Genomic DNA, 72,089 nt, shown 5'->3' with positions numbered 1-72,089 from the left:
TTGCGTTATTTGGAAAACAGGGGACCAATGCCCAATAGTCATTTAGTGAAAAAGTTCCTTTGATGGTTAATATATGGGTATAGTATACGAGTAAACGGTATACGTGGTGCATTGCATGTACTAAATGTATATAAAGTCGGCATATGTGCTCTGTAGTGTACCTCCCTCCTGAAACTGAAGTAAAATTCTGATTTTTTTATCTACAATGATAAGCCGATTTTGTGTACGCCATTTTGTAGGGTTTCTCGAAATTGGGATGTGATACTTTCCAAAACTTCCATCATATTCTAGCATCAGAGGATTTGTTGTACAAATGAGTGAGATTTTTGGTTTAGAGGTTTTTCCTCATAACTGAGGTTAATAACAAGTTAAAATGTAGGTATTGATATAATTTTAAAAATCCAAACACGAGAGTCATTCAGTTTACTGTAGGGTTTTGTATTTTCTATAATACCAACATTTATGAAAGTTAAGGTTTAACACAGGGTTAGCCCAGTAGGTTGACATTTTTAGAAATACTTTCAAATAGAAAGTTACAGAGGATAAAGGATATAAGGAAGTATGTACAAGAGAAGTGTTCTTTATCCTTGGTTTTTGAAATTCAGTAACCTCCCGCTTTTTTCATTGTGAAGAATACCAGGTAAGGTTGGTCCAGCAGTTAAGTAATGGAAACTTAGTTCTTTAAAAAGGTCAAATTCCGAAATACCTCATTTCGTTATAATTATGTTCAACGAGTATAACAACATTTTTTGGAGTGCTGTAGGTTAAGGTAAACTATTTTAATGGCTATCTCAAGGCTTTTTTTAAGACATGAAATAAAATGAAGTAATATCATAAAAGTGAAAAATGGACGTGTTTTCCTGATTTTTGATTCCTTAAAACATTAATTCTAGATTAAAATAATAATTAATAGAATAAAAAAAATGAAATGTAACTTAAATATTTATCAAAAGTAACCCCAAAATCTCGCTTTTTGAAATGCTGTAAGATTAGTCGATTACTTCTATGCTCTCCAAAACATTTCCTGTGTTTAATTTTAAGGATTTAAGTTTAGTTTGGTTTTAGACCTTCTTAATGTTATAACACCTGGAACATCAAAATTAACTATTTGACAGTTTTTTTTACCTAAACTAAAAACTGAAACCGTCCGAATAGAAAATTGCTGAAATCAATACTTAAAAATTTATATTTAGCCTTATGACAATTCATAATACATTTTTTAATGAATTTTTGGAAAGTTGACAGATTTTAGATGCTATCGTGCGAAAGATGTTAGACATAGAAAGCAAACTATTTCTAAGGATTTGAAGATCTTAAACTTCCCATAGGAAGTTATTGTAATCGGTCCAATTTGACGAGTTGAAAATTTTGACATTTTTCGACATTTTCTCCATAGAAATAAAGTTAAAAATATTGGTTAACCTTAAATATCTCACGAACTAATAACGCTAGAGACTTGAATTCAATTTTATATTATATATTGTAACGTGATATCAAACATGTATATTTTTGGAAAAAATCCAATTAATGTTTTTTTTATAAATCAAAAAAACTGAAAAAAAGATGTTTGTTACTTCGAATATTTTAAAAGAACAAAAAATGATTTTAACTCCAAAATAATTGTATGCAACAAAGAATAACGTTTTTGACATCTGGTAGAATTTTTAGAAAATCGAATTGCCAGTTTTTTTTATAAAAAATAAAGACCTGAAAAACACAACTAAAAGTTGATTAAAAATGAGTTTCGACTCAAATATTTTTTCAAACATTTTTATATTTTTGCTTCAAATTCATTGTGTTTTAAAAGAAATATAGGTTTTTATAAAATTTTGAGAAAAATCAAATTGAAAGTTTGTATTACAAAAAATAAATACCTCAACAAAAATTACTAAGAGTTCGTAAAAATGTATTTTAAAATCAAATATCTTTTCAAAACTTTGACATATTTGCTTCAGATCAATTTTATTAAATAAAACAAATTATTTTAACAGTCAGTAAAATTTTAAGAATTTTCTAATTGACAATTTTTTACAAAAAATAAAAACCTACAAAAAAAAACATTACTAAAAGTTGTTAGAAATTGATTCACGACTTAAATATCTTTTGAAAAATTTGAGCCATAAGGCTTTAAAAAAGAATTTTTCATATAAGGAAAATTATTTGAAACATTTGGCACAATTTTGAGAAAATTCGAATGGACAGTTTTTTTTTACAAAAAATAAAAACCTGAAAAACATTACTTAAAGTTGGTAAACATTGATTTTCGACTTATGTAAATATCTTTTCAAAAATTTGAGATTAAAGCTTCAAACTAAGTTTGTCTTATATTTTTGTAAAAAAACTGTCAATTCGATTTTTCTCAAAATTTTATCAGATGTCAAAAACATTATTCTTGGTTTCATAAAATTGTTTTAGAGATGAAATCATATTTCAGTCGTAAAATTTTGGAGGTGACAAATTTTTTTTTCAGTTTTATTGATTTATAAAAAAACCGCTATATTGATTTTTTTCAAAAAATATACCTGTTTGGTATCACGTTACAATATATTATATAAAATTTAATTCAAGTCTCTAGCGTTTTTGGTTCGTAAGATATTTAAGGTTAACCAAAATTTTCACCTTTTTTTCAAACTGCTATGGTAAAAAAACCACCAACGCAATTTTCTTGAGAGCCCTTTCTGCATTTTTCTGCCTTATTATCTGTATAACAAAATTTATTTGAAGTCGATATCTCTTCATGAACGTACGTACACACGCACGCACAGACATCTTTCTAAAAATCTTTTATTTCGACTCTAGGGACCTTGAAACGTCGAGAAATGTCAAAATTTTCATTTTTGACAAATCGGACCCATTACAATAAAATAATAATAAGATCACATTAAAAAGACCAATTTTTTGAGTTCCCATTTGCAAGTTTGTTAAATGTCTGTTCAAATTAAAAAGCTTTGTTTATGCAGCTTGTCAATTGCTGAAGGGTCCAAACTGAATATTGGGATAGGCCGAGCCATGAAGTTGGTACATCAATACGTTCGGGATACCATTTTTCGTCGTTCATATCTCAGGAAATGGTGGATTTATCATTGAATCAAAACATGCAGAAAGGAATTTCAAAAAAAAATTACTCACAAACCAGGTAGTGACTTCAATCAAATTTAAATTATATAATGTGACGTGATACCAAATAAGTACAATGTTGAATTTAAAAAAAATCAATTAAAGTTTGATTTAATAAATCAAAAAAACTGATCAAATATTTGTATCGAATATTACCTCCGCAATAATTGTATGCAACAAAGAATAACTTTTTTGAAATCTGATTATATTTTAAGAAAAATCGAAGAAACGATTTTCTTACAAAAAATTAAAACCTAAGCAAAAAACCACTAAAAAATGACAAAAATTGATTTTCCACTCGAATATTTTGCGTACATTTCAAGATATTACCTTTAAATAATAATAATTTCATCTTTTTACATTTATTTACATTTTTGAAAAAGTCCCACAGTCATTTACTTATACAAAATATGAATCTGAAAAAATTGATAACCAAAATTGGTAAAAAATGATGTGCGATTCGAATATTTACATTCTATGTAAAATTTTGTTGTTGACTTAAGAGTGTTTTCTTACAAAATCCAATTAGCATTTTTTTCATAAGAAATACAAACTTTCCCGAAATGCTGATAAAATTGGAAAGATCGGGTTTCGACTAAAAATGTTTTAAACAAAAACTACAAATTGAAATCAAACTTAATTTATTCAATGCAAAATATTGTTGCTAACTTTAAATTACTTAGAAAAATTCAATTGACAACTTCCTGTATCGAAATATTAATTTTAAAAATAGTACCCAAAATTTAAGATTTAAAAATTTACCTGCAAAATAAGTGTATCTTAAAAATTTTAATTGTCATATGTTTTTTTCCAAAAAACTTTAATTTTCAAATTAAAAACAATTATCGGTTTTCGAGTTGTTATTTAAAATTAAATATTATTAAGATAATATAAGAGCTTGTGTTGTGTCAGTTCAATAGTTCTTGAGAAAACAATAAAACGGTTCTATGGGGGCTACTCTTCTGGAACATACAATACAAATATTTTTGAAATTTGGAAAACTCATAAAAATGTTTCGGTTCGTTTTTAAAACAATTAAAATTTTTAATTTTTGCCCAAATATTTTGTTCTGTTAATTTTAATCTTAAAAAACGCCTAGAGTGAATCTGCTTAAAACCTTAACAGCGAAGTTTAAACTCAATTGACCCAATGGCTTAGGTTGTAGGGGGCGCTGACAGACTTCTCTACTGTCGAAATGTCATGTTTGATTAAAATACCGATTAAGAATTTTTTTACGAATTTAATACTTGTCATATATGACATATGTAGCACCTTGTCAAAAACACAACACAGGGCAAATTGAATATTCTTAGACTAAATGTTGCGTAATTTTTCGTTTTATTTAAATTGTTTGTAATTTTCCTTGATAAAGCAGAATTTTTCAAAATTGTCAGTAATTTATTATTGGAGATTTTGTTCAATTTGTGACAACTTTATATGTGGTAGCCTAGTTTGTGCAATATGGGAATGCTTAAGATGTGCGCAAGACTATCAACAAGCGAAACTAGTTATGGATATCATCGACTAGATATGTTTGCTTGATTTTATCTGTATCTACAGCCATTGTCAGCTTATTAGAAACAATTTCGTGTTCAAATAAAAACATAGATTTCCTCATTCAATTCTTCAAATATTGCCTTTTATTTATTATGATCATAAAATTTAGAATATTTTTTGGCACATATAACCGTATTTTTTAAATTATCACATTTACCTATTGTTTCGAAAATATTTTTATGTTTAAACCTCTGATTTGGCTGAGCCAACTAATTAGAAACTTAGAAAAATGTCAAACAAAAAGTAATAAGAAAACAAAAACTTCGGTTGGGTTTTGTGATTTAAAAAGGTTAATATTTTGCCGGAAAACCTCTCTGTTTCAAAACTGCTGCACATCGTCTTTGCATTGACTCGATTAGGTCCTGGAATCTTTTAACTGGAATCGCATACTAGGCTACTTTTACTCTTTCAAATAAAGTATCCAAATTTAGAATGTTTTGAGCGCTTACGGCATTTTTGACTTCATCCCATAGATGCTCGATAGGATTTAAATCCGGACTTGACGATGGCCAGTGAAGTACTGGCATAGAATTTTGATCAAAAAAATGTTTTGTGAGTTTTGCAGTATCTAAGAGAAATATCCGTTTTAAGAGTAACATCCACCGCCATGTTTGATTTGATGGTGAAATGTACTTTGGGTCAAGTTCCTTACATTTTGGCCGTCGTCGGACGTATTTTCTGCCGTCGGGACCAATGCGATTTATCTTCGTCTCATCGCTCCACAACACAAATTTCTATTGATTCATCGGCATGTCTCTTGGAAAACTGGATGCTCCGCTGTCTTTTAACATTTGTGACCATTGGTTTGTTACGTCCAGGGAGTCCAGCTTAAACCAAACGACGGGCAACAGTTCTTTTTGATATACCAGAATCGTCTATTATTTCGCGCTGAATGCCTGCTGCACTTTTTCTAGGATCTGCTTTTGACAGTTTTTCTATCTGTGTGAACTGATGTTTTTTGGCGCGCAACATTGTCAGTGGTTTTACAATTACGGAAATGGGCAACGGCATCGAACACCATCTTTTTTAACAGTTAAGCTGGGTTGCAATTTGTTGGTATGATAAGCCAGCTTTATTAAGCTGAACAATAGCGCTTCGGATTTTTGGCGTGTAACTTCTGCCTTTTCCCATTGTGAAAACCGCCTTGTCAACAGCTTTTTGTTAGAAATGGATATTTTGTATGATAATTAATTAAATATTCACCTTTTAATTTACAATAATACCGACAGTTTGCAGAATTCCGTCAAAAGTGCCTCCTATCAAGATGCTATGCATATTGTTTTAAAGAGAAAGAATGAAAGATCATAAATAGATCGCAATATGGTCCAATATGTGAGGGACATTCATCAATAATAGAGCAATACTGCAAAAATAGAACCGTTTCTAATTAGCTGTCAACGGCTGTATATATGTAGGTATGTAAATTGTTCTTAAAAGATTCCATAAGCAAGGTTATTTAATTTTGTGTCCATTTTAGCTTTACTGATATCTTATCAGATTTTTCGAAAAATCAACCACTTTTCGAGTAAGAAACGCTCTTCGCTTAAAGAAAAAGGTGTTTAATATTTAGGTCAGTGTCCCATTTGTTATGAGATTATTTTTAAGAATTGATGACATTTAAAAATAAGTTTTAATTTTATATCATGCCTAAGTGCGATTGATGAGGAATAAATTGTGAAAGACATTACTTTTAATTTCTATTAATCTTTATAGTATTTTTTGTTCACGAATATGGCATTTCTAAATGATAGGCTCTAAAACTAGGATACCAACTCTTACTTGCGAATATGAATAATTAAATTCTAGAAATGTCGATATTTTTTACCTTTCTCTTTTTTCTAAGGTCGTTTACTCCACATCCATTATAACAGAGCCTTTTCGTCATAACATTGATGCAATAAGCAATAAACAAATTAAACTTTCAGTGACCCCCATCACGACGATAAATCCATATATAAATTCTTTATTATAATTTCCTTTAATTTTGTCATACGAAACGCTTGAGATTATATTCCTATCAAAAATAAATACAAAAATACGCCAAACGCCAACAACATTATAATAATTCTTCAAATTGCGATTAACAATAATTCTTAGTAAAAACCTTTCAGCGCACTCAATAATACGAAAAGCCTTAGTAAAAACAATTCTACGTATACAGTTATTTGCAACACATTTTACAATCTACATATAAGTTGCAATTTCTAATTCTAACGCCTCATAAAGAGGCCATTGAACAGAACGTTTTGCACTGCAAGCCGTTCGCAGACCCGTAGTCCGTTTGTCCGTCGCGTCAGTCAGCGAAGTTGTGTCGCATAGATCTAGAATTACTTACTGGTTAATAGGTAGAAGCTTCTCATCGACGACGACCCTCGCATATTCCAACATACATATATTCACACCATACTTGGTCAAATAGTATGTGACGTTGTTCCTCATTATAATTGCATATATATGTATGTATGTATGTACCTAGGAGTATGAAGATTACCGGGCGGTCTTTGACTGTTTGACTGGTGCTGTTACTGGAGTTGCTTGCAATAAGTAGTTGAAGTTGCTACCCAATTACCCGGAATTGAATATGAATCTCCCACATGCACTTCGTCTTGTTCTTCATGATGATTCAAAATGCAAGTGCGGACACCACTTGGACGGTCTTGAGAGCTATGGGAAAACAAATAGCTTCGTATATGAATATTTATCATATGTTGTGTTGCTCAATAATAAGTTGGAGGCACCTTTTGGTATATCGTCTTCTTTAGAGCTCTCAAGTGCGATTGCAAGACGAGATGTTTTCATTGGAAGTTTTGTATATATGTAGGCACCTATTAAAAGTATAGTAGAAATATGATTTAGTAATAAGGAAGGTGCTTTGCCCTTTGACATGATGAAAGAATAAACCAGTTTTATTTTGTTGGTTTTAATGTTGAAATTTGTTTTAGCCAACAATGGAAATAAAATTTATGGAAAGCAAATAATATTAAAATTATACAGAATTAAAATGAAAAATAATTCCGAAATAGTATCTGTCTATTTACCTTTAAGAACATGTAAGTCATACGAATATTACGTTGATATCATATAGATATATGGGGTCATTATAAAGTAGGCCAAAAGTTTAAAATTCTTAAAAATAACCTATGTAGTTACACATTTTTGATGGACTTGAAAGATGTATCATCTAAAAATGCTTAATTGCAATAATAATTCTGGAAGATACAATTTAAACTACACTTAAGAGCGGCGCATATTTGTACATGTGGGAACTTAAAAAAGTGTCAAAGTTCTGTAAAAGGAGTTGATTTCCAAAATACTACTTACTTACTTAAGGTGGCGCTACAGTCCGGGGCGGACCTGGGCCTCAACCAACAAGCGTCTTTAGCCAGCTCGGTCCCTAGCTAGCTGTCTCCAGTTTCGCACGCCAAGTTGGTTGAGGTCCTCTCCCACCTGCGTGCGCCACCTGAGTCGCGGTCTTCCTCTACTGCGCCGTCCTTCGGGATTGGATTTGAAGACCTTCCGGGCTGGAGCGTTGATGTCCATCCGCTCTACATGACTTAGCCATCTAAGCCATTGGACTTTAATTCTGCTAACTAGGTCATTGTCGCTGTACAGCCCGTACAGTTCGTCGTTATATCTTCTCCTCCATTCTCCATCTATGCGTACGGGACCAAAAATCACCCGAAGAATTTTTCTCTCGAAGCATCCTAAGATTTCCAAAATGTTCCGATTTAATTTTTAGCTTCCCATATGAAGTAATTGTAATGGTCCAATTTGTCGAAATGAAAATTTTTACATTTTTAGACGTTTCAAGGTCTCTAGAGTCGAAATAAAATGTTTTTAGAAAAATATCTGTGTTTTTTTGTCGATTTTTTCGGCGTCCATAGCTCAAGAACCAGAAGAGATATCGACTTTAAATACATTTTGTTATGCAGATAATAATGCAGAAAGATTCAGAAAGGGCTCTCAAGAAAAACATTTTGGTTAACCCTAAATATCTCATGAACCAATTCTCATCAACAAATCAAATTCTCGAAGAAGGTAAGACCTTCTTTAGTTTTCCGTTATAGTCTTAGTTTTACCTCGACTTTAGAAGATAATACAGGGTAGTTAAATTTTAAGGGCCGATGTTGAACGTGACCACATCTAAACTTCAAGTTCTTTGTTTGCATTTCCTTTGACATTTTTCAATTTGAGGATCAATTCAATTAAACGATCGAAAAAATGAAGCCAATCAGGCAGTTACTGTGAATTGTGTTAGCTAGTTAGCTACTGTGATATGATAATGAATATTGTATGACCCGAATTGGAACGAAAAAATGTCTCTTTTGCGTGACACAGTTGGACTTCTTTGGTTGAGATTGTTTAATAGAAAAAATATAAGTCAATAAGCCAGCAACAATTCAAGAGCTAAACGATGAACTAATTCGACACAGAAAGGCCATAGACTTTCAATTACGACTCAGCGTCATTGAAAATTTGTACCTTTGAATGGAGAAGTGCTGCTAAGGTCACGTGAGCTGGTTGGCTAATATTTTATTCCATAAATGATTGAAACATATCAATATTACCATAATAAAAAGAAATGACACTAATTTTCTATATAATTTGTGTTTTATTCAAAATCAACATCGGCCCTTAAAACTTAACCAACCTTTATAACTGGCAGAAGTGTTTCATAGGTTCTTCTTATAAGCTAATTAAATAGTTTTGATAACATCGTTTTATATTATTTATAATTTAAAAGAAACGCAAACATTAATATTGAAGTTAATTTGAATTGTTTGCCTTTTCGGAAGCAACCTTTTCTTGGATACGATTATTCGACTCTTTTGTAGTTTATTTACGTTTTTTTATGATTAAAATATTGCCTTCATGTTTTCTTCTTTGTTTTAAAAATTTTTGATTTGAAGGCTTCTTATTAACTTCTCATATGAAGTTATTGTAATGGGTCCGATTTGTCAAATTGAAAATTTTGACATTTCTCGACGCTTCAAGGTCCATAGAGTCGAAATAAAAGATTTTTAGAAGGATGTCTCTTAATAAAAAATGTATCACTTCATTTAAGATTTAAAATATACATTATTTAGCTTTATTAAGTTTCATTTTCTTCTTTTTTTATGCTTAGATTTTAAGTTACGTTACTTTCATATCTTTCACTATTAAAGCTTATTTCATGAAGTTAAAAAAATTGAAAATAATAGTCTAACAAAAGTGAAACAAAAATTATAGAATAATCCCTGTATTAAATTATTCGGGATAAATTTAAGTACGAGATATACGCATTTATTATTTTGTAATCTGGCGTAAGTTTAATATTTAAATTGTAATTAAATCGTTCAAAGACTCACCGAAAACGAAGTAGAAGTGGCCGCTGCTGCTTGTCGATCGGTGTTGAATTTTCCCTTTTTTCTTACTCCCGCAAAATTACTTAACACTTGTTTTTCTTTTACTTTGATCTTATAGCACTATAATTTTGCTTTTCTTTTTTTTCTTTTACTATTATGACACTATAATTTTTCTTACGTGTTTCTTACACTTTTATTTCAATTTGCACAGCTAAAAAAAAACTAATCGATTAAGATTTAAAAAAATTTAATATTTTTATAAATCAAAAAAAAGTGAAAAAAAATTTGTCACTTCCAAAATTTTACAACCAAAATATGATTTCATCTCCAAAACAATTTTGTGCAACGAAGAATAATGTTTTTGACATCTGATCAAATTTTGAGAAAAATAGAATTGACAGTTTTTTTTTTATAAAAAATAAAAATCTAAAAAAAACATTACTCAAAGTTGGTAAAAATTGAACATCGATTCAAATAGCTTTTCAAAAATTAAAAATATTGGCTTCAAACTTATTTAATTTCACAGAAAATATTGTTTTCGATTTTCAGTAATTTTTATATAAAAATCCAACAGTCCGTTTTTTCATAAAAAATAAAATCTAAAAAAAAACATTACTCAAAGTTAGCAAAAATTGAAAATATTTTTTTCAAAAACTTAAAATTTAGGCTTAAAACTTATTTTATCTTATAAGAAATATTGTTTTCAACATTCTGAAAAATGTCGAGAAAAATCAAATTGAAAAAATAAAAACCGAAAAAAAATGTATAATAGTTGGTAAAAATTGATTTTCGACTCAAATATCTTTTCAAAAATTGTAAATATTGGCTTTAAACTACTTTATCTTTCAAAAACTATTGTTGTTAACATTCAGTAGAATTTTGAAACAAATCGAATTGACAGTTTGGGAAAAAATATTTAAAAACCGATTATTAATTAACAAAAGTTGGTAAAAATTAATTTTCGACTCAAATATCTTTTCAAAAATTTTAAATATTTGCTTCAAACTAGTTGTATCTTATAAGAAATATTCTTGTCAACATGCGGTAAAATTTTGAAAAAAATCGATTTGATAGTTTTTTTTTACAAAAAAAAAAACAATACTAAAACTTGGTAAAAATTAACTTTCGACTCAAAAAGCTTTTCAAAAATTAAAAATCCAACAGTCCGTTTTTCATAAAAAATAAAATCTACAAAAAATACAAATGGGTAAAAATTGATACGAGTACATATAGACAAACTTCAAGACAAATCGACAGACGGGATGGGAAGTTATTAGTGTGGGTCGCATCACAGCCTCTTTTTTTTTTAAGTTTTCTAACATCTATTGAAATAACAGCTGTAATGAAATTTAATTTCAACATTTTTTTGGTATTGCAGAAAAGAAACTTATTACCCTTATAGACCCACTGTTTGGGTACACTATATCACATTTTGGGTAGCTGCAAAGTTAGGTGCAAGCAAAGTTTCTTTTTCAATTAAAAATATAGCCGCAACAAGCTCTTGTGCCACCTACTTTATGTATTTAGTATTTCACAAATTTAAATTCAAACTTCGGCTTATTAGAAAAATTTAATTCGAAATTTTGTAAGCTCTAACCAATTTTTTTTTTTTATTAGTATAAGCAGAATTTTCTCGTTACTTTTTGATTTTATAACTTGTAGTCATGTTTTAAAAAAAAAGCAGACGCAGCGATTAGGAAAATATGTAGCTAATAAAAAAGATTCGTAGTTGGATTTGTTTTTTTAACATCTAATGCAAACAAAATTTTTATTTTCCAAAATTATGCACGTTAGAATCGCCTTGGCTGCATTTACATTGCTGTTTGAAAAATGTTGGTTTAACATTTTATTACGCTTTTCGAGATCAGGTCTTGGAATTTATTAACGCTACGGGTTTTATTTCACTAGGTAGGAACATATCATTCAAACACTGTATAAAAGTTGATGTTATTATCAATAAGAGCTTTGATTGGCTTGTAATATCAACCGATGTCATTTTGTGGAGAAAAATAAGTTCGGAACATAAAGCCAATGTTTTGTGTCTATCACGTCTCAATTTGACAACACATGAAATTTCTAAGAGACTGAATATTGCTTAATCAACTGAATCATGGAATTTAAAAAAAAATATCGTGAGACCGGGACTGCTAGCAGGATAAAAGGCTTACAAATAGACGACATAGGTGGAAGATCGTTTTTTGGTGTTGTCAACATCAGTGGACCTTAAAAACGATCTGCTACTGGCAAAGCAGTTTCGTCAAGCTCAGCGAGAAAAAGGATCTAGAAAGCTGAACTTAGAGCACTCAAGCTGGTACAAAAGCCGGATTTTTCAAAAAGAGTTAAAGAAAAACGATTGCTCTGGACTCAAGAGCAACTTAATTGGGCTCAAGACATGTGGAACAATGTCATATTTTTGGACGAATCCAAATTCAAGCTCCATTTTGGAGATGAAAGGATCCTTGCTCTAAGAGAACCGAAAAAAAGACTAAGCTCGGATTGTATTCTGCGGATGCCCCCAAAACTAAAGATTTGATGGTGTGCTGTAGCTTTTCTGGACATAAAAAATGTAAAAAGAGCTTTTTAGAATCTGAAGTCAATCAGTGACGAATTTAGGCTTGCTGCCGCCCTAGGCCCCGTTCGATGCGCCACCCTTTTTGACAAATTGAATTTCATTAATTTTGGTCCAGTATTTTTATTTTAAAATAACTTTATTTATTGAAATTTATTTTTTAAATATAAATAATAAACATGACAGATAAATAAGTTATAAACTTTAAACAGAGAAATCATAAATATTAATTAATTTTAAAAATTCTTTTGCCTGGCTTTGGTCCACACAAAAACGTCGATTATATCGTCATAACTAATTTCTTCGACTAGTTGAGCTTCAATTAACAGTAATGCAAGAGCATTAAGTCTATCTTGGCCCATGCTTGCGCCTAAAAAGGTTTTTACGCGTTTTAGAGTGGAAAAAGATCTTTCTCCTGAACAATTTGTAGCCGGAATACTCAAAAAAATACGGAGAGCAATGTCCACATTCGGATAAACATCTCGAAGACTCCGTGAATGCATTGCATATTTTTTGTGCAGAGCGTACATCTTCCGTATTTGCTAAGGAATCTTTCAGTTGAAAATGTAAATGTATACATTCATTGCCTAACGTCTCTTCTAAATCGTCTGGATGCTTACTGACTAGTTTATTGGCAAGATTTTTCAATTCGTTTGTATCTATTTCGGATAAATCATCAAAAAAATTAAAATTTTCGTAAAGCTTTTCATATGCACTTTTACGCCCGGCAAATTGTACACTCAGAGTGTCTAGAATAGGGTAATAAACATTTGTGCGAAAATTTTCTTGCCCAGAAAAAGGTGTTCTTTCATTTACCCGTGACTCATCTGGCTGAATTCTTCTGGGTTTTTTTGCGATGAGTATCATAACGATAATGATCGTGAACTCCAGATAGTGTTTTGGCTTTTTCTTCATAATCAGAAAATTGTGTGTCTCTCATGTCTTGAAGAAATAGAGCCAGAGAGTTATAGATCGGAACAACGGATGATAAATCAGCTTGAGATTCTTGAAGCTTCTTACTAGCAGCATTAAAACGATCTAAAATTACAATGACTAGGATTACTGTTTCTAAATTCTGTAATTTCCGCTGCAATCCTGTAGCTCCAGCTAGCTTAGTCGGTTTCTCATCCCTGCTTTCGGCAATAAATTCCAGTGCATCAATTATTGCAGACTACTTTTTTTCTAATGCATAACATGCATCATGTCGAGCAGATTAACGAGTTTGAGAAAGACTCTTAACTCTCAAATTTGTACGCTGCACTAAAATAAATCTCCCAACGATGAAATCAATATATAGATGTACTAATTTGGCCTCCTTACAGTCCAGATCTTAATCTAATTGAGAATTGAGGTCTATAATGAAACTTGCGGTTGCGAAGAAGCTCGCAAGTCAGTTGATGAATTAAAAAAACTGCTTACCTGGACCCGGAACACAATACCTGCATCCACATGGAAAAACCTATCTTATTTAATGTTCCGCCGGGTGTAGAGACGTATCAAAAGTAAGAGGAGGTCCGATACAATATACCAATACAATATTTGTCTTTAATCCTCAAAAATGAGGTAACAAAAACATAATTTTTTATTTTAGAAAAATCTCAAAATTCTTATTGTATCATCAAACGATTTGAACCGCATAATAAAACAAAACCTCATTACAAAATATGCTGTTATTGCAATATATTTGACAAAATTCGAAAAAAAAACGAAAACAAAAGTTTGACCAACATTCTTCGAACGGCACTGTGTTTATGCACCTTATGACAAATAAGCTTCAGCTTCGGCTTAGCCTGCCGTTTACGAGTTCAGCCATAGGAGTTCAATGCATGCTATCACAATGAAGCTTCGACCTCACGTTTCATTTGACAATCGTATGGAAAGAACGTAATGTTACGTAATGTGACTCCAAACGGGAGCTCTGGTTCAAATTTGCTGAACATTTGCTTTGTCTGACAGCTGACAGCTCAACAGCTGTAAAAAAATCAACAAACAAAATACATTTGCTTTTGGAGGGATTCCATTTGGTTATTATAGGCTGTGTAAGCTACTTCCGCGATAAATTTAATTTTTTTTTATTTTAAAACTTTTTTTTTTTGAGAAAAAATAACAGCTGCTAATGACAGAAGTGCCATTTTTGAAATGTCATACTAGAATTGTCATTCAGCTATTATTTTACTGAATGAATTTTGAATTATTTCGTGCGAATTCTTTCTATAGAATGTTGACATAAATTTAAACTTAATTCCAAACAAGCTTAATCTCATACTTATGTAAGTTTAAGAACTTAATTTTTAAAAAAATACCCCAGTTTCGATCAATTGAAAAGTTAACATATGAGAGAATTCTTTCGATTTTATTGAACTAATGTGTAAAACGTAGACTTTCTTATAAGTCGCATAAAATTACTTTAAAATTTCAAATCATACTGTTGTTCTAGCTACGGATAGTTTTATAGCTATTACAGAACAATTTCCTTCAGAACAAACATAAGGTACATAAAGCTTGGTGGAACGTGCAGCTTCTATTTTCCATAACATCAATCTGGATATTATTTACGTGATACCAATAAACTTACCCTAAAGTGCATAGAAATAAAGCGCAACACAAAAAAACGACCTCAATTCTCTGCGGCTTACACGTGTTCTCTTATATCAAAACCGATTAAGTGCAGTCTGCGGCAATTATTTTATCAAGAACGAATAGAATACTTTTAAACATACATACCTGCTAAAGAATATACCCATTTGCTATGTCTAACTTACCCACTTATAGCCTTAACTTACTTTGATGTCAAAAGGATTATCTCGTTCTTTGGTTAAACGAATTCATTAGGTATGTGATGTAAACTTTTTGATGATCAATAAGTAGACATACCTAATGTTTTAAGTTCAAGTTAATTTGTTAAGGTTTGCGGTGAAAGTTTTTCCCTTCAATGTTTCATTGACATTTTTTCTTATTTTTACTAAGATGAAGTTATTGTTGACCTATCTTGAATAGAAAAATCATTTTTAATTTTTACTTATTGCAATTTTGCAAGACAGAAAAATCAGCAGTAAAACTGTATAGAGTATTGGACCAAGAACGGATCCTTAAGGCACTCCTGCTCTGCACTTAAACATTTACGAAAGATTTTCAACGTCAAGTAAAACTTTTACTTTTACCTTTGGTAAAATTGGATTTAATGATTTTTGGTTATTCGATCGATTTGGTGGACTGAACTAAGGTAAGCTCAAAATCCAAATTGCTCAGCAGGCAAAAAAAAAATTTTATCCCTGACCTTGGAAGGTTTTTAAAAAATTTTTTTTTGCTATCAAAGTCAGCTGACTTTCGAGTTTTCAATTCAAATAGTGTGTCAATAACTTCGTTAATTGTAACATATCTTAATCATTTAAGATGTTTGAGTTGCTTAAATGGTAGACATGTGCATTCAAGAGGACACAAGCGTCCACAGGTTTTTCTCAAAACCCACGTCTGTCTGTCACCTCCAACTCTCACCTCACGGTAACATCGGGTGCCTAGTACCTCAACTGGATATTGGGTTCTAACCCCAGTGGAAAGTTGTTGGGGGCAGTAAACGAGAGAGGGGCTGAGAGGTGTTTCCACTAAGGCTCCTCTTCCAATCCAGACGGCAGCGGGCGAATTATCAAGATGGAATCAACGGTGGCGTCTACAGTTCCAGTAAGATTGAACTACTAAGTGAACACCTTATAGGGCTTCTTCAACACATTCGGAGCCCAGGGCTGTAAGGAACGATTTATCCGGCCCTCCAGGTTGGGGGCTGTGCCGTCGGGGTGATTTCCTGGAAATGTAAACAAAACCATTAGTTGCGAAGCAACAACTAGCCTCGGATACGGACGGATTCACTTTTGACAACCCACCCAAACGAAAAATAAGGACAACGAACTTTGGATCTGTACGTGGAATTTTAGGTCGCTTAACAGACCATGTGCATCTGAACAACTAGTGGAGGCCCTAAACTGCTGCAAGGCAGATATTACCGCCATCCAAGAAGTGCGATGGGATGGACCGGGCAAACGCAAACTAAAAGGCTGTGATATATACTACGGCCACTGCTACCGAGAACAAAGACAGCGTCTATTTGGGTGTGGATTTGTTGTTGGAACTAGGCTCAGGCAAAAAGTCTTGAGTTTCAAGAGTGTGAGCGAGTGCATCACGACAATCCGCATCAAGGCTAAACTCGCCAACATAAGCCTCATATACGCGCATGCCCTAACAGAGGAGAAAGATGAAGACACCAAAGACATATTCTTCAAGCTCTTGAACAAGACATATGAGCAGTGCTCTGGCAATGACATTAAAATTGTCTTAGGAGATTTTAATGCCAAGCTAGAAAGAGAAGACATCTTTGGCGGCATAATAGGGAGATACAGCCTGCACGACACAACCTCCGACAACGGATTCAGGCTGACCGTTTCGCTCTGGTACCTAATACGCAGTGCAAACATCTTAACATCCACAAGGGGACATGGAAATCTCCTGTTCAATTAACCGTCAACCAGATTGACCACATTGCAATCAACGCACCACACTTCTCCAGTATACAGGATATCCGAACATTCCGAGAGGCCAACATTGACTCGGACCACTACCTCGTTGTAGCCAAGGTACGGCTACGGATATCCCGATCCAAGCCAAAACAAGGAAGTACTGTGAGGAGATTCGACGTTAGACGGCTACAATCGCAAGAGACTGCCATGTCCTTTTTCGATCGAGTCTCTAATAACCTTTTAAGGAGTCTTATGCTACCTGCATTAAGCATTGAAAACCGGTGGCAACATTGCCTTGCAGCCATCAGAGATGCCACTTCTGAAGTGCTAGGTTTTACACGGCCACCACAGCGAAACCTCTGGTTTGACGACGAATGCCGGCAAACGCACTCAGCGAAACAGCACACATACAAAATGGCGGCCGGCGTTGCACAAAAGGACCAGAGCAGCTAGCGAGCTCTACGAGCAGAAGAGAAGATATGAAAAAAAAGAGAGCATGAAAAGCGCGCGATCGAGGAGATAGAGGGATGTCACAACAGGAATGAGGTTCGTAAATTTTACCAAAAGGTAAAAAAAACCTCCCAAGGGTACCAGCCACGAACCGAAGCCTGTAAAGACGATCAAGGGAACATCGTAGTAGAACCACAGTCGATGCTGAGAATATGGAAAGATCACTTCTCCAAATTATATAACGGCGATGACGAACCGAAGTCCGCTGTAAGGGAGATAGAACCACTCAACCTCGGCGACGCAGATCAACAATTCCGCCCACCCGACCTTGACGAAGTGAAGACAGCTATATCTAAACTTTAGTCAAACAAAGCTGCTGGAGCTGACGGCATCGCTGCCAAACTATTCAAAGCAGCAGGTGATGACTTGGTAGGGGCATGCACCAACTCATCTGCAAAATATGGTCGGAAGAAAGCATGCCCGATGAGTGGAATCTCAGCATAGTATGCCCGATACATAAGAAAGGAGATCCTCTAAATTGCGCCAAATACAGAGGCATCAGGCTCCTTAACATTGCGTATAAGATCCTCTCTGCCGTTTTATGTGAACGTCTGAAGTCATTCGTCAATAACCTGATTGGTCCTTATCAGTGTGGCTTCAGACCAGGAAAATCCACTATCGACCAAATAGTCACACTACGGCAGATCTTTGAAAAAACCCAGGAGCTTCAAATCGATATCCAAAATTTCTTTATCGATTTTATAGCCGCGTATGACAGCATCTATAGGGAAGAGCTCTATCGAGCAATGTCTAGTTTTGGCATCCCTGTCAAACTTATCCGTTTGTGCAGAATGACGATGGAGAATGCACGCTGCTCTATCAAGGTCGGAAAAGATCTCACCGATGCATTTGATCTCAAAAAAAGTTTTAGACAAGGCGATACACTGTCATGCAACTTCTTCAACATCGTTCTGGAAAGAATTGCGCAAAACTTAACCGTCAACACTAGAGAAACAATCTTCCAAAGATCCATTCAAATACTCGGATACGCAGATGATATTGACATAATTGGAAGATCAAAGCGTGATGTCAGTTTAGCGTTTTTGAGCATTGCGACGGAAGCGAAGAAGATGGGTTTGGTGGTCAATGAGGGCAAGACCAAGTATATGCTGTCATCAAAAAAGGACACTGAACGACGACGTCTTGGACAAAACGTCACCATGGACAGCTATAACTTTGAGGTAGTTAAGGACTTTGTCTACCTGGGCACCGCTTTTAATGCAGACAACGACACCAGCGCTGAAATCAAACGAAGAATAACTTTTGCAAATCGCTGCTTCTTTGGACTTAGAAGGCAATTGAGAAGTAAAGTCCTCTTTCGAGCATGTAAAATCACCATCTATAAGACACTCATCATCCCGGTTCTCATTTATGGCGCTGAGGCCTGAACCCTGTCAAAGAAAGATGAGAGCGTCTTAGGATGCTTCAAGAGAAAAATTCTTCGGGTGATTTTTGGTCCCGTACGCATAGATGGAGAATGGAGGAGAAGATATAACGACGAACTGTACGGGCTGTACAGCGACACTGACCTAGTTAGCAGAATTAAAGTCCAACGGCTTAGATGGCTAGGTCATGTAGAGCGGATGGACATCAACGCTCCAGCCCGGAAGGTCTTCGAATCCAATCCCGAGGGACGGCGCAGTAGAGGAAGACCGCGACTCAGGTGGCGCACCCAGGTGGGAGAGGACCTCAACCAACTTGGCGTGCGAAACTGGAAACTGGAGTCTGTTTTTTAAAGCTAGCAATACCTTCTTTAATTAAATTTGTACGAATTTTCATTTCGGTTAAGTGATAATTATTTCTCGTCCGTATCCATCTTCTTCGGAAACTGTTTCTGATTTTAATGAGTTCAACTAAGTTAGGAGGAAGAAAGTCTCGAACGGATTGTTTAACACTTTCTATAACAATTTAAGTAAACAATGAAACATTTTGATCAATTTCTGAAAAAGATATATCGGAATGAAGATAAGGAACATTTCTTAGTTTTGAACTCAATCGGGTTTTAAAAATATTCCAATTTTCATTTTTGAAGTCAAAAATTGCGTTTCTTCTTTTATAAGGCAGAGAAAAGTACTAATGCATATAGGCACCTGATCAGAACTTAATTTGTTTAACACTACAGTTTGATTAAACACTCCCGGCATAATGAAGAACTATAAAATGCATTTTAATGCCCGCAAAGAAAGACATCTTCTTTAAATACATAGATTTATATTGTCAGGACCTAAGAACTGCGATAAATGTCATTATGACAGATGCGCAATGTCTTTGAAACATCTTTGTTCGATAGATCCAGTTCAAGGTTTGCTTTCTCTTCTCAAAATATCAGAGTTTTGTCACGCAGCTTACATACCTATATATATATTATCAATTCATAAAAAAATAAACAGAATTGCCCGAAAACATTGCCTTTAGGAACTCATGATTTTTCAATTATAATTTGCTTTGATATAAGACTTTGGTTATGTTAAACATTATAATATGTAATTAAAATTCCACAAAATGTACCTATAAAACCTTAAAACATCAAAACTACTAACCACATCAATCTATCTACATACTCTTTTGGTTTTAAAAAATATATAATCTGTTCTATATTTCACCATGGAGGCATTTGATGCTTTTGGTGTACCCACAATCAGAGGTAAAAAGAAAAACAACTCCCAATAGTATTTTTGATAACCTGAAAAGTTTTGTTGGCTTGAAGGTATCTGATACATGGTTTATTGAGATGCTATAGCCAAAGACTGATTTTTAACCAAGTTTCATTTAAAAGCTGACAAATTTAATACAACCTCTAAATAAGCGTCTTAATAAGAATATGTAGTGATCTTGATACTTTTTTAAATTTGTATGTGCCTGTAAGTACAATGATGGAAGTTCAAGCTAAAGACTATGATGTGACAGGTCTGACTTTTTCCTCAAATTTTTTTTGAAACTGTATTTCTCCATCTATTCACTCAGATTTGACATAAAATCGTGGGTCCACTTGATTTATGACATAAGTGGCACACTCTACGAACTTTGTCTCCACAAAATAAGTATTATTAATAAATTTAACGAAAGTAACTCTTATTTCAAAACTTTGACTGCATCTGGGACTAACCCATACAAATGTTTCCTCAGGGCCGAAAATGCATAGATAAAAATAAAAAGAAGGAAAATAGTTTAAAAAGAAAATAGCAAATATATTGGTATACAAAAATGCCTATAGTCCTAGACAAAGGGTTATTTATGCGATGAGGTAATAAATGTGCAACACATTTTCGATTCCAACTTCCAATTCCATTGTCCTATCTTCGAATAGATATGTACTATTATTCCATGGGTTTGGTTTGGCGCATAGTGTTTTATTGGAAGTTAGAAGCCCCCAAAGTATAATATCTATTCAAACAACACTTCACTACTATAGGAAATAGGGTAACCCTTAAAGTTTTTTTTTTTAGATAGTGGAGATATCTTATGTCAGAGAAATGGCGGAATGAAAAATTATTTATGAGTAATTCCTCCCGCTATTGTTTGGGAGCGCGATTTAAAATTGTTTTAATGAGGCTCCTAGCGCCGTTGTATGATTTATTGTGGTTATGTGTTTCGTTTGATTTGGATGAAAGGTGTCTTTAAGCGGAAACAGAAAAAGAAAGACATAGGTTTTTTGTGTTAACCCATAATTGGATAGAAAAATCCGTCTTTAAGTAGCAGAAAATATAAAATTCATAGAGATCATAATAATAATGACATTAACACACAATCCATACTTTATGATGAAGCTGTACAAAATTGCAAAGGCATCGTAATATTCGATCAGTTTTTATTCGGTATCAGTATTGTGCCAGATTTTTGGATTATGCCGTATGACAGGGATATTTAAATCAGGATATTGTGACTCATCACTATTCGGATAATTTTGGGTATCCGGATCGTTCAAAATATCCGGATTATACATTGGATAGCCAATGAGTCAAATTCAGATTCACTATTATCTGAGTAAAGTTGAATATCCGGATAGTGGGAGAAAACAAGGACATGAGTTTAATTATTATCAGGATGCTTTTAGATCTTTCAACTGTTGATATCTGAATGGTGAATAGTTCAATAAGTCAATTAGAATTCATCACAATTTAAATTATATCGGATGACCGTCTAATTAATTAAGACTATTATGAGATAATATGTTGTTAATGTTAGATATCCAAATTGTGGCATAATCTGAAGGTTAAATGTTGCAATTAAGAACCACCACTTTTATTTTATTGTCGATTGTACGATATATAGCCGATATCTAGTGGATAGTGCCATATTTTAGAATTACCCATTTACTAGTAAGGTTACTTACTTACTAAGGTCCTCAGACCTGTTAAGTCCGTTGGAAACCTCTTAAGGGGCATAGGGCCTCTACTACGCCTACGTGCCATCGTGTACGGTTTCCGGAGATGTGTTTCAGCTTCCTCCAACTTTTTCGCAGTGACGCTGATTCCACCTCGACTGTGCTTCTCGGTCGTCCAGCTCTTCTTCAATCTTGTGTGAGCGGATTCCACTGCATTGCTTGGCCTCCAATGCAGTTGTTACTTTTCGAAGCGTATGTCCGATCCATTGCCATTTACGTCTTCGTATTATAGATTCTATAGGTTCCTGACCTGTTCTTCTATGAAGTACCTCATTTAAAATACGGTTTGGCCAGAAAATCCTTAGGATGTTACGAAGACATCTATTTGCGAAGGTTTGCAGCTTTCTTGTTAGGGCTGAAGTAACCTTCCAAGTGCTGCACCCATAAAGAAGCACAGGTTCGACATTTGTGGGAAACAGTCGTAGCTTTGTTCTTATGATGATACCTCCAAATTTTTGACACCATACAGAACGCCGTTTTTGCTTTGCCGATGAGGCAGATGATTCTTTTTCGGTTCCGACTTAGATGGAAACAATACTTCCAAGGCAGTGAAAGCTCTCCACTTTATCCACCGGTTGCGAGAAAATATTAATTTGTGAGGATGGTAGCGTTCCGAGGCTGATCATTTTTGTTTTGCCGGAATTAGTTTTCAGCCCCACAACTTCTGCTGCTCTCTCCACACTTGTTGTCATTTGATGAAGATCCATGATCCTATGAGCGAGTAAGCGAACATCGTCCGCGTAATCCAAGTGATATAAATAGAATATCAAAGTAAATTGAATCCCTCCGCTACCTGACAGAGCTAAATTCAATACATCGCTTATCACCAACAAAAACAATATTGGCGACAGAATACAGCCCTGTCTGACTCCGCTTCGGATCTCAAAATCATCTGACAATCTACCATCGTGCAGAACGTGATACTTGGGATCCATCATTTGATTCTTTAATAATAGCAATTAGTTTTTCTGGGATGCCTCTCCTCCGCAAAGGTAACTAGATATACGAGTACTTCCTGTTAACGCTATCAAAAGCCTACTCGAAGTCGATGAGCAGTAGGTGTAGTGGTGATCGATATTCAACGCACTGTTCAATAATAATCTGCAGGGTGTGGAATTTTGCTTGTTCGGCATCGAGTGTGGCCTCAAGGTGTTATTTGATACGTTCCAGTATGACTTCTGCTACTATTTTGGCAACGGCTGGTAGAACGCAAAATTACTCTCCAGTTTTCGCACTTTGTCAGATTTCTTTTTTTGGGAGCTTGACGATAATTCCCTTCTTCCACTTATCGGGGAAGCTTTCGGTGGTCCAGGCTTCTTTTATGCACGGATGAAGCCGTTTGCTTGATGACGTTGGCACTGCTTGTAAAAGCTCCGCGGAAATTCCATAAAGTCCTACGGCTTTGTTGTTCTTAAGTGCTTTAATTGCGGCAGCGATCTCCTTTTTACTGGGATGTACGGTGCGGATTCGGGGATAAGTTTGTTTAGGCGCTTCAGAAGACATCGGCTGCACTTTGTTCGCAAACACTCGGTTTAAAACCCAGCAAAAGCGTTCTTTCTACCTTCTGACTTGCTCATCCACCGAACTTATCACAATACCGTCTACTTGTCTATCTGGTGCAGTATTTATGCGAGCCCTTTACTATTTTCGTTCTTTAATCGTTACCCAAGATTCTTCTGAAAGCCTTCTTTCTGACCTACTATTCTTCTACAATTTTCACAGCATGGTGTTCGATGTCGTCATGTAATGTGCTGCTGATTGTTCTCAGTTCACGAGATAGGTGGTCCCTAAATTGATGGGTCTTCGAATTGTAGTTATATGTAGTATTAGAGTAGCTATCATTAAGTGGTGGTCATGGGCAAGTCCCATGTTGGAGCCTCTTCTGTTTCGGACAGCCCAGAGACTGCTTTTAAAGCGTTGACTTATCGCGAAGTCGTAAGTTGGAAGACGTTTGCTTGTCCGTTGACACCCAACTAATTTTATGACAAAGTTTGTGTTCAAACATAGTGCCTCCAATCACAAGGCCATTGGCGTTGCAGAAATCAATGAACCTCTCAGCATTATCATTGAAATTGCTGACACAGAGAACACCCGATATTGTCCAGACTTCTCGGGGAGTTTTGTTGTAGGCGGATCGTAGTTGACTGTAAAAGCATTCTTTCTCTTCATCAGATTGGAGCTCCGACGCTTCGGGGCGTAACAGGGGCGTATAATGGTGACGGGTCGTACTCCACTCTGAAACCTAGCTTTGATAAGCCGTTTTTGTAAGGAGTAACCCAACTCCAGTTTCTCGAGCGTTTCCCGGATCATGACCAGAATAAAGCAGTATATTGTTTGTAAGACGGCCAGACAATTAAAATAAAACAAGATCCTTTCGTTTCAAACGATGGACAAGAACTGAGCTTTTATTTTTCTTAAAGATAACATTGTCAAGCTTAACTAGCGTTGCATGTGCATGATACGATTACTTGAATAATGTACATTAAAGGGCATACGGTAATATTTAGAAAATACACTAAGCCTAATTAGAATATATATTTATACATAATTAGAAACATATTTTGAGTTGAATCATACGATACATTAATACATTAAAACATTAATACATATACGATAAATAAATAAAAGGTGTTATAGTATAACTTTTAACGAAAGTAACACTTCGGTTATATAAAATAAAGTCTACATGTTACGTGTCGGTGACTTGTATTTGCCCGATCCCAAACATCGCACTTCGCTCAACCCTAAGATATCAATCCTGTACAGCATTAATTCTCTCTCAAATTGGAGGAATCTGGCACTATGCAGACCTTCACTTCCTGCGTCCAGAAGCATCTTCACATTTCCGAAACCAATCTTTGTCCGGGTACAATAGCCAAAAGTCGTCAACGAGTTATCATCAATTGTCCGAGGCGTAATTTCGGTTTCCATAGCGGGATGGAGTTATGGATAACACCAAAGTCAAATAAGGGAAATAAAACTCAGGACTATTTGGATATCAATCCGGAATGTATTAGATTCCTGAATAATGATGACATTGATAATCATAAATATCCGGAAAGGGAAAAGTTGATGAAAGTTAATTTTCGCTGCTATCCGGATAGTGTGCGATATCTGAACAATATCGGATATTCGAATAGTATATTGAATATCTAAATGGTGTTATGCAAAGACATATTATGGAAAATCCGGATAGTGGATTAATATTTTATCAGACTTTCGGATAAAGTCAAATATCCAAAATTCCACTATTCAATATTTGCTTAAGTGTCGAAAATATAGATTGTGTCAGAAAACCGGACGATCCGGATTCTGACGAAAGCACTAAAACTATTTTGATAGTTGTGATTATTCTTTTATTCAATTACATTGACGATTCGAATAATATTTTATTTGAAGCATTTTATGTTTCTTTTGATTATTGTATTTGTACAAAATAAAACAAAATAATTCTAACAAAAATTAATTAAAAATGTTTTATGAACCGTTTTTCAGTTGTGGTTAGCTCCGAGACACATGATATCCTATTTTCTTCCTCTAGCTCTAAAATCCTTCAAAGTAATCATCAACAATAATTAATCGTCGTACTACTTCTACTCTCTTCTTCTAAATTTAATTTGAAACACCAACATTATATAAAATAAAAAGTATGCATGATGGCATTAAAATAAATGACAAAACTCAAGAATCTCTATAAATGAGCCAAAAGGATGAAAAACGAATATACACGTGCTTATTAAATCCCCTAGAGAGGCTTTGCGTTTGCAGAATATATGAAACAGTATATAAGTAGTGTTAGGGATTCTTATAGAAATGTCAGTCTTACACCACCCTTCCTTAAACACCCAAACCATCCCAATTCTTTCATGTTACCCCAGAGCAGCTTTTCTCAAAAAATAAGCAGGATACCTAAACCTATACAAGGAAGAAAAAGCAGCAGCAGCTCAAAAACTTAAAAATTAAGACGTAACCTCCACTTCAAGTGGAAAAAAGAAGCCCAATGCCACCAACACGCCGCACCCCCCTGTGCCATCAAGGCATCAGGCACCAGTTTCATTTTAACCACCACCATCACCATCATCAGCCAAAGTGACACACGTCAGACAAGAAAATGCAACCGTGGCATGGAAGGATACGAAACAGGATGGTTCTGCGCATCGCGCCCGCCACCAAAGATAAATGAGCAGTGAAATGAGTTTGGCAGCGCTATGAGCCTGCAATTAATGATGCGTGGTGTAAGGATGTTTTTTTTTTATTGTTGTTGTAGGGTTTTTGGTTTTTCGTTGTGTTGTGCGATGTTGCTCCTTTGGATATCCTGTTTATTTACCAAATACTTGCGCCAAGAGATAAGGATAACAATACCATGCCTCTTGCCAAAATTCTATAATTTGTCATTGTGCAGTGGCATTGGGATGGATACGCCGCGTCAGGCCCGCCGCCGCCTGCCGTGCAATTTTCTATATTTGACATTTTAAGCATGGTGCACAGCATAGAGACCAAGGATTTGCGATGCGGTTTTCTTTGTTTATTTAAACCTACGTAAGTCCTTATTTATATACTACATATATGTATGCATGAAGAATTTTTGTTGTATGTATTTTGGCAGCGAAAAGCATCTATCAAGGATAATCGCACGCCTGCCAGGTGAGTACAAAATTTGCGGTATTTTGATGAATGATAGGCACTTGTGCATTTTTGTGCAGCAACAAAGTCTGTAAAGGTACTTATGGATGATGATGATGGAAGAAAGTGTTTTTAGGTAATTGGATGCCAGGTTTTTATATGCTCTTGCATGTATTGTACGTTTATATAGTACCTAGGATTTATAGGATATCCTGCCTATGTGTTGTTATTTTTGGTTATTGGAAGGGAAAATATTTTAAGAAGGTTGGCTGGGCTGGAATTTGAAAGGCTCCAATATAACCGTGCACATTAACATCAGGAGTGTACTTAAGAAATAATTTAAGTTTTTAAATGGGCACTTAATTATGGGATGTGTTTTATTGTGAATCCCATTATTTGAAGAAAGGGTATTATTATATGTTTTTAGGAATTTTTTAAAATTGTTTTCACTTTATATTATCATTTTATCCAATAAGAGGTTTCAATTTGAATAGTCCCCATTTGAGAAGTTTTCCCTTCTGAAACTGTCATTTTTTGACATTTGCCAAGTCAAAACTACGTTTTTATTAGAAATTACAAAATGGAACGATACACGCTTAAAAATCACAGTAAATTGTTAAAACACAATACAAAAACACACAAGCATCATTTTGCAAGAACAATCACTGGCCATGTTATTCCCCGAAGAATTTAAATGGTCACGAAGAATTTTGTGAATTAACACCTTTTTTGTTTCGTGTCACGTGAAAGAAGCACGAAGAATTTTTCTCTCGCAACGACCCAAGGTGCTTTCAGCAGCTTTTGTTATGTATAGCACCGTATAGTAGGGGACGGAAATGATGAGAGTCTTATATAGCGCCATTTTGGTCCCTCAAGACAGGGATTTGCTACTCAATTGCTTTCTAAGCCCAAAGAAACAGTGGTAAGCAAGAGTTAATCTTCGTTTGATCTCAGCACTGGTGTTGTCTTCTGCGTTAAAAGCGGAGCCTAGGTAGACGAAGTTCTTAATTACCTCAAAGTTGCGTCGGTCGATAATAACGTTTGACCAACACGTCGGAGTTCTGAGTCATTTCCTGACGACAGCATGAATTTGGTTTTGCCCTTATAAACCGTTTAATTTATTTTTGCATCCTCTGCCTCAATATTCACAAAAGCCCCATTGACATCACGCTGATGTCAACGTCATGAGCATATGCTAGTAATTGGTCAGACTTTTGAAAGATGCACTATTCCTTCAAGTACAATGTTAAAAAAAAAACGCATGACAGCGCATTACCTTGTTTTAAGCCTTTTTTGGCATAGAAAGATTCTGTTAACTTGTTTTCAAACTTTATGGAGCAGCGTGAACTCTCCATGGTCATCCTGCAAAAACGGACAAGTTTGGCAGGGATGCCAAAACTAGACATGGCTCAATAAAGCTTATCCCTGTAGATGCTGTCATATACGGCCTTGAAATCGAAATCTGTGAGTGTGGATTTAATATTCTTGGGTTTTTTCCAGAATCTGCCGTACCTAATGTATATATTTGATCGGGTGCGGACTTTCCTGGGCTAAAACCACACTGATAAGAACCTTTCACATTGTTGACGATGGGCTTAAGACGTTCAAATCTTTATTTGTAAGCGACGTTAAGAAATGTCAAATGGTTGGTGATTGCAAAATTTATAGTCCCAATATTTAGGTGAATTCAATGAATTTAATTTTTATATTGAGGACATGAAAGATTTCAATCCAAAAAGATTGCATTCTTTTAAAAACATGGAAACCCCTTCTGAATAGTTTCCAATTACATTAAAATTAAATTGTGTGGTGCAAGAGTCCGTTGTCAACCAGGGCCTATTGACTAACAACTCTCAACCATTCCTGTGTGCGAGTTTCCAATTAAGGGTTAATTTAAATGAAACTCGTGACAGAATAACGTGGCCTGAAAACTTTTCTTTTCCAGTCTATAAGTTCTTTGTTTCAATAGAACAGCCATCTTTTCTTCTAAAGTTTCCAACACTTTACAAATAAGCTTTAATAACTTAAAACTGTAGACATTTTGTATTTTTTTTCTTACAATAACTCAACAACTTTATAAATAGATTTTAAAGCACTGGCGAAGACCTTGTGTGTCACTAGCTACAAAGAAAAAAGCCTGAAGGTGTTTAATTATTGAAGTTCCAGAACAAGACTGACTTTATTTAATTCAATTATGTATAACAGAAATAAAGTTAAAAGATAAGAAGAAAAATTACATAAGTACATGATATGATAAAGAGGATGCTAAAAGTAGATAACAACAACCTGTGTTGCCACTTATAATATTCATATATTTTCAACACTCCTCCTCAACACATTGTTATTTTTTTTTTTTTTTTTTTTTTTTTTTTTTACATTATATATTCATTTCTTTTTTGAAATAATTTTAATAATTTAATTTTTATTAATTTAAATTTAGACCCATTAAAAGAGTAAATTTGTTGTGTTTTTCTTTAGGAAGATTCTTGGTCAAAACATCAGCGATCATGTTGTTGGTACAAACATACTGCAAATCAATCTTCTTTTGCTGGAAAATCTCACGGACATAGTGGTACTTGATGTCTATATGCTTACTCCTCGAGTGATAGACTGGGTTTCGTACGAGTTGTTGTGCGCTAAGATTATCTCCATTGATGATCATTGGTGTTTCATTATGATGTAGACCGATCTCAGTTAAAAGTTTTTGAAGGTAAACTGCTTCTTTTGTTGCAGTACATAAGGCCATGTACTCTGCCTCGGTGCTACTTAAGGCCACACAATTTTGTTTTTTCGATTCCCATGAAAAAACACTGCCTGCAAAGAGAAAAACATAACCTGTAAATGATTTTCTATCAGAAATATCCGCACCCCAGTCTGCATCAACAAAGCACTCAATTGGCTTTCCAGTTCTTTTATAAGTTAGTTTAAAGTTTATGGTTTTATTTAAATATCTGAGAATATGCTTTATCCCTGCCATGTGTTCAGCGTGTGGATCCTTATTTCTCTGTGATAACTTGCATACAGAGTGCAATATATCTGGACGAGTCGATATGGCCAAATACATTAGTGATCCAATTAAACTTTGGTAGGTTCGTTCATCGATTCTCTTGCACTCCTTAGACGTACAATGCACTTGAAAACCTGAATCCAGAGGTGTAGATGCTTCGCGACAGTCCACCATGTCGTTATTTTTTAGCAATTCTTTAATGTATTGCTTTTGGCATAATGTAATAGAATTTGCTGTCCTGCTCACCTCGACTTCCATTCCCAAGAAATAGTGAAGTTGGCCTTTGTCTACTACCTCGAACTCATTTGCTATACTTGCTTTGATTCTGGCCAGTGTAGTTTCATTAGAGCAAGCAATTAAGATGTCGTCGACATAGACTGCGATTATGTTGAATTCATTCTCAAAATTCAAAACATAAACACAAGGCTCACTTTCGCATTGCGAAAATCCAATTTTCTTTAATGCTTCATCAAGCATCGCATTCCATTCCCGCCCAGATTGTTTCAACCCATAGATTGCCTTGTTCAATCTCAGCACCATATCTGGACACTTTTCATCGACAAACATTTCTGGTTGTTTCATGTAAACTTCGTCATGTAGCTCACTGTTTAAATAGGCGGTGGACACATCCATTTGGTGTATAAACAGCTGGTACTCTGCAGCTAAGGCAATTATCATTCTGATGGTAGCGAATCTTACGACGGGCGAAAAAGTTTCATCGTAATTTACACCGTACTGCTGACTGCACCCCTTGGCAACTAGTCTTGCTTTAAATCGGTCAATCGTTCCATCTTTGTTTTGTTTTAAACTGTAAACCCATTTACAATTTATCGCCTTTTTGTTTGGAGGTAGATCGCATAAAGTCCAAGTGTTGTTTTCAATAAGTGAATCAAATTCTCTGCTCATAGCTTTGACCCACATATTTTTATGTGAATTATCGTTAACAGCCTCAATAACTGTCTGCGGAATCTTAATATTTTGGTTAGAACTCATCAAATTTACCAAATTGTATTGTTTTTTGGGACGTCCTGCCCGGGCCTATCCTAGGAACACCCACCTCTCCAACAACTTCCTGTTTAGTACACTCACCGCTATCTGTCTTCTGAACAACGTCACCTTTCTTCTCACTTTCCTCGCACACGTCTCCTTCAGCGATTTCCACGGATGAATCAGTAGAGTCATTATTCTTGATTATATAAGGAAAAGATTCACTTATTAAGTCTTTTTCTTCAGTTTTCCCATCTTCTATGAACACAACATCCCTGGTTATTATGATAGATTTCGTCTCAACATCATAAACTCTGTATGCCTTAGAAGTCTGAGAATATCCCATCATTAAAACAGTTTTACCCTTTGATGCGAACTTTTTTCTCTGTGTTTTGTTAAGTGCAATTCCCTTAGATCCAAATACCTTTAAATGTGCTACGATTGGCTTATGACCCGTCCATACCTCAAATGGAGTAACGTCAACTAAAGCCCTAGTAGGTGAGCGATTCCTCAAATACGCTGCTGTGCTAATGGCCTCTGCCCAGAAATATTGCTTTATACCTGCATGACCTAACATACTTCTCGCCATTTCCACAAGTGTTCTATTTACACGTTCTGCTACACCGTTCTGCTGAGGTGTGTACGGCACTGTTAGCTGTCTTTTAATGCCACTCTCACTTAGGAAACTGTTGAAAGCATTATTAACATATTCAGTGCCGTTGTCACTTCTGAGTTCTTTGATCATTTTACCAGTTTGAAGCTCTACTTCAGCTTTGAATTTCTTAAAAATTCCAAGAATTTCATGCTTGGACTTCAGAAAATATACGAAAATGTACCTCGACTTGTCATCAATGAAGGTGACAAAATATCTAGCCCCACCATTTGAAAACGTGTTGATAGGACCGCACACATCCGAGTGAACAAGCTCCAACAAGTGCTTTGAACGATTCTCTGACATTTTGGGAAATGGTTTCACGCACATTTTACCATTTAGACAGCTTGTGCATTTAAAACTCAATACACTTTCAGATATATTAGAAATGTTCATGCCATGTACCATATTTTTCCGAACAATATCACTAAGGCTGCCAAAATTTAAATGTCCAAACCTATTATGCCATATGATAGAATCACTAACATTATTTTGTGCGACTAGACAGGCGTTGGTGTTGCCCTCATCATATAAAAATAAGTTGGTCACCTTTTTTGCCTTTAACACAACACCACCAGTTTTGTTTTTTATCCATGCATAATTATCATCAAATAAAACAGTGTTATGATTCGATACCGCTTTGCTAACTGATATAAAATTGCTTTGTAAATTCGGCACATACAGAACATCTCTAAGAATGACCATAAAACCGTGAGAACCGTTTGTTTTTAATTCGACATCTCCTCTACCGTATGCAAGCACCGTTTCTCCACCCGCTACTTGTATTTCTTCTCTGTGTTCTTCGAAGGTAGAAAACAGATTCCTGTTACAGCACATGTGTGCCGTTGCCCCACTGTCAACGCACCATGCACCACGTGATAAGTTTTCCGTACTTGTAGCCGCTACAATTGATAAGAAAGATGCATGCTGGTTTGATTTCTCGTCTTTCTTTCGCTCTTTACACTCTGATGCAAAATGACCCTTGCGCCCACATTTAAAGCATCTCACATTGCCTTTTTTCTTAGTTGCTTTCTCCTTTGATATTTGACCTTTGGATTGTACCAAGTATGCTTTGCTATCCGCCAACAAAACACCGCTACCTTTGTCTACCCTACGTTCCCCCTCCTCAATAATCTTAGTTTTCAGAATGCTTAGGCTTGGAAACGTATCTCGAATTTCGATAGCTATAACGAAATTTTCATACGAACCTGGAAGACTCGAGAGCAAAATGATTACCAAAAGTTCTTCTGGAATGATAACACATACTTCGCTAAGTTTCTCAACGATGTTGGTAAAAGAATTAAGATGCCTACATGCATCTCCATCCTCTGCCATTCTGAGCCCCAACAGCTGCTTAAATAGCGATACTTTTCTTGCAGGACCCTCTCGCTGGTATACCTCACGGAACTTATTCCATGCCTCAGATGAGCTCTTACAATGCCTTATATGGTTAATTTGGGATGGCTTAATAGAAAGCATAATAGATGCCAATGCTTTCTCATCCTTAGCCTCCCATGCCGCCGCCGCCACATTTGCAGCCGTAACCTCCGCAGCATCAGCTCCAGTATCTACCTCAGGTTTTACCTGCTTCCCGCAAACAAAAGGCCACAACTCTGAACATATGAGAACGCTTTTCATTTGCACGCTCCACGAGTCGTAGTTCCCTTCATCCAATTTTTCGATTTGAAAATTTGTTGACCCGCTCATATCAATTATTTTTTCTTTAATTTTAATTATGAAAATTTCGCAACTCTTTCACGAGTAGGACCTGGGCCCATAACCTATTGAAGTTCCAGAACAAGACTGACTTTATTTAATTCAATTATGTATAACAGAAATAAAGTTAAAAGATAAGAAGAAAAATTACATAAGTACATGATATGATAAAGAGGATGCTAAAAGTAGATAACAACAACCTGTGTTGCCACTTATAATATTCATATATTTTCAACATTAATCGCAAAATCTAGGCAATCAATTCGTCGTATTAATATCTTCCCATTCAAATTTAAATTTCGCAAAACCTAATTTAAGAATAAGTAATGTCAAAACACACCGAAAATCCTAAAAATTGCTTTAAACAATGACACTTTGAAGATGGAGAGTATTGTTAAAAATCAGTTTTGGATTATTGTCTTGCATATTTTTGGAATTTTAATAACTTCAAAGCGTTTTTGAAGATCGTTTCGTTAATATCAGTTTCTAGCAAAGGCGTACTTTTTACTTGTCAAATGTCAAAAAGATGAAAGTTGCCCAAATAGAATACTATTCAAAATGAAACTTTTTTTAGAAAACCCTTTACAAATGCAAAGGTTTTATTTATAGAAAACAGTTTTTATCATAACTCGTTTTTGGTATAAATTCCAAAAAAATAAAAAAACTAATAAACTCGTTACCATGTAATAGCAACAACAAATTCGGTTTAATTAAAGTTTATTTGATTCAATGTATGAACGTGAGAACCTCAAAAACCATTAAAATTGTAAGCATAGATATCCACTTAACATGTTCATGTACATAGGCGTCAATTGTAGTGTAAATAAACTTTTTACAGATTGAGATCACTCAATTTCCTCGTGTTGCTATCCAAACAAAATTCTAAAATCAAGACAGTAGAGTGCGCTAAGCAAAGTTTTTACAAAAAAAAAAACTAAAAAAGGACTAAAAGAAAAATTAACTTATGCTTCACTCATGCATTACATCCAATCAACTCTTCATCCTTCATAATCCATTATGTTTCCAACCCTCTCTTTACACAAAAGAGTTGTTCCAACAAATAGAAAAAAAAACTTTAAATTCACCCTCGCTGGTAGTTTGAAGCAAATTCTAATTAAAACACGAATCCTGATCGCTTATCTTTTGATTTTTCATCTCCTAAGGTTTTCTAAAAGACTTCTTTACGTTTTTTTAAAAATACACATCATATCCTCTTCTTATACCTGACGCCAGGTCCAGGTGCAAAAATCTATATGTTTGCTCATAGAGTATCCATAAGAAAAATGCACCATCATAAACGTGTGAGCATCATACGTTGTCGTCATCGTCAAAGTATATCGTGGAAGAGAAGTCGAGAAAAGTGTGAGAAATCACCATCATGGCAATCACCGCATCATCATCGTCATCGCTATCATCACTGTCAACATCAGCAATCAACCCTAATGATGAATGACAACCGCTTGCTGAAGCTGTAGCAGAAGCACCGAGCTCCTATAGCACCATGTACAGCAGCGACAGTATCCATGGATCGACGAGGACATGTTTAAAGACGACGAAAAAGACAGAAGCTTCGGGATAGAAAAAAAGGAACAAAAATAAAAATTAGGGCTTTATGAACACCACGTCAAAAGGATACATTAACTCTTGAGCCACGCAGTTTAAAAAAGAGGAATAAATATACATAATTCTTAGAGGAGAAGAATGGCTGCAACCATGAACTTAATGACTATAAACTTTGTTCCTTATCTTCTTAAGATGCCATGGGAAAATAAAGCTTTGACCATGACAATTTTTCTATAGACAATTCATTTTAATAGCCATCTTTAAAATATCACAGTTTCTTTTTTATTGTTTTCTTTTTCCAAAATTTTACGTTCAAGAACATACAAGTTACTCAAAAAGTAAAGGGTTTTTTAATAATACTTTTCACTTTAATTTAACCACTTTTTAGGTAGTTGTTACTTTCGAAGCTGTCATCTTTGATCTTTGATCATCTTGATAAGTATAAACTGCACCATTACTAAGCATCGAAACATACCCGTTTTAACATTGGTTTGGTATTCGTTAAATTTAATACAAAAATGTTAAAACTGAAACTGAACGGTACCCGTGAATTATTATTATTATTTTTTTTTTATGAAATAGCTGATCCAAAGTTTAAAGCAAATTTATCTGAAATTCGCGTATACTTTCAAAATCCTGGTGGCTTACGTACGAAAACTAACGAGTTTCTTCTTTCATCATCTCTTCATAAGTTCGATATTATTATTTTTGTTGAAACATGGCTGAATTCAAATTTTGCATCGTGTGAGTTCTTTGATTCTTCGTTCAATTTGTATCGTAAAGATCGTTCAACTAAGACAGGATGGGATCGAGGAGGTGGTGTTTTGATTGCCGTCCGAGAAACTTTCAACAGTGCTCAACACAAATTAAAGAATGATGCAGATGATATTGAGCAGCTTTGTGTTTGTGTAAGTTCTGAAGATTCTGCTGAAATTAAAGATTTATTTCTTATTGTTAGTTATATTCGGCCAACGAGTTGAGTAGATTTATATGACGAACATATTTCTAATGCTCAGGCAATAGTAAGTGAATTAACACATAACCAATTCTTCGAAAGATCGTACAGTATTTTTTTCAATTAAGAAAAGAATTTGATTTTCTCAACAAGTTTTTGTATAGACATTATATTATTAATACTGAATCAAATATATAACATAATTCTTTTTGGATATTTTTTTGAACTCTAAAAGAAATTGTTAATCTTTTCCTCAATGTATGGAATACGATCCAATGATATTCAGTCCTCATGTCACCTATTTGCCCGATTCTTTCAAACTTCTTATAATTGTGATATTTTAACAAATATTTAAAGCTCAGCTTGTATCGTGATTTAACTCCTTTCATTGATTTTAAACAACAGAGTTTTTCAGAACAAGATATTTTGGATAGCTTAAAAGAAATTGATGTGTCAAAAAAAGCTGGCTTTGATATGATTCCTCATATTCTTTTGTCAAAATGTTCGTATTCTCTTTGTAGTGTTTTAACTCGTGTTTTCCTTAATGAATGGAAAATATCTTATGTAGATCCCATTTATAAGAGTGGTTTTAAGCACTTAGTGAAGAACTACAGACCAATATCAAAACTTTCAATCCTTTTGAAAAAATGGTGACTCAAAAACTTTGTTTTGCTGTCAAGAATTTCTTGTCTCAAAATCTAAGGGTACATCAAAGTGTACTTATTTAAGTCTATTTGCAAATTATTGTTATAATCATGTTGAAAGGGGTAGATAAGTTGATGTCCTGTATACTGATTTTGTGAAAGCCTTTGAACGCGTGTCTTCATACAAATTCTCTTCTCATACAAATGCTTAAGATGATTGAAAACAAGCTGTTAAAATAGATGATTTTGTTTCAAATTTTATAGACGTGGTGTCGGGTCTTCCACAAGGCAGTCATTTTGGTCCACTTCGTTTTCTAATCTTTATAAATGATTTACCTTCTGTTTTAAAATTGTTTAACTGCTTCATGTACACCGATGATGTGAAAGTTTTCACCGCAACATCTTGACTTGAAGATTTTTTATAAATGCAGCAGCTGGTGCAACTACAATCATATTCAGCTGAATTACTCGAAGTGTAAATTTTTTAGTGCATCTAAATCTTCATCCCTTATTGACTTTGAATATAAATTCTATGATATTAGTCTTCTGCGGGTAATTGAAGTAAATGATCTTGGGGTGATTTTTGATTCAAAGATTGACTTTAGATCTCATGTTGATTACATGTTATCTAAAGGTAATTCACTTTTAGGTTTCTTGAAGCGGAAGTCCAAAGATTTTAAGGATAGCTTTACTTTGAAGACTTATTTATGTCCATTGTTTTAATTGTTTTAGAATATTATTTTATCGTCTCGTCTTCTTTTTATGAAAATAATATTTTGAGAATAGAAAGAGTTCAGAAAAAATTAACTTATTATGCACTTCGAAAACTTAACTGGGCCTTTACCAGATTATAAATCAAGGTGCTTTCTTATTGCCTTAAAAAAGCTTAAATGTCGGAGACAAGTCCAAAGTGTTTTCATTGGCGAAAAAAGGAAGGAAGAATTCTTCGTCGGGTCCTATGCTCGTTGTTAATGATACTCCATTTATTAGCTCTTTAGAGAAAGCCCCCAATTCAACGCTGCCAGTGAGTGTTATGACTCCGCCTGTCATTATACGCGTTAGTGATTCTGTGGCGCCAATATTTTGCCGCATTCGCACTGTTTCGAGAGTCCTAAAAGATCTTAACATACATAAAGCTATTGTTTTGAAGAGGTGTTCTTCAACGATGGTAAAACCTCTGCATAAGCTTTTTCATCTAGTCTACTCCTCAGGTCTCGTTCCGAGCTGATGAAAAACCTCAATTTTCCAGCCTATTCCCAAAAAAGGCGAATCTTCCTCACCCTCTAATTACAGACCGATTGCACTTGCGTCCCTTCTTTTCAAGGTCATTGAAACGCTGATTAATTATAAGCTTAAGAAATATCTCGAGGAACGGAAGCTTTTTAATAACCGGCAATACGCATCTCGTAGCAAGAGGTCCACTGGTGTTCTCAGGGTTCATCTCACCGAACAGTACAATAAATCTTTACATTGTTTTGGAGAAAGTAAGATTACTGCACTTGATATTTCAAAGGCTTTCGATAAAGTCAAGCAATTTGCTCTCAACCTTGCTTTTTGTATCGATGAACCTCTTCTTCTTTCGAACCGTTCAATAGAAGTTGTTTTGGAGATTCAAGTCTGAAACCCGTAAAATAAATGCTGGTGTGCCCCAGAGCTCCGTTTTGTCTCCGACCGATTTCCTCATTTTTATAACTGATCTCCTGTCTGCTACTTCTAATCCAATACATTGTTTCGTTGACGATAGCGCTATCAGCTTTTCATATTCGTTTCCAGGCTCACAACCCTCCTCTTCGGATGTGGAACTGCGACGGCAAAATATGATTAACCCATTCATTTGAGATCACACAGCATTGTGCATTTGTGCAATGGACAATAAAAAATCATGTGGTATTTAATGCTTCGAAAACCCAATGCTGTCTTGTATCGTTAAAGCGAGATAAACCCTCTTTGCCACTATCTATAAATGGCACTTGCATAAACGAAACGGAAAATCTCGACATCCTCGGAATGTGCATCAGCAACCACCTTTTGTGGAGCGATCACTTACGTGATGTCGTAAGATGTCCAGGTTTTTCAAAACGTTGCAAGAAATTTTTCTCTCCGTCTGATCTTGCAACAATCTACAAAACCTATTTACGTCCGACGTTTGATGATAACTCTCATCTCTGGGCTGGTGATGCAGTAACTTTTTAAGCCTCTTGGAAAGTATTAAAAAAAAAAAAATGGGTAGCGCAACAATCCGTTTGAGAACTAGGGCCTGGTGACTGACAACTCTCAACTATTCTTGTGTGCGAGTACTGTTGTCAGGGATGGAAGGGACCTACAGTTTTAAGCCGAATCAGAACGGCAAATTTGAGAAAGCACTTTTCATGACAAGAACTACTCTTAGAGATTTTGTTAATTCCTCGCAAGAGGCAGTATCCCTGAAAAAACTTTAGTATTTAAACAAAAGCTATAAAATGATTGGTGACATTAACATCATCAACTCGATTACGTCACTCGAACATTGATGCAAGGTTTCTCGTTTCACCCTTTTTTACCAGTTGCATTTTTCCACTTAAACAATTTAACCGTAATACCCGCACTTCTAGAAATACCCATCAGTTTATCCTTGAGCCCAACTTCAGCCGTACTTTGAAGTACAGAGATTCATTTTTTAGCCGTACTCTTTTCCTAATGTGTCTTAAAGGTATAAAAACCCTTTTAGTGTTCGCTAATTATATTAAAAAAAAAACGACACCCCTACCTACCTTTTTCTTATATACTATTACCTGCGTTTTTTTGAAAGACATTTGATATACCTAATTGTTTTTGACAAATAAAAATCACCTGTAGGTAATATTTATTTCACATTTGCTCTTCACGAAACATGTAGACTCCAAAGATCGTAAAAGTAAGATTCGTAAAAACAGTATTATGCAACTTAGAACTTTAATACAACTCAAAACAACAAAAGAAACATCAACGACTATGATGACGACGACGAAAACGACAACGACGCACGGGCGGGGGAATCCCATTAACAGCCACCCTGATGCAACACAAAAGATCTCATTTCGAATCCAGCACTATACAATTAAAATTAATTGCAACTAATTACAAGGTAATATGCTAATAAGGGCGCAAAAAGGCGAATTGTTTCTACGAGTAGGTACCGCGTATCCATCAACCACCATGCACCATCCACCAACACCGCCACCGTCTCCGTCGTCGTCACTATCAGCAGCAACAAAGCATATGTACGAATAGTACGTATCGTCTTTATCCGCCCTCTCCACTCCCGTTCCCTTGCACTATTTTTCTGACAGGGAGAAAACAGAGCACAACCATCAGAGCCACCCTTTATACGCCACCAAGTGAGTAGAGTTTGCATATTATTTGCATTGCACACTCCTCCTACTCCTATATATCATGGTTCCGTTTGGTGGCACAACAAAATGGACAAACAATGTCCAACCAACTTGACAGGGAAAGGGGATCACTTTATTAAGTTACTATAAATCGAAACGGTGCGGTGCGAAGCGGCATGGCGCGGTGGATATAGGCGAAGGGGGTTGGATATAGGAGTTGGGGTAAGGTATCTTTGCTTCTGTTCTGATGGTTATACTCGTACACACGCTCGGGCGAATTGGATTTAATTTTTCTCCATTTTGAGGCCATAAATCGAAAATTTCATCGGGAAAAGCACACAGTCTTTTGTATGGATAAGAAAACTATATTCGCAATGATTGCCATTGCCTGCCACGCCTCCCACCTTGCACCCACTTCTATAAGAAAGATGGTGCTGCGCTGCACATCAGATGCAATTACTTTTGATTAACATTCGTGTTTTGGTGGAAATCCTAATTTGCATACACGTCGGAGTCGCTTCGTCATTTTCAGCCGGTCGGTCCGGTCAACAACGACGACGACTCGACGATGACGTTGACTACACATTTAGTCGAATGCAGAACCAGATGCGAAAGTCAAAAGATGGATGCACTATACCTATACTATCACGTATGAATATAAGTTGAAAAATGTAAAATTAGTTCACACACCCGATAAAGACGAAGACGAAGCGATTTGACGGATTTGGGGTGCGACAGACACCAAACTACAGGGATTAATAGTAGATAAGATCACGCGAATTGTCTTACTGGCGTTGGATTAATTGTCATGAAGCCTGCCAATTTAAGTCGGTTTTGAGTAAAGGTATAAGATACACCTGTACACTAAGCTCAACTCAACATTCTAAAGTGATGGGATGAGTGATGTTTTAGCTCAGTTTTGATAGACGAAAGGCCCCAGATAATCAGTCAATTTGTAAGCAAATTACTTTTAAACACCTCAGAAAATTAATTTCTTTTTGTTAATAAGCTTTAACTAGAATTATGTAGTTTTTGTTTTGTGTGTCGATAGATTTTTGAAACAATGGATTTGGATGTGATGGGGAATTTTTTGTTTCTTTTTTTAATTATTAAAAAGACTAATCTCGGTCTTGGTAAATCCATTTTCTGAGATTATGATTCACATACTGAAAAAAAAGTGTCTGCGATATGCTCATTTAACTTAACAAATTGTTTTTGTATAGTTTTTTTTTACTTTGTAAATATTTAAGATCTTGGTTTAAAATGATTTTGGAATGTTGTTTTAATTAATTTCCCAAAGGCAAATTAAGTTCTAGATGTTCAGTTATGTAGATGAAATACTATTAGCGGATTTAAGAAATGCTATTATACTATACTTTTGTGTTATTATTTAAATCCACGAATAGTGCATGTTTTATTTTAATAAAAATTAGATTGTTTTATTTTGTAGCAACGATGGGTCACTGACTTGTTCTTTCTTCTTCAGCCTTATTAGACAAACATTGTAGTTTTATTCAATTATGACAGCATGATTTAGAAACATATATGGTTTGTAATTACTTGGAAACATTTTAGCATCGCTTCTTCAACATAATTTCTTATCTACCTATAGTAAAAAAAACATACTCTTACATTGAGCTTAGGAAAAAACTTTGAACTTTCAATGAAATAAAGTCAAAGCTACTGGTTCTATTCAAGAAAAAAAAGGTGCTGAAATGTGATCCACAAAGTTGACTTCCCATTCGTGCCCGTCTGTCGATTTTTGCAAAACATACAAAAAAAGAGGCTGTAATGCGACTCACACTGATAACTTCCCATCCCGTCTGTCAATTTGTTTTGCTTAAAAAGTTGTAGGCTTTTGTGTTTTGTTAAAAAAGTTTTCAGTTGAATTATTCTTAAAAAAAATAAAAATTACCAACAATGTTTTGCATATGATGAAATTGTTGTTTATAAAAATCTAGTTTTTTAATCTTGAGATTTTAAGTCGTTAACCAATTTTTACCAATTTTAGTTGCATTTCTTCCAAGTTTTATTTCTTATAATTATAAAAAAAAAAATTGGATGAATGAAACTAATTTAAAATCAATATCTTCTATTGCTCATGAGATTTGGAGAACCGAACATCAATTTTCATCAAATTTGTTTACTATCTCTTGTAGATTTTACTTTTTTATGGAAAAACAAACTATTGGATATTTATTAAAAAACTACTGAATATCGAAAACAATATTTTCAGTGAAATAAAAAAGTTTGAAGAACATTTTTTTTTAATTTTTGAAAAGATATTTGAGTCAAATTTCTATTAACTTTTACTTTATTTTTTGTAAAAAACTTTCAATTCGATTTTTCTCAAAGTTGTTCCGAATGTTAAAAACAATATTTCTCATAAGATAAAATGAGAGCTAAGCCATAATCTCAATTTTTCTTAAAATGTTTCCTATTGTTGAAAACAATATTTCTTATTCAGCCTTATCACAGGCCCAGTCGTAATAGATTCGTAGTACGAACCCCGAATAATTGTATCATTGGTCCCGTCGTACTAAAAAAATTTGCTACGAAATTCGGAGTTCGTGAAAATTGGTATCACTAGCCCCGAATGAATAGGAAGTTTGGCAGTTTTTTGTACGAACAATTATTTTGATCGGAGTTTTTAAAACGAACAAAAAATTAAGCTTGCGAAGATAAATTAAATAAAAATAAAATATATGGAAAGAATCATGTAAGTTTTACTATTGTTTTAATGTGAAAGTGTTTACCTATGTATGTTTTTTTTATTTTTTTTTTGAAGGGCAAATAAAGTTATCACAAATAAAATTTAATTCGAAAGGCTTTATGAAATGCTTCAAGAAAAACTTGAAATTGCCCAAGAATTTTTCAAAAATCCCTAAGGAGGAAGTGAATTCGAAGAAGGTGTTATAAGAATGAATGAACTTTGACCAGCGGAATAAAAGATCCACAATCTTATATTCGAAAATTCTTCCTAGCCTTTAGAATCAAATGAACCTTGTGCAAAGAACCAACTTGCCGATGTTTCGATGTTATCAGACGTAGTTGATGTGGGAAATGTTCCACGGCGTCTTCCAACTACTTCGCGTCAATCATATGATTCATCCAGGCAACCTAGCCAATTAGCGCTGTAGTGCGCCGTTTTGATACCAAAATCTACTTTTAATGATAAAAACAAATAAAAATAAGAACAAATCGAAAGATGAAAAACGAACTTTTATTTAATTTTCTTATTTTGACGCATATCAGCTGATTTTAAAACTCCGAAATTAGTATTTCTGTGTGGCAATGCTTTCTTGAATTTGTTCGGGGCTTATGATGTAAATGTATTCGTATTCGTAGCGTAACACAATTTTCGGGGACTCGCTACGAGGGACTCTGTGATAGGGGCGATTAGCTAAAATTAGTTGGAAGCCATAATCTCAAAGTTTTGAAAAGATATTAGAGTTGAAATTCAATGTTTACCGTTATGTTTTTTTAAGGTTTTTAATTTTTATAAACAAATCTGCTAAATTGATTTTTTAATTATTAATTGTTTGGTATCACGTTACAATATATAATACAAAATTTAATTCAAGTCTCTAGCGTAATTGGTTCATGAGATATTTAAGGTTAACCAAAATGTTCACTTAAAAAAAAAACCCTCACGCAATTTTCTTGAGTGCCCTTTCTGCACCTGTATAAAAAAATTAATTTGAAGTAGATATCTCTTCTGGTTCTTGAGCTATGGACGCCGAAAAAAACTACAAAAAAACACTGATATTTTTCTAAAAATCTTTTATTTCGACTTAGGGACCTTGAAACGTCGATAAATGTAAAAATTTTCAATTCGACAAATCGGAACGATTACAATAACTTAACAGTAATATTTTGTGTGAGCTTCAAAAATTTGAAATCAATATTCTTCTTTGTTCTTGTAATACTTGAGTCGAAAAATATTTCTTTTTCGTGTTTTGGAAAAAAGGTTGTCAATTGAACTTTTCAGAAAAATTACATAAAAGTTAGCAAAAATGTTTTGCTCCAGATATTGTCAATGTCTTTGTTCCAGACATTTTTAAACGAAAACCAATTATTATCAACTTTACCAGTATTTAAAGAAAACCCACTCAAAAACATTTCGTACGTATTTTAAAATAAAAATAATACCTTCATTTTATTGCCTATTCTCAAAATATTCGAACCAAATATCAGATTGCTATTTTCCTATTAAGAAAAAACTGGATCCAAATTGAAAGATAGGATGATTGCAATATTATTTTGATGCAAATTATTATTTATCTATTATTTAGCGTTCACAATTGTCTGTTAGCTCTGTTGATTAAATTTAATCCAAAAGATGGCGCTATGTTAAACTTCCGAACTTTTCATATGAGCCATACTTTAATAGCAAAACCACCAAGGGCTTTCAAGAAAATTGCGTGGATGGTTTTTTTTACAATAGCAGTTTAAAAAAATGGTGAAAATGTTGGTTGACAATAAATATCTTACCAACAAGTATATTTTTTGAAAATAATCCAACTAACGTTTTTTTTCTAAAGCAAACAAACTGATAAAAAATTTTCACCTCGAAAATTTTACGAATACAAAATGATTATATCTCCAAAACAATTTTGTGCAACGAAAAATAACGTTTTAACATCTATTAAAATTTTGAGAAAAATCAAATTGAGAGTTTTTTTTTATAAAAAATTAAAACTTAAGAAAACATTACCCAAAGTTGGTAAAAATTTAATTTCGACTCAAATATCTTTTAAAAATTTTGAGATTTTGACTTAATTTTAACTTATAAGAAATATTGCTTTTAACATTCATAAAAATTTTGCGAAAAATCGAATTGATAGTTTTTTTTTTACCAAAAATAAAAACCTAACAAAAAAACAATACTAAAACTTGGTAAAAATTTACTTTCGGCTCAAATAGCTTTTAAAAAGTTAAAAATAATGTCTTAAAACTTTTTTTATTTCACAGAAAATATTGTTTTAAATATTCAGTAGTTTTTTTTTTTTTTAATCCAACAGTCCATTTTTTCATAAAAAAATAAAATCTACAAGAAATAGTACACACATTTGGTAAAAATTGATTTTCAGTTCTTGATATCTCTCAAATTAATTTCCTTCATCCAATTTGTAAAAATTTAAGAAATGCTACTTAAATTGGTAAACATTTGTTTTCGACTGAAATACTAGATTTTCAACTAAACTATTTCTTTATTTAAAAAATATTGCTAATAACTTTAAAATTGTTGAGAATAATTCAACTAACAACTTTTTAACGCAACATGAAAACCTACTGTAGTATAGTTTGAAGAGACCAAGTGTGAGAAGACACTTGGTATCCACTTCAACGATGGCAACTACGCCTTACTTTATAAAACTGTAGCCAACTTCATTGTAAAATTAAAATAACCGCAGCCAACTTCAGGCAAAAAAACGAAGATGAATTCATTCGAATTCTAGAAGCCAACCGCCATTGACGCCATATTTTCTGTAAGATATTTTCCTAAGAAAAAGAAAACTAAATTATAAAAAACCCAGTTTAATAAACGTGTTAAGACTAAATTTCTTTTGTTTTTTATATATTATACTACACACTTTTAAGGAAGACAAATTGACAGACGGGATGAGAAGTTGTAAGTGCGGGTCGCATCCCAGCCTCTTTTTTCAATTCCAATTTGGGATGAGTACACAATGGCGCACAAATATTCACCCGAAGAATTGCATAGAGTTATGCAAGATTTAAACGGCAATGATAAACTTTACGGTGGTGCTCTCTCATTGTTGTCTCGTGATTTCCCCCAGACCTTACCAGGTATACCTCGCTTTACTTTTTTTAAACAATTATTCATTCTTATGGCGAAGTGTTGAAATACTTCGATCCATCAGCTCAAATATTATCCAAAAAATTACTAGACATTGAGAACGGTAAAATAGAACAAGTTACACGATTAAAGAGCACGTTCAAATGGTAAAACTTTACTATCAAAATAAGTATGCGTTAACTCAAACGTTGCGCTCATTTTACGGTAGACATGGTAGCCTTTCACAGTCGACTCTTCAACGTTTAGTGGCCAAATTTGAGGCAACTGGTTTAGTAAACAATCAGCCAAAACCCGTACGTTCAAGGAAGGCAAGATCGGCCGAGAACATCGCTGCGGTCCTTGAAAGTGCACAGCAGAAAACGTCGGGACTTAAGCCTACACTTATACAAGATCCAACAGAAGCTCAAGGTTCATGACCATAGACAATGCCGTTTGTTTACTGACTGGGCTTCAGGCGTAATTGATCCGTAATTTTTTGAAAACGATGTTGCTGAGGCAGTCGCCGACAACAACGAGCGCTACATAACGATTATAACTAATTTCTTGTGTTCCAAATTTAACTATAAGGACCTAGATGACATGTGGTTCCATCAGGGCGGTGCTAGGTTTCACACAGCAAACGCCACAAGATTTACGCACAATCTTCCCAGACTTATTTAATAGCCCTATATAATCCAAAAGAGTAAGAAGATTTTAAAATCTCCCCCCTACTTTATTCATTTATTAGTTTACCTAAAACTTTGTAAAATACTATTTTGTTACAAACTTCAATAAAAACAATAATACATTTTAAATTTAATCCTTTTGTATTGATTTTTGATTTACATCAACTGTGCGAAAATTTGTATCAATTGTGTTCAAAGTCCTTTCACTTGAAATCGCCAAGCAGTACATTTTTATACCAGCTTTTACGATTCCATCTTCGTGCGTAAATAATAATTTTATTGTAATAAGGGGTAACGGTAGTGGAAAATCAGTCATGAAGGCCGCCATGTTTTTTACAAATGGCATTATGGAAAGAAAGCATGGTGGTGCCCATGCTTGATCCGGTCCCCTTAAAAAGTTTACAACAATGTTATAGGGCAAAACCCTTTGGCCACTACAACGCGTGTCCGGGTCAGCTAGTTTTTTATAAAATACATTTAGTTTGAAGGCAATATCTTTATTCTTTTCGAAAAAACATTTTAGGTTTTTACTTCGATTTTTCTCAATAAATATTTTGGCAATAAATTTAGCACTCACCAAACCTTCTAACACCAAAATCCTTTTATCTGCAGAGTTTTCCTTAACTAATAAACATTAAAAGATTAATTTCATGACAGTAAGGAAAGGAACTTAATTCAAAAAATCTTTTCAGTATATATTGTTTGTGTCTGAGGTTTTCAGTCTTACTTAAATTGACAAAGATTGGAAGTTGACAATGGGAGATCTTATGTTAAAAATTGATTTAAATAAAATGTTATCCCTAGTCTGAATTCTGTTGTTTTTGATGATTTCCAAAATTAAGCATTTTTAACTTTTTTTAAATATGTAATTGAGCTCGTATGTAGTTTTTGTCGAAAACAACATATTGCTTTGAATTATGTAAAAAGTTGTTTGTTTTTAAAAACGACATAAAACAGAAAATAACATTAACAGATTTGTGATAAAACCTGAATTAAGTAGGTACTGTAAATATTATGAATTTACAAACATTTACCTTGGTTGATACTTAAAACTTTTATTAATCAAAGAGTGAAAAAATCACGCCAATTTCGCCAACTTCACCAAGTTCAAGATCCTGTAAATCCGTTTAACATTTACTACATAAACAATAAAAATGATAAATAAATCCTTAGCTATGACTATAACCCACAACCACCCAAAACCACCGCCAAACAACTCACAACCAACCCACAGCCACCCACTCCTGATTTCTTCGTTATATCTCAAATCTGCAGGACTTTTTCTTAGGATAGGTCATGTACTCCTAGGTATAAGAAAAGGTACCTAAACCTACCAAAATATAATGTTTTCTCTTCTTTAGCCGATCGATAAATTTCGTCTGAGAATTTTATTGCTGTGCGTGTACGACGACGAGGGACGCAACCGACGCGACGTATCTAACGTACTCAAGAACTGTTGGTGGTGTTTTGGGCTTAAATGGTTTTATTTGGTATACAAATATGTGTGTGACTTTAGTTATATTATATATATATTTTGCTAATGGTGATGATGGTGAACAAACAGTTACATAGTAGGTATAATAAAAAAGGCCAATAAATACGTAAACTTTTCCTAAGTTCTTGTGGGGTTCTCGAAAATGTTGTTGTCCTTTTTCTCGTTTTTCGTGCGCTCAAAATAGGGATGAGTTTTTTTTTTTGCTTAAGGTTGATGACTTCGTATTATTATTTCGGGGCAAAAGCAGAAGCAACGACGGAGACGGACGTTGCGCGGCATGGTAAACAAGAATATTTTCGGCAAGTGGGCCTTTGTTGTGTCTGGCTCTGAGCTACGAAGTGTCTCCCTTGAGTGCGTACACATTTATTGCGACGACGACGAACCACAGTTCGTTGAACTTTTTTCTGTTTTTGGGGAGGTAGACGATTTTTTTATGACTTTAATAAAAATAAAAATATATCTGTTAGGTTGGTAGGTAACAAAATGTTGATAGACAGAAAATGCTGCTGCCATATTTGCTGTGTTTTGAATTAAATGTTGCGAGAGAGTTTTTTGAAAAGGAAGATTTTTAGGGATGAATTGTTAGACGAAAATTGAGTGACATGAAATTTCTCTTCAAAAAACATAACACAACACGACAAAACTTTTTAATGACAAATTTTATTTTTATATCGAAAATAAAATCAAAGCAAATATTTTAGGTCTAAATTTCGTAAATAATTTTGAGTTTCGACAACAAAGAAATATTGTTGACCATCTTGAAAAATGTCTGGAATCATGAAAGAACCTTGTGCCATGGCTAGTCTAAGTAAACCTCATTACTTCATCCCGGTCGAGCCCCCAATTATTTAAGCAAATAAAATAGTAATCAATTGTAAATTTATAATAATAAATGCTGGAATTAAAAAAAAAGAGATACCGATGTGAAAACTATTTCTTCTTCAATTCATATATATTCGAAATCGGTACCAATCGTCGACACTCTTGGAGCTTTCTATATTATCTCAAAATATTAAACCAATTTTTAACCTCACTCTGTAAAAATTCTTATTTAACTGCAGTTTCTACAATTTTTTAAGTGATTTTAAAGCCAATATTGTATGTAAGTAGTTTTAGAAAGTTTGTTAGTGTTTGTTTTGAAATGAAATAAAATATTGATGAAACTTAAAATATTGGAGTTTAAAAACTGAAGTTTGGAGTTTAAATTCCAAAAATACTGCTCTTGAATTAAATTTATGTCAATTCATTACTTTAATCGAACTTCAAACTATTGAAAAAGTCATACAATTCGCAGATAGAACTAAGAAATAATAATAGTCCTTAAACAGAATCCACAATGCATCGACTTAGAACCCAACCGATAGTTTGAAATTTCGTATATAATTCTTTTTGAAAGTTTAAAGAAATACAATTTTCACTTTGTGCAACTAACGACTACAACTATTTTATCTTATTAAAATCTTAAATCACTCAACAATATTTACTATTTGGAGCTGACTTGTAACCTAATTACGATTTTCTGGACTTTTTGCCCTTTATTAACGTTTTACACAGTGTAAAGAACGAAAAAAAGAAGTTTTTAACGTTCTTAGACTACAAGCTATTAATCAGCTTTTTCCTAAAAATAAAAATACTTACTTACAAATATTTTCTTAGAAAATCTGCCACAAAAATATTTCGCATAAATAAACAGATGAACATACGATGTAATTTCTGCAGCGTGTTTTGCAACAAAAAAAAAGTATAAGAGACTTAACCTGGGATGACCCATGATAGTTTAGAAAACCTATCATAAGTCATTTACAATTTCCTTACAAGGGCATAGCCTATTCTTACTTCAAGTATTTCTACCAACTTCTTCAACAACAGAGATACCACAAAAAACAACTTATTTAGACACTATAGATATTGCCTTTAAACCACTATTGTGAATATAGCCTCAAATAATTTATGAGGTTTTTAAAATTACTTCCCAGGCGTGACAACCACTTCATATATTAAAAAAAAATTGATTATGATCCGTTGACTTGCACAACACAATATTCCCTCCTTCGACTTTTCTGTGCATATCTGTACATATTTATAAAAAGGCTTTGTTGTTCAGAGTATATCCTTATAAATATAATCTAAGCCTTGTGTTTTTTTTCTGAACAACACACTCCACTATCTACTTTTTGTTAAACATTTTTCACACCAAAAAATCATCACACCCTTTCTTCTTTGGGTTTTGGACAATTTTTCATCCTCAATGAAAAGTCCTCCACGAATCCTTTCCACGCTCCATATAATTATCATCACCATCATTGTGATCATCATCATCACCATCACCCATTCATGCCATTCATCTTGCAAGATTAATATTTCTCACGATATTGCTCTCTTCTGCGTCATCCGTCAACACTGCATACCTCCCCTCCCAACGCCTTTTTATCCTTCCTGGATGAGCGTATACTCGTATATGACAATTTTTAATTAATAACGGACAATAGCGATACAACAATGTCACTTATAAATCCATGTACCTACTTATAAATAGGTATATAAGTCTACCATGTATACCTAGGATATTGAAGAAAAATAGTAAAATGAAAAATGTCCTTACAGATAATGCAGAAAAGTGCACTCATCATCTTGTAATCCCCGCAAGGATATTCTCATCTTCTTCATCATCATCATCATCAGCATCACAATCGGTTGAAGCTATATTCACCGAAAAATGCTAAATTTACAAAAAAGGGATACACAAAAAATATTTGTGCGGTATTGTAGCTATAAGGATACACCATACCTAGTTACAGTTATATGCAACACTCCCCAATGTCCTATATATAAAATAAATACAAAATACGAACAAAAGTGCATCTGTTATACGTACCAACATATTTTTCGACATTTCTTATCTAGTCCGTTCAAATTGTTGTCGCCATTTTTAGTTTTTTTGTTGTTGTTGTTGCAATCATTTTCTTCATTTCTGCAGCACCTCACGGCCCCCATAGTCCGCCAAAATCAACTGTCATTATGTCCCATCAGAGAGAGAAACAGCGAGTGAGTAGGGGTGAGAAAGTGGTATAGAGGGTTTTAAAGGACCCCCTCGCATCATCGTTATAAACGAAGGAAAATGTGCATTTCCTTCCTGGGCTCATGCAGTTTTTTGGGAAAGAGAAAAGAAAAACAAGAACTATAGAGCTTTACAGAAAATGAAACAAGGATGCTGAGGGTATAATGAAAAGCATGACAAGAAAAGAAACACCCGCAAGAAAATTACTTGCTGTCGATGTCTATAAAAGTTGTCGTTGTCATCCTCATCTTTCGTCGTTGTCGTCGTCGTCGTCGTATATAGTAAGTAAATGTCGTGTTCTGGTTCTTTGGTCTTCTTGTAGTTAAAGTTGGCAGTAGGGACCTCTCCTACTCCCAGCTGCGGGCTACATCTAGCCAGCATCAGCAACTCATCGCCGCATATTACAAAATCCTGATGATTTTTGGCCGGATGTGTCATATCGACCAAACGAACTTCTTTTTTTGTGGGATATTTTTTATCATTATTGAGAGCAAAAGGACTCAAAGAAGATGCAGTTTTACTTTAGCTGCATTATCTTTCATTCCTTAAAGAAATTATATTTAAAAAAAACAAACACTTCAAAACAAATCGGCTCAATTTTAAAATAAGGAATCGAAATGGTTTTTCTTAGAAAAAAGTTATTAAAGAAGATGCCAAATTATAAGCCTGTTTATACCAGTCAGAATTTGTTCAAATCATTTTTGCACAAGTGTAAATAGATAATATGTCAAGAGGAATATAATTTTAACCTAAGACCAATGGAAATAGTTGATTTTGAATTTTATTGTAAGTGAATAATTGATTTCACATGACTGGTATAAAAACTGTATTGAATTAAGACAGTTCCTATTTCTGCGTATACAAATGAATGTATCAAATCTAAACTAAATAATAAATGTTACATTTCAACAGCTTGAATAAGCAAAATAATAGCAGTAAATTAAGTAATTTTACCACTTAGATGGTATAAAAAACAACTTAGTAAATCAAATTTTACTAGTAGTAGTAGTAGTAGTAGTAGTAGTAGTAGTAGTAGTAGTAGTAGTAGTAGTAGTAGTAGTAGTAGTAGTAGTAGTAGTAGTAGTAGTAGTAGTAGTAGTAGTAGTAGTAGTAGTAGTAGTAGTAGTAGTAGCCCTCCTCTGGTTTTAAAGATGGTTGAAATGGTCTTTAGCGGATACTTGTCATGGAGATAGTTGTTTTCACCAAGGTTGTGCTGCAAGGACTTATACAAATTACGGGATTCACTGCCTTCAGCTCTTTCCGTAAGCTTCTCGAACATTTTGGCATAAATTCTTTCCAACAATATTTGGAAGGTCAGGTCCCAGTTTCTCCAATCGCTTTCCACTAACTGAACATTATGTAGCACCTCCAAACGAGACTATTCTACGAAGAACTGTGACCTCTCTCGGAGCAGCTGTCTCACAATGGCATTAGGTAGTCGATGATTTGGAAGCGCCAACACTTTTTTAATATAGTTTAGATGCATCCTCAGTGTGAAACTATATAGTTGCGGGACTCCGGTCTCTAAGTGCACCATAGACGTAGGTGAATGCTCAGGGAGCCAGAATATCTTTTTGAGGAAATATCTTCAAAGCTTTTCAATCTCCTCGTACTGTAGAAATCCTCACACTTGACCAGCATAGCATAAGATCGACCTCATCACCGCTTCGAAAAGTTTATATTTTGCACTTGGTGCTACATATTTTTTCCCCAGCACTTTATTCCAGTTGCAGTTGATGGCTTCTTTCTATTCTATTAGTTTCAGTGCGACATTATTCCAGGTCCATCTCTGGTCTCTGGCGTATCTACCAGATCCATTTCGAAATATCAAAATTTTTGATTTGTCGGTATTGACTGTGAGGTTCCAAAGGTCGCAATATATTTTAAGCTTATTTATCATCATTTGCAGCACTTGAGGTGATTCCGCTAAAATTACAATATCGGCCTCATACATAGCGCTTTGATGTTGATACGAGCAAACATAATTCCTCCGGGAAAAGCCAATGTGATGTCAGAACAGTCAGAGAGAACAGGAGTGGGCTTAGGAGGCATCCTTGCTTGACTCCAGTCGATATTTTAAAGCAATTGGATCCTTCGTTACCGTTCCATATCGCTGTCATATTATTTTCATAGAGCCGTTTTAGTACTGGGACATTCCAAGGCAGCTAAGCTTGTAAAAAAGGGCGTCTCTATCGATTGAATCAAAAGCCGCTTTGAAATCAACGAAAAATGCGTACAGCTTCTCTCTCTTGTCTAGATAGGATCTACTAGGGTCATTTACGTCACCTTTTTTAATAAAGGGATAATGATGGTTTTGTGGATACTTTCGGGAATGACACCGTCGTTAAATATATACTTCAAAGCAGTCGTTAGTTTTTCAAAAAAGTTTTCGGGGGCGTTTATGAAAAATTCATATGGGTCTTGGTTCTCACCTATGTATTATCTATGTATTACCTCGATGACTTCTTGCGTAGAAAAATGTTGGTCCAGCCTTCAGTTTTCTATGTAAGGGGTAGCGTATAACATGGCGTTTGGATTTGTCCTTGTGTTTAGAAGATTATCGAAGTGATCAGCTAAAACATTTATGTTTATTTCGATTTTTCTTGCAAAAGGGACTTCGTTTAGTGATCGGGCGAGACTTCAAAAAGACCTGCTGTCCCTAACCTCTGATAATTTTCGTATAAGCTGTTGAGTGTAGTAGTGTTGCTTTTCCCTACATATCCTTTTGTATGCTTTTTTGCTTTCTGATACATCCTTTTCGCAAAGTCTGAATTAGTGGTTCTCTAGAGTCTCCTAGTCTTTTCGCAGTATGCGATGAGCCAGGGATCCAATTCTTTCTTATTGTTGATTGAAAGGGATGAACTGCCTCCGATATGCAATTCACTAGGATATCTGCGCCAAGATTTGAGTTGAGCTGGTTGATGTTGATGGGGCCTATTAAGGCTTCCGCAAGAGGTTCATGGTAGCGTCACTGGCGGGCGGGTTTTCGGAAAGAACACATTTGACGGACAATGGCAGGTGCTCTGAGAAAACCATTTCTTCTACCTTTGATTCCTCTACATATTGTAACCATTTCCCTCGAACGAGACAGTAATCGATGGTTGAGCAGGACGTACCCCTAATGAATGTGAAATGTCCGTTCGGGTCACTCTTGGTTCTTCCATTCAATAATGTAAGTCCTAACGTCTGGCACATTTCGATCAGTCTTCGTCCGTTCCCATCGATTTTTGTGTCCATTGACGATCTAGTGGGGTAGACGACTTCTGCAGTAAACTCAGGTGCCAAATGTAGCAGCCGAGTATTACCAACTCTGCCATTAAATTGTTTAAAATATGTTTCATAGTTGTCTTGGTGTTGTTCAATAAAAAAAATTTAAAAATGTACTTATTTAATAAACCTGATATGTTGTATGCAATAATTTAAAATGAAAACATAGATACATTTTGTTTAAAAGAACTGATATATAATATTACTATATATATTTTACTATACTATTTTCTCATATCCAATCAAACTGATTAGTTGGAGATCAGAGCTTGTATATTTTCTTCTTACATCTTCTGATTGGTATAAACTAGTCTTACTTTTTCAACAACACAAACTTCGGATGACTTTGAGTCTTGCCTTAATGGTATAAACTTATTAAATTCAAAACTTAGTAAAATTTGAATATGACTGTACAAAACTATTAACAACTGCAACTGGTATAAAGCAAAACAAACTACTTTATGCTCTACAAGCTTTGAAACTATTCGGTTATTTTTTGCTTTTGTTTTCAGGAATCAGAAAATCTATTTTGTCATATACCCACATTGGTATAAACTTTTCTAATAATCAAGTTTGAATAATTAATTTCTTTAAAATTAAATCATTTTAGGACTGAGGCCACATGTTAAGAATTATTTGTGTCCCATATCTAAACTTGTAAGTACTGCAAGAGCACCTGCAGCTGGTATAAAAAATGACACCATACAAGTATTATATTCGATTATTTTCACTTGTCAAAGTACCTGTTAGTAAAACAAAAAATTTATTTTTTTTCTATCTTCTAGTTGGTATAAGTAACTGGTCTAATTTTAAATCATAATACTTTTTATACGAAATTGTGTAATCAAAAAATGTCGTATTAAAGTTTTTATCATAAATGTATTTTAAATATTTTTTGTTGTTGAATAAGTCAGAATCTATCTTCTTATTGGTATAAAAAGTCGTTTCATTCAAGTAACGCTAAGTTTTTTTACATTTAACATGTGAAAATTATTGAAATGTCACTAATTAAAAGGTTTTGTGGAATATTGAGGAAGCGGTCTTATTTATTTAATGATATATTGATTCGGTTCAAATTAGCCAAACTTTATAATTTAACAAGTGCTTAAAACCCTAATTTAAAACATTCTTTAATTATTACTGTGAGTCTCAAGGTTTAAAATAAAAGCCAAATAATTGGTTAGTATTTTTTTTTTATTATTTAATATGTTAAGGTACTCTAGCGGCCATTTTTGTGTAGAATATTATGATTAAATACGAAAATATGTACAACCATTACATTGTGTACTTAATAAAGATGTCACCCTCATTTATATAGCCTTGTAACTTGATCTTAAGGGCCACCATCAATGTTAACTAGAAAACTGAAGTGACATTTTAAACACATATACCTACAAAACATACATATACACGTTTACTAAAACATAACAAAACAAAAACTGCAAAAAAATAAAACAAAAAAGAAAACGAAAACGAAAACAGTACTTAAGAAAGTAGAAAAGTAAAGAAAAGTCGTAAAATCCTTTAGCACACACATCTTCTAAAATACAAGGATCCATATGGATGTAGATGAATTTTCTTATAATATTCCATCTTAATGTTTTTCTTTTCCCAGTTTCATCTTCATATCCTTGTATGTCTTCTGTTCCTTAGTGCCATTGCACTGTAAAATGATTCCCAAGAGAAATCCTTTTTCCTTTTTTCTTCATACATGAACCTACCTTAGTATACATTTTGAAGAGAATCTCTGATGCTTGCACTACACAACCAGAAGGTTCCTTGGGTCGTTTTGGGCCGTCTCGAGTTGGAAAATGACAGTAAGAGCACAGCTAGCTATTCTAGGCTACCAAATATTTCGTTCGAGTCTCATTTTCGATTCTATACCATTTTTCTTTTTTTTATATTTGTCTACTATATCGATATATGTATGTAGTTGTGTGTACAAGGATATGTGAAATATACCTGTCTATGTCTATATTTGAGTAGCGGATATGAAGATGTCTATATTTAGTGAGTAGGTATAGGAACAATTTCCCAAAGGCTGCATCATGACATAAGATGAATTGACGATAAGGAACACGAATGGAGTTAGAGTTGTATTTGCCCAAAAGTCCACAGGATATACAAAACACATGCATTTTATACGTCTTAAAGGAAAGATGTATGGTATAAGAATATGATGTCAAAAGAGAAGTGAAAAAAAAGTTGTTTCATCAACGATTCTCGCATGAATTTTGAACTAACCTTATATCCGCTGTATCCTGTATAACTAGACGTGATGTCCTTTTTTCGGTTTTTCGCTTTCTTTATCATCAACATCGTCAGGTAAGGTAGGATGAATATTTTGTTTATTTTTTCGCATTGAAGATTTTCCTGCGAAAAAAAACAAACTATCAAGATGCCTAGCGTGTCTTAGACTTTGATGGTGCTGATGATGATGATGGAGCTGAGATGATAATAATTCCTGACAGGTTGAAAAATCTTAAGTATTGAAATATAGGGTAGGGAAAATACGAACTAGAAGCTTTGTATGCTCTTCTAGTATACATGGCCTTATGTTGATGGAAGGACTTTACACTGCTCGTATGTTAGAATGGTGCAATGGTGCAGACGCAAACACATGAAGCGAAATGAAAAATATTGGCGCACAAATTTCGGGAAAAAAGGACCTCTGTGTGTTTGTAGAAACACATTGAAAAATTCGGATACTAATTCATTTAGAGGTAAACATTCCTAAAAAAGTGTTCGATACTTGGTGAAGATAACGATGACAGGAAGAAGAATACAATTTTTGGAACATGAATAAATGTATACTTTAAAATACATATAAGAGTACTAATTTAAAATTTGTTTTAATCATAACTTAAATTGAAGTTTTAAGCTGGGTCTAAAGTTAAGAAAATGACAAAAAATAAAAGTCAAGGTGAACATTTTGGTTGACCCCAAATATATCTCGAGCCCAAAATTAAATTACATCATATCGTTGTACCAAATCGGAATAATTCTGAGAAAAAGATTTAGTAAACGTTTTTTTATAAATCAAAAAAATAAAAATAAGAATTTGGCTAATAGAATATTTTACGAACAAGAAATGATATTGCCTTCAAAATAAATTCACGCAACGAAGAATTACGATTTTGACACCTGGTTTAATTTTGAACTATCGTTTTTACAAATAAAATAAAAACTTTAACAAAGCTTATAGAAATTAATAAAAATTGATTTTCGCCCAAATTAAAAATGTAATTGTCCCCAAAATAACTTTGTTATATTTTCATTGTTATACAATTTGGGTAATTGTACCGAAAGTTTGGGCGTTTAACCTTTTTGGAATTTATAAAGTTTCTAATAAAAAGAAGCATTCTATCTCTTTATCCAATGGAATAAGGTCAAGTTATGAAAAATGTCATATATCCCAAAAATGGCTCTTACGCCAAAAAAAGTTTTTCAGAAAAAGTCATGCCCAAATTAACTTTAAAATACTATAACGCCTAAAATACTTATTGACATATCGCCCAAAAAAGATGTCATCTGTTCCAACACTTGGGCATTCTGACAAAATTTTTGTTTATTTTGGATACTAAGAAAGTTTGGCCTTATTTCAATTTCAGATAGCGAAATGAGGCCATTTTTTAAAGTGAAATAAAACAAAATGTTTTGCCTTCTCACAGCGTTAGCTTGGGCTCATTATAGAATTTAGGGTGAGAGGTTGTGTAAGCCAAATTTCTTTAAATCCAGATCCATTAAATGCAAAGAAACATTGAATACACCCCAATTCTCACCTAACCCAAATCTTATAGTGTATTCTGACAGGGAGGCTGCAGGGGAGCAGCATGTCCTCCGATCAAACCTCACTTTTTAAATGCGTCTTACCCAAAATCTTTTGGGAGCTATGACATTTCTAAACTGTTGAACTCTATTATTTCTTGATCTAGGCCACCTAGAGGGCTCAAATTTCAGAAATTTAATCTAGGAATCATTCCCTTTCCATTAAAACCAATTTTAAAACAAGTTATGGACAAAAATCCATGTTCAAACTTAAAAGGCGGCACCTATAGAGAGACTATTTTGAATATTTATATGAAAAATAGGCCTATCGTATTGACCTTTTTTTCATAGGTTTTTTATTAGTAGGCCTGTTTTTGTACGCCTTTTTTCAAAGCCCTATTATCAGTAGGTCTATTTTTAATATTTTAGTAGGACTTTTTTTCATAGGCCTATTTTTGGTATAGGAACATTTTTCATAGGCTTATTTTTAGTGGGCATATTTCTCAGAAAATTATTTTTCTTAGGCATATTTTCCATGAGCCCGTTTTACATATGCTCATTTTTGGTAGGTCCATTTTTGATAGGGCCCATATTATGGTGTCCCTATTTTTCATAGGACTGTTTTCAAATGTCTTTTTTTGCACAAACCTATTTCTTATAGACCTATTATTCATAGATCTAATTTTGTTAGGCCTATTTTTCATAAAACTAATTTTGGTAGGTCAATTTTGCATAGGCCTAATTTTGGTAGGCCTATTTTTCATAGTTCTTTTTTTAGTAGGCCTTATTTTATTAGGCCTATGTTTCAGAGGCTTATTTTCAGTACAGTGCATAAACCTATTTTTCAAAATTTTATTTTTCATCCTATTTAAAGTAGGCCTATTTTTCATAGGCCTAACTTTGGTAGGCCTATTTTTTATAGGCCTAAATTTGGTAGGCTTATTTTTTATAGGACTATTTTCAGTCCTCCTTTTAACACCCTAGACCTATTTTTCATAGGCCTAATTTTGGTAGACCTATTTTCAGTAAGCTTATTTTGTATAGGCCGTTTTTAGTGGGACTTTTTTCATAGGCCTAATTTTGGTAGGCCTTTCTTTAGTAGGCCTGTGCCTTTTTTTCACAAACTTATTTTTCTTAGACATATTTTTCATAGGCCTGTCATACATAGGCCTTTTTTTGGTTGGACTATTTTCAGTAGTCCTTTTTTTTAACCTATTTCTTATAGAAATATTTTTCATAGACCTAATTTGTTTAGACTTATTTTTCATAGACCTAATTTTCGTAGGATTTTTGTATAGGCCTTTTTTTAGCAAGCCTATTTTTCAAAGGCCTATTTTCAGTATAGTGCATAGACCTATCTTTTAAAAACCTATTTTTCATGGGCCCATATGGTATCGTCCTATTTCAAGTAGGCTTTATTTTTACAGATTTGGGGTTTCTTTGGATAATATCAAACACAAAAAATGAATGTCACAAACCCAACCCCTAAGTCAAGTGTTGCAAATGGCGGACCGCATACGGACCGATGAACTAATTTATTATTACATTATGATACCAAACACAAATCATTTGCCGGAAACTTTCCACTTGGTAGTGATCTGCGTAAGTCTAAAATTGAAAGTTTACTATCAAGTTACTCATCTTCGACCAAGATCATAAGTCGCTCAATGACTGAGCAGGAAAAATGTGCTAAGGCTTCTTTACGTATTTCTTGGACTCTGGCTTAGCATTTGAAACCATTTACTGATGCTGACGTAGTTAAAGAATGCTTTCTTGAAGCCGATAATGCTTTATTTGAGAACAAAAAGTATGTTGTTGAGACGATACGACGGTTCCCGTTTTCCGCTTTTACCAAAAATACACACGTTTCGGCAGAAGAAAATCATTGTGATTCGAAACGGCAGTTAAATAATGCAAACTATTACGCCTTGGCTATGGATGAATCATGCGATGTCCCTGATACGTTACCGCTTATTATTTTTGTACGCTCCCTAGACAAAACGAGAGAAACTTTTGTTGAGGAGATATTGGCTCTTTTGCCGTTCTTAGGAAGAACCCGAGGAGAAGACATGATCAAAGTAGTGATGGATTACTTTGGAAAAAATGAGTTAGACTTGAAGAAGCTCTTATAGATAACTACTGAAGGGGCGCCAGCAATGGTTGGGAATAAAAAAGGAGTAATTCACCAGTTGAGAAATAATGTGCTTGCTGCAAACACAATCATAATGTTGATCATATTATGCAAGAAGTGATGAAAACAGTAAACTTTCTTCCTACTAAATCATCATTGCAACATCGTGAATTGAAATCATTTCTTGAAGAAGTTGTTGCAAAATACTGTTGCATAATAACTTCAAATGGTTAAGTAAAGGCTACGTTTTAGAAAGATTCCTTAGCATTTAAGAATACTTGAAGACATATCTTTTTAACAGTGATTAGACTTCAGCAAACGCTTACTTAAGTTTTTTAAACGAAAAAGAAAATATTGCTGTCATTGCTTTCTTAACGGATACTTTTAAACATACGAGTGGTTTACTGAACTTCGTTGTGGCCGTACAAGCACTGAAGATGCCGAACGTCCTGGACATTAAGTTGAGGTCCCTACACCCGAAACAATCGAAAAAATTCACGATATGGTGTTGGCCGACCGAAGTTTGAAAGTGCGAGAGATTGTGGAAGCAAGCCGTAGGGATCTCGCATGGCTCAGTGGCTTCAATTTTGAATGATCACTTGGGCAACGTTTACTCACAATCGACCCCAAACGCAATCGTGTGACAACTTCACAGGAAGGTTTTGCGTTGTTCAATCGCAATATGGAGGAGTTTTTGCGCCGTTTTGTAACCGTGGACGAAACATGGATAAATCACAACACACCAGAGACCAAACAACAGTCAAATTAGTGGTTTTCTAAAGGTGAATCGGGGCCAAAGAAGGCCAAGGCGGGTTTGTCAGCCAATAAAGTTAAAGCGACTGTTTTTTTGGGATGCACGCGGGATAATCCACATTGACGACCTTCAAAAGTTAAGAACAATCAATGGGAAATATTATGCCAACTTATTGAACCGATTCAATGACGTTTTGAAAAAAAAAGATTCTTTTCCACCAAGACAATGCAAGTGTGCACACATGTGCGGTTGCCATGACAAAAATCCATGATAGGGCTATGAATTCCCCCCTTATTCACCCTATTCTCCAGATTTGGCTCAGAGCGACTACTTCTTGTTTCCAAACCTGAATAAATAGCTTGGTGGAAAAAGATTTGACTCCAATGATGAAGTCATCTCGCAAATAAAGGCCTATTTTGAGGACCTCGACAAATCATTTTTTTTTGAAGGGATACGAAAATTGGAGAAGCGTTAAACAAAGTGTATAAGAGTGCATATAAAGGGAGACTACGTTTAAAAATATAATTTTTTTCTATCAAAAAATCCTTCGAAAACATGATCACAATTAATGATCTTGGAAATTAATGCTTACACTTCCCCAATTTAAATAAAATAATCAGCAGTGACAACTAGACTGATTTCGGCCAAATCAAGAAGTTCATTACGGATATTAAATCGGAATATCAAAATAGATTCGCAGTATTTCAATGAAGCTGCAATTGTTTTCGGAAGGAATAAAGCTACTCTGCAGATTTAAATAATCGATTTAAAAGAAAACACAGTTTTAAAACACAAACAATCGGATGTTTCCAGTGAAGAGTTTTGGATAAAATTTGTATGTGGTAATAAATATCCAGAATTATAAAAATTTGCTTTGAAACTTCTTAATTTGTTTGGATCGATATATATTTGTAAAGCAGCATTTTCGAAGATGAAGTTCATTAAGAATAAATTTCGATTTCGACTTACTGGTGAACATCTCTAGAATTTAATGTCAATAGCTTGCACTAATTTTACTCTAAACTGCAGACAGATAATTCCCAACAAAAAATGTCATTTTTCACATTTATATATTTATGTAACAAAATATCTTTGTTATTTCCTTAATTACATTTGTTTAATAAATATTTTTCTTATAAATAAAATGTGCGACCCACGATGGTCATTTCATTTCTTAAAACGGACCCCGAGCGAAGCTAAAACCACTGCCCTAAGTCATAGATAACCAAAATTCAAAATTTATTTGAGCAAAATGACAACTAACAATTTGCTAGTTCTTTTATTTAAATTTTGTCTGCATTACTACATTTGCTTTTTGGGTTTTTGACGGTATGTGTTTGGACGAAAAAACCCTTAAAATTAGAATCTACAAAAAATACTACTCAAAATTTGAAAAACTGATGTTCAATTCGAATATTTTGATAACAGAAGAATGTATTGACTTCAAAATAAATTTTATTTCATACAAAATTTTGTTTTTTACGTAATATAATGTTCTTGAAGAAATCCAATTTTTATATTTTTATAAGAAATAAAAGCTTTCAAAAAATGACACAAAGCTTGATATAAATTGGGTTTCCACTCAAAATGTCGGGAACAAAAACTGATATTGAAATCAAATTTATATTTTAATATAAAGAATATTGTTGCTAACTTTAACTTAATTTTTTAGAAAAATTCATTTGACTATTTTTTTCAAACATAGAAACTTACAATCACTGATAAGAAGTAGTTTTCGACAAAAGTATTATAAGAATTAAGAATAATATTGACTTCACATTTTTTATCTCCCACAAAATATTGTCATCTACATTTTGTTAAATTTTAAGAAAAAAAGATAAAAATAAAAGTAGAAATGTAATTGACAAAGTGGACAATTTAACGTGAATTTGAATTAGAAGCGTGTGACCATTTTGTTATACTTGCATAATAAAGTCCCAGTTTAACTAACAAAGCCATTCAGCTCCACCGATATATCTTTTCACCAAGTTGACTTTGGCCAACTTAATCTTGAATGAAAGTAGAAAGTATATATACAAAAGAAGTACCAAACTTTTAAATGCTTAAAGTTGTCAACTGCAAGGTATTTTCCAAAAAGAATTTGTGTATGTCTATTAAATGGGTTTTGCATGTTTTGATATACGAGTAGGTACCCTTTCTTAAAGTCCAACTATTAATACAAAATATACTTTTTTTGTGCACCTATGCAAGCTTTTTCTATATAATAGATTTCAGAAAATTCTACAGTTTAATTCATATTTTTGACAGTTTACAATATGTCTATTTACAACATTGTTGCTTTTGGTAAAAAAGTTTAACTTTAACTTCCGAAAATATGCGAACAGCGTCAACTTTACGCAAAACCGTGTTCATTGACCCCTTAAATTGAAAGAAGTTTAACCCATCAATTTTTCGTTCCTGATATCTAAACACACAGCATAAGTTTAATGGTTTTACTTTTATTAGTTTGGCTACTTCAACAGTCTTATATATTTAAGGTATAGTCTGTCTCTGAAACTCAAGATCTTGAATGCTAATTTTCTTCGACTAGATAGAGATCTTAGGCTCTTACCATGTAAAGTGTGTGCGAGTAAATATAAGTCGAAACAAAATGAATTTAATTTTACAGATGATACGATGACGAGGCTTTGATTAACTTGGCTATACAGAAAGTGGTTAAGAACTCAGATCTGATGCTCATTGAGATAGATAGCTCGCCTATAATAAGATTTTGTTGGCCTATTTAAGGCTATTGACTCGCATCTTTCATCTACTTGTAGCTCTTTTTATAGAAAACCTTTTACACATAATTCATTAAGATACTTAATTTATTTTTTTTTTGTTTTTTAGATGGAAATTAAATTTAAATTGAAAAACCATTCCAATGAATCGCGCTTTAAGACAATCAAAAGCGACGAAAAAGGTTTTGTAGTAATTTATGACCTGATGCTTTTTGGCTTGAAACAATGCGAACAAATTTGTTTCTTCTTCTTAATACGATCGTGTTAATTCATGAAGAAAGAAAAATTATATTATAACCAGGTACGAGGTATAAAAGGTTCTAACTTTCTTGACAATGAATTTATGATCTTCACGAGTAGTTAACTCTGCAACATAATATCAGTGAAGGTATATAGAAACGTATAAGTTGTAATGGTTAGGTGTATGCCCTATTTGCTAAGAAGTTAAGAATTCTAGAAACAAAAAGACGTCTTTTCTGCTTCGTTTACGCAGCGATAAACACATGGATTTAGATCTAGGCCTGGGTTTTCTGGATTTCATGGATCATTTCCTCTAGAAACCTTTTCAATATGACATGCTGTACATATGGGAGCGTAGTGTTGTGGTCTGAAGTTCTAATTGTCTTATACTAAGAATCCAATTAATCAGCCTCAGTATTTTTGAAATGGTGAGGAATACAAATTGGATGCAGCCAAGTGGTACAAGAAAATAATATTACAGTCAAGTTTTTTTATAAATCTACCGATATCATAGGGGGATTACGTTTAATCCCTTTTAAGCCAATAAATGGAAATGCAAATATATCCAATCAACTTATCTTAATTGAATAAATTATTAGTCCAGAATTTTATGTTTGTGTACGAAAACGATGTAGTACCCGTAGCATGATGGCTAGTGCGTTGGACTGTCATGCAAGAGGTCTTGGGTTCAATCCCTGCCTGTGCCACCATAATTTAAAAAATAATTTTCGCGGGTACTGCCTCTTGCGAGGAATTGACAATTCCTTCAAGAGTAATTCTTGTCATGAAAAAGTGCTTTCTCAAACTAGCCGTTCGGATTCGGCCTTAAATTGTAGGTCCCTTCCATTCCTGACAACATTACTCGCACACAGGAATGGTTGAGAGTTGTAAGTCACTAGGCCCTGGTTCACAACGGACTGTTGCGCCACCCCCATTTGATTTTGTACGAAAACGATATAAAAGCAAACTTTTCAAACTACAAAAGAACCAAATTTTACTTTCTTTTCATCATACTGGGTTTTCAAGACATTGTGCAACACTGACTATTATTAACTTAGGATACATTTTTTCAACCAATAAGCTTTTGAGAATATGAATACATTCTGAAAGTAAACAATTTTAAAAGATTTTATAACAAAACTAGACCTGCTTAAGCATTAACAAAAATGGAGAAATCCCGAATTTTTCAGCAAAATTTAAGATTGTTTGCACTAAAAATTTCTTGGAAACTTAAGATTGTTGCATTTTTGCTTTGACTAGATCATACCCTAAATATGGATCAATGAAATTGTGTAAACAGTATGTAGAAGACATTAATAGAATTCGAAGTAAGGCTCCAAATATCTGGAAATCAGAATAAAAGTCAAGGTTTTCAGGATTTTACCAGTATTGTTGAGAAATTAACCAAAAGTCTGATAAAGTAAACAAAATCTTTTGTTTTTAAATAAGCGTTCGAAAATATTTTCCCATTTTTAATTAGAAAGAAAAGTCCAGACTTAGTAAAGTCTTATCAAATAACCATGTTTTTTTTTAAACAAATCCAAAGTAGCGTAGAAAGCCTCTCCAGCTGAGTTCTTGGAAGTATTGATGACGAATCATTTTCCGGGACGCGGATATTGCAACTCCGAAAAGTTAAGCATTCCAAATATATATATGTTGATGTAGAGCAAATTAACATTAAATGCTATTACACACCTCCTACCAGTAGATATTAAATATTTAGTATCGTCCACTTTGCTAAGACTTAAAAACCAAACTTTTGGTTAAGCAGACTCTTTGAACATAGTAATATAATGAAACTGATTCCATTGTATATTTTGCGACAGACACCGACTTCTGAACCCCTGCCTTGAACCTCTATTTTACTTAATAAAGGTGGCTCTACAGTCCTGTGTGAACTAGGGCCTAACCCAACAAACTTCTCCATCAAGCTTGGTCCCTAGCTAGATGTCTCCAGTTTTGCGCTCCAAGTTGGGTGAGGTCACTTTTCATTTGTGCAGTATTTCTCTACTGCGCTGTGCTGCGGGTGTGCCAGAGTGGATTCGAAGATTTTTCGGGCTGGAGCATTGGTGTCCAAACGCCAAACTTGACCCAGTCATCTTAGTCGTTGGACTTTTACCCTTCTGGCTTATTCTACATCATCAATGTACATTCCGTTCAGCTCATCGTTTCATCTTCTCCTTCACTCCTTTTCTATGCATATGGGACCGAAGATCACAGAAAGAACTTTTCTCTCGGAACGACCCAAGGTGCTTTCATCTGATTTTGTCATAGTCCATGATTCTGCACCATTTACCAGGACGGGGATGATGAGGGTTTTATATAGCGTCATTTTGGTCCCTCTAAAGAGGGTTTTGCTACTCAATTGCTTGCTTAGCCCAAAGAAACAGCAGTAATCAAGAGCTATTTTTTCGTTTGATCTCAGGGTTGGTGTTCATTCATTGCGGAGCCTAGGTAGACGAAGCAGGTAACTACCTAAAAGTTACATCTATCGATGGTGGCCTTTTCACCAAGACGTTGGTGTTGTTGTCCTCTATTGTCGATAGAATGTACTTTGTTTTGCTTTATTAACATCACCGTGACTATTGACATCACCGTGAGTTCTTCCGATTATGTCAATCTCATCAGCATATGCTAGTAATTGGATAGACTTTTGAAAAAAAGAGCCTCTAGTGTTGACGTGGAAGCTCTGCAAGTACGATGGTGAAAAAAACGCATGACAGCGCATCACCTTGTCTAAAGCCTTTTTTAACATTGAAAGGTTCTGTTAAGTAGTTTCCAACTTTTATCACACAAACGGACGAGTTTGGGAGGGATTCCAAAACTAGACATGGCCAAAACTAGTACAGCTCGTCCCTGCTGATGCTGTCATTCTTACGTTTTTCCAGGATCTGCCGTAATGTGAATATTTGATCGACTGTGGACTTTCCTGGTACAAAACCACACTAATAAGGACCTATCAGGTTGTTGACGATGGGCTCTAGACGTTCACATATTACGTCGGAGAGGATGTTGTAAGCGATGATAAGTAGACTGATGCCTAAGTAATTGGTGCATTTTACAGGGTTTCCTTTTTGTCAGTTTCCTGGAACCTCAATAAGGATTTTAAAGACATCTTTCCTATCGGAAACGATTGGGAGGTTACGATACCACTACCAAAAGATCGAGTGCTGAGTTGGGTTGAAATCAAATCGAAGTAGAAAAGTCTACCTTTTCTAACAATGTCGGGATGAACTATGCAGCCTTAACATCAAATCCATGTCACTCTTATTATGGTTCCAGTTCAAAGGGCTGATGATTTGGCCCGGCAAGGATAGGCCCTTTATACCTTACTCACATAAAGGGTTAATTGCTATAAATGGCAATTTTCCTGACAAATTCCGATCGCAGGTGGAAAAGTCTAACGCACTGTAACATATCTAGGAAGATATGGCCTACTTGTAACAAAACCGGTTTAATCGAACGCATTATAAAGACAGGGTGAATATGTACTGGACACTGGTCCATAGAACAGCTTTCATCGAAGTTGGACAATGAACATTCCTCACAATGCTCATTACCGTAGTCGTGGGGGCCGACTTGAAATGAAAATCAAAGACCTGATTTTTTTCTAAACGTGACGCTGAGTTGCAATTATATAAAATATTCTTTTTCAAAACATCGTAGATCTTACGAGTTAAACGTATCAAAACGGTGCTTTCCACCAACTTACCTAAAGTAGAAGTAGTTTTGTTTAAACTTCATATTGAACCGAAAGATGGAAAACCAAAACTTCTTTAAACTTAAAGAATCTTAAAAATATTTAAAGCAGACTCCCACTCGTCGATGTGCACCAGTTTCTCTCGGGTTTATTAAATTAGAAGAAGTTTTCTATATCCGACATATAAAATAGAGGTATTAGGTATAGGTAAGGAATAACTTTTTGTATCTATTTCAATTCTTTAACAAACAAGGATAATGCGCAGAAAATGAAACCCATGCAAAGTATAAGTTCATATACGAACGACGATGACAAGTGTGCTGTATATGAAAAGTTTTCTACTATAGCTCCCTCATATAGCTGCGTCGCACTTAGTTTAGGTCGTAGGTAGGTACCTATGTATATTCAGCTAGTATAGTCTCCATTGAAGAAAAGTTCTTTGTGCTCCCAAAAATAACTCAACCAAGTTCAAGGATCTTACCACCTTTCTCAAACTAAAACCGTTTAGCTCCCGTGTCGTCGTCCTTCGTCCTCGATTGTCGTCGTCGGAGGTAGGTATGTATACAAAGTACATACATACGTATGCAAGTTGAGAAAATCAATTTTGTGTGTTATGTCCTTTTTTTGTGTACTGACTCTAAGTGAAGGTGTATGTGAATCTAGAATAATTTTTTTATCAGCTGAATGTCCTACCGTTCGTCGTCGTAGTCATCGTATCGTTGTTGGCGTTGTCGTCCTACGATTGCATATGCCACCGCAAATAATCTTTCGATTAGTAAAGCCACGATGGCAAGGTGGAACGCGTAGGCAGGCGGAGGAGTTTCTGGCTGACGAGTACGCTTAGCGAGTTACGCCGGGGAAGGTGATGTGGTCCGTGTGGAGATGATGTATTGAAGACTTGAATGTCTTTGACTCGCAAAATGCCAGTGGCTCCCTTTTCGATATATATTTTTCTTTTGCTCCTTTTTTTGGGTTTTCAACCATCCAAGTCAATCTGATTATCCTTTTGCGCCCAGAAATGTACGCGTTCGTTTTGCTGCATGTGTCCTTATAGGTATATAGTGGGTGTGTAGATAAGGTATAGATGGAGATAGAGAACCAGCAGTCAACGACATCGACTTGGTCTTCATTCACCATCATCGTCGTCGTCGCTCGTCGTAGTCGTTCAACGTTCAGCGTTCGTCGTCATCGTCATCGTCATAGTCGTCATTGACTTGACTGACTCCTGGGTTAATTTGAGTTTAAGGACCTTTCGTAGGGATGATAACTGTGGGAGCTTCTTATGCTACGCACCAGTCGACTCTAACATCGAGCTATACGTCGTCATCGTCATCGTCGAAGTCATAGCGTGGGTATGTTATGTAGCATTCCTATATCTAAGGTTATAGAATAAGAATGGGAATGAGAGATATGCCATCAGAGAGGGAGGAATTGACATGTCCTGCTGTTGAAGTATTACCTTAGATGAGTATGAAAATTTATTCGAACGTTGAACTTGACAAATGTTTCTCTTTTTTATTTTGTATCCATTTTTGTAAGTTTTGTTTCGTCAAAATTTGTTTTGTTGGTCGAGTGTGTGTATTTAAGGTTGATGTTGTTTCTTTTTCGTCCTTTTTTATATCTCTCTGTATATTATCTACATGTTGGCGTTGGGCCTTTGTTATATATGCTTCGGCAATACAAACTCGTATATTATACTCTATACTCAAGATCCAGAGGGACATGTTTAACATTTTCGCAAAAGCACTTTTTGGGGTTCCTCTTGTAGTGGCAATAGTCCTTTCTCTTTATTGTGTGTCTGCAACCAGGTTGAATGACCGATTTCGTGCAATAGCACGTGGCTTTGAATAAAATATGTTGGTAGGTATAGGATTTTTTATTGTGAACAAAAATAATAAAGAAAAAACAACGTGAGGTTAGTGTATTATCCGTGCGATGGTTGGTATAAGGCGAATGTACCTATCTACCTACCTACCTTTCTACCTACAAATATCTGTCTGTTTGTGAAATCAATAAGGATTAAAGAAAGTATATGAATGGGAGCAATGGCCTTTTCGTTTTTTTAAAGCCAGAGGTAGGTTGAAGACATACTTTTATTTGTTTTGTTTTTTAAGGTAGATATAACATATGTACGTTCTATGAGTTGACAGAACAATAAATTCAAGTCTAACGAAAGTTATGAGATAAGTTTAAGCAAAGGTGAATGGTCCTTATTTTGACAGTAAACATACGTAACGAGATCAAATGAAATAATAATACGTTACATTTAAGTTGAGGTTTTGAATAATGTATTAGATCTTACAATACGTTAGATAAGTTCTCTTAAGAAGAGGAACACACAGAGATTAATAGTAAAGTTATAAATTATTATTATCATTTTGAATTAACATGATTTATTGATTGATACTGTCACAAATCTGTTTAATTTGATACGAGTTTCTTAAAAAACATAACTTTTGGATCATCAAAATTTGCTTTATGTATTTTACCAGACGCCAAACCAAAAATTAGCAATCGTCTTGGGTTAAAATGAAAATATATTTTACTTAACATGAAAAGTAGTGGTTTTAACTATGCATGCAAAATTGAAAACATTTTCGATTACATTGAAAAATTACTCTTATTATAAAGGGTGATTTTTTAGCTAATTTTGTTTGACAACACTGGTTTCTTTGATGACTTTCAAAAGTGCATAACTTCTGTGCCCCTACTTGCAACTAACAAAAGTTATATATTTAATTAGGCTATAGTGTCACCTTTCAAGACATATAAATCATTTTTTGCGAAAATATGGTAAAGTTTAAAAAATCGAACTTTAATTGGACTAGAAATATGATTTTATCCACTTTAAGAATCCACAAAAGTCTTTACACGGCTTGATGTATTTAACATTTGGCGTAAAGTGAGAAAGGGTGGAGATGCTTCTAAGCATAAGGAAACTGTAAAGATGTTTTTAGAAGTCTATAACTTAGAAATTTGTGATGATCTAGTTAGAAAGATTAATGTTCTTCCAAGCTTCCAAGAATGTGATTTTTTCTTAACAAAAAACGATGACTGGCTTAAGGCCACAGAAGACTTCAGGTATGAAATTAAAGTATGTCACAAGGCAGGCCAAAAAAAGCATTTCATAAATGCTCTTGGTAAACATGACCTGAAACTGACAATGGTGGATGGAAAGGTGTGTGACGCATACCTCATCACAACCGGTCTGCTACATTTGTGAAGCCAAAACCGTTCAGGGAAAAAACTGGTCTCATTTTTGACAAGCCTAAGCAAGGTGGGGGGAACTCAAACGATGGAAATACGGCCCGTAGATTTTTTGCAAACCCTTCCCTTTCTTCGGAGATAACTGGAGTGAAATAATCGTTAGTAGAGAGATGTGCAATTATTCTAAAAACTTTCGCCTGTTGCTTTGCCATAGAGGCCAGAACTTTTGAAAAGTATACTATAGAAACCGCCAAGGAACCTTAGGCTAAAAATAAAGAGGTGAAAACGTTTAGATTGTTCCTTTATTCCGACCCACTTCTTTCAAACGCTCGTATTCTTGAAAAAACTGAAAAATTAAGTTTACCGAAATACGTTTTAGACTTATTGTACTAATTACTTTAATAAAAAATATTAAAAAAGCTAAAATAACGACTTTATTTATCATTAAATATGTGATTATTAATTTTGAATGTATTTCCAATATAACCGAAACCACTGTGCGATGCCACATGTCACACAGCACGCTCAAAAATTGAGAGGCCAGTTCGTTGAACATTTCTTTTTAGACTTTGGACTATTTTTTGTGGGGCTATGTTAAAGCTCATATCTATATAGACAAACTCACTTTATTCAAAATTTTACAAATGTTACATTAGAAAGCGTGGCACAATCTGTTAAAAAGAAAAAGGTTGGTAACGATAACTCAAACTCACTTCCCGCAAATATTGTGCAACTTATTAAAAAAAGGAATAAAGTTCTTAATAATTTGATAAAATCAGATTCCAGCGTTAAAAACTGGAAACTCAGTTCAATTGACAAATCTCGAAAAAGCAAACGCTTTGGCTCATGAATTTTTTGAAAATCATCAATTAGGTAACAACGTTTCGAGCAGTAGTTCTACTGAAATTGCTGCAGAGCAATCTATGGAAATTATAAGATCTCAACAATTTCAATTTAGCGATGATACAATTACAGTACAGGATGTAAAAACTGTACTTGGTAGTTTAAAAATTCAAAGAGTCCAGTACTCGATGGTTTGAAAAATATAATGTTAAAAAAACTGCCCAGAACAGGTATAAAATGTTTACAAGTCATTTTTTCTGCTTCCTTTAAAATAGGTTATTTTCCAAGGCAATGGAAAATAGCAAAAATAATTCCCATTCAAAAACCTGGAAAAAATCGTTCATAAGTTCTAGCTATAGGCCCATTTGTTTACTCAGTTCTCTGAGTAAACGTCTTGAGAAACTCATAAGAAATAAAATAGTTTTGCATTTGAACGAGCATAATATCCTTCCAGAGGAACAATTTTTTTTTAGAAGTTGTCATAGCACAGTGCATTAAGTGCATCGAATAACGAATGACATAAAAAGTAATTTTGCAGTAGGGAAAAGCACTGGTCTACTCTTATTAGATGTAGAGAAGGCTTTTGACACTGTATGACATAAAGACCTTCTTCACAAACTCTTAGTTCTGGATTTTCCAATTTTCATCATAAAAATGATACATTCTTTTGGTCCTGTTTTGTAAACCATATTTACTTATAACTTCCCGAAGTTAACAAACTGTAAATTAGCTATTTTTGAAGACGATACGTGTTTGTATTCATCAGATTCAGTTGGTTTTAACATCGAAACCAAATTGCAATCTGCGCTGAATATTGTGCAAACGTACTTTAATGATTGGAAAATTAAAATAAATGCTGGGAAAACTCAACCCATCTTTTTTTACTAGAAAAAGAAAAGCTTGTTTTTT

Source organism: Eupeodes corollae, chromosome 2, assembly GCF_945859685.1.
Source record: "Eupeodes corollae chromosome 2, idEupCoro1.1, whole genome shotgun sequence".
NCBI classification, from domain to species: domain Eukaryota; kingdom Metazoa; phylum Arthropoda; class Insecta; order Diptera; family Syrphidae; genus Eupeodes; species Eupeodes corollae.
The sequence above is the reverse complement of the archived record's forward strand: the minus strand, read 5'-3'. Positions refer to the sequence as shown.